Here is a 72089-nt window from a genome sequence, read left to right on the forward strand (position 1 = left end):
CTTTACTTGATACGACTCAGCCAGGTGAACCATGATGGCTTGCTTTACAGACCAATTTGAAACACGCCGCAAGAATTCGAATCCAATCTCATCAATCTCCGCAAGCTTCTCAACGGAGTTATTATTAGATAGCGTTCTCATCATGTTATGAATGTAGCTGGGTGAGCATCGGGACTCTAACAATTTCTGTTAATTGTTACACCAACGGTAAGTCGCACATACGATAATATGAATGGTAAACTGTGAATGGTAAAAATCATGTTACCTTTTTCCCCATGTTGGTTGGTTTTGTTGCAAATCAATACCGCTACAGTCTCACAGAAAATAGCCCCCAAACATTTAACGGAAACTGCTATACAAACATCATATGCAACATCAAAATAGTTCTCAATTAATACAATATCAAACTAACATTCAAAGTAGTAATTCTAACTACAAAAACATCCATTCGCTAGTTATAGCAATTTAGCAACATCCAACAAAGTGGTCCCTGAAGCTAATCATAGATTACAAAACTAGCATAAACCATTTCAGACCCAATCTCAGTTAGAAAAAAAATCATAATTAGTGTTCTTTTAATTAGCTTGAGTCACTGATATGTCAATATACATATTCCTAACTTATTAAGTGCACGTACATATATGAAATTTGAATCCTTGCAAAGAACCATAAGCAATTAAGAAATTTGATAAATAGTGCTTGGAGTTCAATTTGAAAAAATGAATACCATAAGAAATTTGCATGTTGTGGCAATTTCATGTAGTAATGATAGGTGCATATAGATTTAATTTCTACGATAATAATATTTGCAAACAAAAATTAAGCTGTCCTGAACAAATAAAATCATATTTAATATCAGTCATAATAGAACTCAGCAAATTGTGTTCCACCAATATGATTCACTCACTGTATGTATAGTATATAAAGCTCATCATATATAATACAAGTACAAATTATTTAATCTTTATATAGGCTTAACTCTGGCAATTGATGAATTACCTAAATAATATTAGTGAAAAAAACAAATTTTGTTGTTGGTGGTTTTTGAATTCATATCAAACCCAATTCCAATTAGAAAATATATCACAATTACCATTGAAGTACCTATCTTATTCCCAATGAATTTAAAAAAAAACACTCCTTAACCAAAGATTACAAATAAGCCCATAGCATAAAGCTCCAAAGAAGAAACATCCTTCAACAATAAAACATGTATAAATAAAGACATTGTCTTTAAACATATGTTCCACTTGGTAAAGAACTACATACACCCAAAAAAGGGGTCAAAAAGTAACAATTACAATAACAACAATAGCACCATTCACGTGTTCAGAAGTAAGCAAATCATTTTTTGTTGCTGGTGGTTTTTAAATTCATCTCAAACCCAATTTCAATTAGAAATTATATCAAAATTACCATTGAAGTACCTATCTTAGTCCCAATGAATTTAAAAAAAAAACACTCCTTAACCAAAGATTACAAATAAGCCCATAGCATAAAGCTCCAACAAAGAAACACCATTCAACAATATAACATGTATAAATAAAGAAACGGTGTTTAAATATATGTTCCACTTGGTAAAGAACTACATACATCCAAAAAGGGTCAAAAATTAACAATTACCGAGCCAACAACAGCACAATTCACGTGTTCCTCATAAGCTTCTTTGAATTATCATCAAAGTTCAATTTTTTTTTCTAGGAAACTTACAAACTCCAACAGATTTCATCTAAAATCTCGTATAAATGTTGATCATAAAACCAAACTTTTTTGGATTAGGTTTTATCTATTAAGAATATAGCCAAATTCAATTAGGGATCAAGAAAAACATATTTACCTGTGATCAAACTTCCGAATAATAATAAAAGATGCAGCTAATACTCTTGGAAACAACCAGTGATGCACCGAGGTTGTATTACCCGATCAAAACCAAGAAAGAAGAAACACCCACTAAATTAAAATTCACCATTACCACTACACAGAAAACTACTTCAAATTCTGTTTTCAAAACATGCATAAGAAATCAGAGAAAACATCTACCTTACCTGACAATTGGTAAGACGATCAGAAGATGCTGGGCTGGAGAACTGGAGGAACACCGGCGGATGGCGCAGCTGCAACAATAGGCTTCCTGTGCGCCGGGTATACCTGCATGCAGCCGCAGAGTTCCTGGAGGCGTGGAGGCACGAGGCGGGCTGAGGCTTCAGCGCGGGATTGCGGCGGGCGTAGAAAACAGGGAAGAGGGTTCTGCGATTTTTCCGGTGGTGTGGCGCCTTTGAAGGTGTTTTTGAAAGTTCTGGTAAAACGGTGAAAGTAGGGTTTCTAATGAGGGTTATTCTGGTTAACCGTGGGTTAATTTTTCGGATGTTGGAGCCAATTGGGCTTCCGGTTTCAAGCCCAAATATATTTTGGCTGATTCTTGGCTGATGGATAGTTGGTTCCCTAGCATTATTGTAAGAAAAATGAGTTTTAACTATAAACTTTTAGGTGACAACAACATAATAGCCACTATTTCTTTTATTTAAGTTATGTTTTTATGGCTGTTATATATTTGCCATTAACAACTATAGGAAGAACCTACATAGTTGTTTAAGAGAGATTAGTTAATTCTTTTAAACGAATTGGATAAAATACCAAAAGATAAAAAAACCTTGAACTCATCATTTTTTCGTATGTATAGAACAAGAATGTTTAGAAAACAATAGAAATTAGTCTATATTAATCTATAGTTATCTTATTTTATATTCTTTAATTATTGTTAAAATAAATATAAAATATTAATAATGGGTTAATAATATAATAAATATGTAGTTATAAATGTTGCATAAATAAAATTATGTTTGAATTATTGTTTCATTAGAATTATTAGGAATTTTGTGGTAGTCACTATACTGTTGAATGCAACAAGTAGCTCAAGCAAAGTTGCCAAGAAAATGAATATTTTCAACTGTTTAATTAGTGTGTAATAGTTGTGAAAATATCTGAGTTAGAGCAAAGTAAATTTTTTTTCTTAAGATTTGGGATCGGATGAGTTTAAAGTTGTCTCTAGCTAATATTTAAATTGTTTTAATATTATTTTGTCATTAGTAATATATTAATAATAGAGTTAACAGTAAGCCAATATTAATGAGATAATTTTAAAACGTTAAAAATTTAAATAAAATGATATATTACTGTTAGAAGAATTCTCAAATCAAGAAGAATGAAAATCAAATTTAATGGAATGAATTGCATTATCAATTCAAAGAAAATGAAAGTAAATTATTCATTTTTGTCTCTAATGTACTAAATTTCTTTAATGTTTAATTTAAATAAATTTTATTTTTAATTTTAAAATAAATTTTAATTTTATCCTTCAATAATATTAATTTTTTACACTACATAATTATTTAACTATTTTTAATCACATCTAAATAAATTACTCTTAATCACATTATTTTTATTCTAAATAAATTTATTGATTTGTTCTAATTTCTTATTATAATTTTGGTTCTAATTTGTTATTATAATTTTGTGTGCATTATTTGATTCTGATTTGTTATTATATTATTTTTATGACTAGTGTTAATTGATATTCTCTTTGCAGACATGATGAAAGGTAAAGGTGTCACCGATTGACCACGTGGTCATAGTAGAGGGAGGAGTTCTACTGGAACCCCTGGGACTTCTCAGTCGACCCCCTCTACGCCGACTACCCCTGTGATGTCACAGACAATAGGTGCACAAGACTAGCCATTCATCATGGTCCCTAACTCAAACTACGTGGCTCCTACTGCTACACCACTCCCATAATTAGGAAGTAGTCCATCTGCTTCATCAGTTTGGACTCCTCCACCACCTTCATCCGCTCAACAATGCACTACCTCGACGATACTGCCTCCAACGACAGACACCGCAGTGCCAGAATTCTCTCACAGATCTTAGTTAGATGCCCCTCCACCATCTCCCATCGTACATAAGATGATTTGGCTTGATGGAACTTCGGCGTGAGTACTATATTAAAATCTTTTATATGCAAACTATTTTAGTTAGTCAGTTTAATTTAGTTACACTAAATTTTACTAGTTTTAGTGCATTTAGGTTGTTAAAATAGGTTTGATTCAATTTAATAGGTTTGAACTGCTTATTGTGTTTGATAATTCTTTATTGTTGATGGATGTTGCTGCTTGATTGTTAATTCTTATTTGTTGATTGTTGATAGATGTTGTTATTTAAGTAAATTGTTGATGGATGTAGTTTTTGGTGCATTCTAGTTATAGATAAAATTCTGCCAAAATTTCTAAAAAAATCTAAATAGAACTGAAGTTTATAGATTACTTTGAAGTACTTTTTAGTAAACTACTAAACCTAAGTTTTTTATTGATAGGTTTGCGCCAAATAATAATACATGTATACAGGAGTGTACTAATGTCCACTTTGAGACATTCATCTACCTCTGCCACTAGTTGGCCCGTCGATCCCGAAGACGGCGTATATTTGAGAGAGCAGGTGCTGCTCCTCACCCAGAGCCTTTACCAACAGATTTAGCAGTTGCAGGAGTCTGATAAGAGGTATTAGGCGATCCTCTCACGTATGACAAACATAAATTACCTCACGCTGGAATGGAGGCAGGAGTTAGAGCGACTTCAGCAAATGGAGTAACACATGGCGTCATATGAAGATCTGATGTGCACTGGTGGCAAAGGCACTGTTAGTGGAAACGACGCTAATGGAGGGGCACAGACATCACCGCCTAGGCCGCCGCCTCAGCAGCAGGACCAGCGAGAGGACGATGATGATGACTTTCAATGACTAGGATTTTTTTATACACTGTTTGATTGTATTATATCCTCTATTATTTGACTTTTCATTTTATTTGTACACTTGATAATTTAACATATTTGTCTTCTATTATTTAGAATTTGACTACTAATTATGCAAAAAATAAATTTAAATAAAAAATTTAAAATTTGACCACTAATTTCATAAAAAATATATGAAAAAAATTAAATTTACCGTCAAATTTTTCGAAGAAAATATCCGACAGTAATAATGCGGGAGCAAAATAGTTTGGCGCCAAAGTTGTCGTCGAAAAAAATCCATCGGTAAATGACACTAGATATTCGTAGCTTAAAAAACCAATTCTGTCGCAAGTTACCAGTGAACAACAAAATCCGACGATAAACATTTATCGGTGAGGTTTATACCATCGTATTGAAACCGACGAAAAATCCGATGGTAAATTCATTACCGGCGGATTATTTTCGTTTTTTGCCGATAAATCCGATGGTACTCAACGGTTTTTCTATAATGCAGAATGCTCCCTTTAATATAAATGCATTGCTTCTAAAACTTCAAACTTGAGTAGTGAGAGTGTCAGGTATGGTCAGATTGGTGGGTTCTCTCTTCTTGCTTAAATCTTTGGTTGGTTACTCCCTTTTGTATGGGATAATGCTTCCAAAACTTGATTACAGGTAAGAGTCAACATCTTGAACAATGAACTATCTAAGTTCTTCTTCTTCTTCTTTCAAGAAATTAAAGCAGAAAATTAGGGTTGAAAATTAGAGTTGAATGGCATAGAAGAGATATGGACAACAGCAGGGGTTATGGCAAGGACATAAGACCTTCAGTGTGTTTACAAAATCAACCCCCTTAATCTTGTATTTTGATCCCCCAAATTTCATTTTAAACCTTTGGATGTGAATTAGAAAAAGTAACTTCTATTTTTCTTCTTCTTATTAGAATGGTGCTTCTTCCCTAAAGTAGCTTCAACAAGCTATTGTGTATGCACAAAAATGGTAAATTTGCTTTACTTTTTTTTCTGAACATCATTGACTTAAGAATTTAATTTTTGCTCTATTGATTTGACTTAGTCTCCAATCTTTTGCTTTTCCCTTCTTTTCCTTTTTGGTACTTAATCAAAAGCACTTTCATTTCAGTTTGAATCACTTCTGAACTTACTTATCTGCTTGTGAAGTATAGCAATGTTCGACATAGTTCAACAATAATTTTTTTTTTACCCCAAAACTAGCAGCAATAGGCCTTTTTTAAATGTCTTTGTTGGAGAAAATAATCCAGCAACTTGTTCTTTTGTTTAGTGTCCAAAGTTTAGTCAAATATTTTTAACATATTAATACCTATTATGGGCCTGCACAATAAAACCCACTTTAAATAATTTTGGACTTTTAATCCAAACAAATATAATGTGTTTGTCATCATAAAAAGTATAATTATTGTTTTCTAAACTCAAAATGAAAAAATTGAAATAGAAAGATATAAATTAAGTACGACTAGTAGTATAATGCTTCTCACATAAATTTAGTATTGACTATATGAAAACTTATTCCTATGTGATGGATTCAATTACATCAATATATCTCATTAATTTGGTTGTACATACATAAAAAATTTGACACTTGTCTAATGAATGTTGTTACAATCTACTTATACATCTCAATAAGTAAATAATTTATATGAAAATTTCTAAGAGATTTAAAGTATTTGAAACATACAATAATTTTTTAGAGGTTGTTTAGTAAGACTTAAAAAAATTTCGTATGGACTAAGACAATCTGATGTCATGTGGCATAAATGTAGTGAATACCTGTTAAATGATAGATACAAAAACAATGATCATATATGTCCATATATTTTCATAAAAAAAGTTTGAATTCAAATTTATTATTATTACCATATAAAGTGGAGGTGTCAGAATCCTTTTTGTTGTTAATGGCAATGGCGAAGATGACAATGAAATATGTTTTTGCTTTCTATGGTGCTACTGGGTTGTGTTAACTTATATTTGTGTCTCTTGTTTCGCTCCACTTCTGTGTTGAACTTTTTTGTTTAAAAAAAAATTATTTTATCAAAAATTTTTGTTTCAAATTCTTTTTTTAAATAATCTATAGTTTTTGAAATTTCTTTAAAAAATTCAAACTATGAAAAGACGCGTTAATGATATCTTCTACATTTTTTCCTTCATTATGAAAAAGCCTCCTATTCCTTTCCATCCAGACGTTCCATACAATCGCAAAGAAGCAAATTAGCTACACCTGTCCAACTTTGAAAATGTTCTTTCACTGTACCAGGAAAGGCCCACTTCCTATCAAATGAGTCAACCATGTGCACCATACCTGCCAAGTAAATTCATACCCAAGAAACAAGTGATAAACATTTTCAACATCCTTACTACATAGAGCACATATATTGTCGTCATGACTAACTATCCTAAACCGACACAATCTTTCTTTTGTATTCACTCTATCTATCAAGACAAACCAAATAAACAGCTCCACTCTTGGCGGAACTAAGCCTTTCCAAATAGATTTGGTAAAACTATAACTTGTTACGTCTTTCGGGAGCGTATCCTCCTGCAACACCTGCACAAATGAGTTAGTAGAAAAAATACCTTGTTTATCAAACTTCCACATAATCCTATCCTCCTTGTTCAGTGCTAGTTTAACCAATCTCAGAGTATCATGTAGTTGATTCACAAGTTCTAACTCTCATTGGAATGGCTCACGCCTCTATTGGAAGTTCCAAATCTATTCTAACCCGTCCCAGAACCAGCAGACCCCAATGACACATCCTTTTTGGATTAAAATCGAGAAGAACCTTGGAAACCTATCCTTTAACGGACCACAGTATAGCCATACATCCTCCCAAAAACGCGTTCTTCTACCATCCCCAACCTCCATGGACAACCCATTTATCATCTTCTCTCTTACATGTTACTCCTTGATCTGTAACTGACATATATCCTTCCAAGGGCCTCCTTTAGTAGGCAATGCCTGGGTGGATAATAGCTTGTTAGGATTGAGATTATTACAAGAACACACCACCTTCTTCTACATCAAACAATCCTCCTTTGAGAACCTCCACCACCATTTAAACAATAGCGCTGTGTTACGAATCATCGCATCTCCGACACCTAGACCACCTAGCCTTTTTGGCGCCTGAACCACTTTCCATCTAACCAAAGCCAAGCAATCCCTTCCATCCTCTCTACTCCACAAGAATTTTCTCTGTAATGAAATTAACTTTTCAGCAACAGCTTTTGGCATCTTATACAAGCTTAAGTTTGGCAAGCTGTTTAAAACAGCTTTGATGAGCACCAGCTTTCCTGCTTTATTGAGCACTTTCGACTTCCATAAGCTTAGTTTCTCCTTCACCTTATCTATGATTGGCTTCCAAGTCTTAACTAACCTCGGATTAGCTCCTAGAAGAATTCCAAGGTATCTGTCTGGCAGAGCCGTTTTCTTGCATTCTAACAATCTGCACATACGCCTCACCCACTATTGGTCACAATTGATTGAGATTAAACTGGATTTGTCAAAATTGATGCTCAACCTCGACATCAACTCAAAGCAACGTAGGAGTCTCTTGTAGTTCTTGATAGTTTCTTCCTCCGGCAGACAAAACAAGATAGTGTCATCGGCGAACTGAAGGTGCGACAATTCTATATTGTCTCTCCCAACCAACAGAGGAGATATACTGCCATTTCTAACTGCCTCTCCGACCATTTTATGTAGTACATCAACTACAAGCACAAATAAAAAGGGAGATAGTGGATCACCTTGCTTCAAACCCCTTTCCATCATAAATGGCTTCGTCGGTGAACCATTTATCAAAACAGACATAGAAGAAGTACCGACACACTCCATTACCCACTCCCTTCATCTTCAACCAAATTTCATTTTTTGCAACACTATGTCCACAAAGCTCCACTTTACTCTATCATAAGCCTTCTGAAAATCTAGCTTGATGATTGCCGCTTCCTTTTTTCTTAGTTTGAGCTATTGCACAGTTTCACACGCAATAAGTGCTCTATCATGTATTTTGTGATCCTTGATAAATGCACTCTGAGTCTCCTCGATCAACTCTGGCATCACTACTCTCATCCTCCTAACTAGCACCTTTGAAATCACCTTATAAACACAACCAACCATACTAATAAATTGAATATTTGATAGAAATATATTCATCTATCAATAAACTTATGAAGAGAAACTTTTAAAAAGATTTTAGCTGGATAAGGTAAACTAATTGAGTTTTTCATATGTGAACAAAATATCATTTGCCTTTGTGAAAGTAATAAGGTGTTCCTTTTTCCTGAAGTACTTTATGTTAGTGTTATTAAAGCATTAATGTAACTTACTAACAATACAAGACTAGATATAATATTTTCAATAAAATTGTTATTAAAGCTTAATTCCTACCTAACTAGAAGAAATAAAAATAGTATTAAACGTATATTAAGATACTTTTAAGAATTTATTGATAACGTGGTTTATTTTATTTTAATAAATCTATATTTCAATTAACCGAATATAATATATAGATACAAATAATCTTTTTGACCTATAAAAAGGTATATTACAAATAGATTATCTATTTGCAAGTGGAAGTAAAGGCATATGCTAACGTTCCACCAAAAAAAAAGACCATAGTTACACCTCCTCAAATCATACAAAAATATTAGAAATTTATAAAGCAACTCGAAAATATATGTGACTTATTCACAAAGAAGATACCAGCAATCATATACGAAGAAAATTATGTATACATCAACTAAATAAAAAATACATTAAAAGTATTAAGAAAATGCATATTTTATCATAGGGGGTCTAGTGTACAGATGAAAGTTGGAGAAGGCGTACAGAGAATTTGTTTTTTGTGCCTGGAGGGAGGACGTGTGTGACGTTCGGTTTATAACGGAAAAGACTTTGAGGGTGCGGGAGTCGATGTTGGTTTAGAAGGCTTACAAGGGGTGAGCCTAGCCGATAGTATTCATTAAAGAGGGATATCGAAACATGACTTGATGGGTGGGTCATTGTGGCTGTGGGCTTTGGGAGAAAAAAAATATTTTTGGGTCAATTTCGAAAAAAAAAATATTATGAGTTAGTGTGGGAAAAGGAAAACAGTCTGCAGCACTAGTTTCCTAACCAAAGCCCCACCCACTTTCTCCGTTGTAAACGTGGTTATCGCCTCTGCCTCCCTGATTCGAAGAGTCGTCGTTGCCAGCGGTAGTTGCGCAGGTCTGGGCACCGTGTTAGTGTCGCAGTGGAGGTCTGAAGTTGTGTTGTAGTCGTTGTCTCCAGTGTTGAACACGGTTCTCCATGCTGAAGGATGCAGTGAGCCATACTTGCCGACTGAGGTGGAGATCCGGGCGCCGTTCGACAAAAAAGAAGGCTCTGGAAGGTCCAGGAAATCAAAATGCTGCCGCTGAAACAACGCATCACAGAATCCGCAGTTTTTCGTTTAATTTTTCCTGTCATATCTCAGGTTTGCACTAAGGATTATCATTTTCCCACGAATTTGGTTCTCGCGTTAGCTGGACACTGATACAGTTCAAAGTCAGGTGTGTAGTATTTTCGTTCCTTTATTTGAATTTATTTGTAAATTTGTGTTTATTATGAGTGGTTTTACTGCTGTGGGTTTTGTACTTTAATTGAAGCTTAACGATACAGTCGCTACCATGGTCGCATGGAGAGAATGGCGTTTAGGAAATTCGAAATTTGGATTTTGTGATTTAGATTTGCAATCTATTAGGCTAGGGACACATTTCTGCACCCTGGATTATAAACTTTTTTAAAAAGAAAAAAAATTATAGTATCAATTCTTACATTAGTGGAATTTTGGCGTTGTGCTGTTTTGATGTTTGATGACTCTGGCTCACCGTTCAGGATCAAAAAATAGAAAAGGATTAAGTGTAATTTCTTTTGGCCCTTATTACCGTACATAGTTCAAGGGCTCTGATTTTCGTCTACTGGACCAATAGTCCAATAGGGTTTAGACATGGTTATTGTTCCAGGCATGTGATTGGGGATTGGGGAACATCTTCGGATCAAATCATGGTTTCATCCTTTTCAGAGTAAGCCAAATATTATACTTGCTACACGATTATGACTACTCTGGTAGGGGACCTGCAAAAAGCTCCAACGCCAATGCAATTCTTTCTATTTATATCTATCATACCTCCTCACTTATTGGAGTTTGTAGGTGTCCCTTTTATGTCTATTGCTGCCACGTTCTCTGCATTGTTCGTAGCCCCTAAGGGAATCTTTAGCTGTTATAGTTGGAAGCTGTTAAATGTGTCATCATTATGATTCAGTTGTGCTTAGCTGTTTATACTTGTATACTTTTATTATTAAACCGAAGAGATTCTGAAATTCCCTGCAGCTAATGAATTTTTCTGTCATACTAATTCGTAAGTCGGTAATAAATATTATGGAATTTTCTTAAATACTTTCAGAATATGAACTCATTTAAAAATCAAGACTTCTGTATCTGTTGAAATAGAATATCGTGTGTTGTAACTTTGAGACAAGGTATGAGATTGGCAATGGTTTTAAAATTTACTAGTTGAGAAAGTATGTAACCCCTGCGGATTGGTGTTTGTAATCATTGGCTGCTGTTGTGATTAGGAGTGCAATTGCAAAGTTTCTCTGTAACACGACTATTATGCTACGGTTATGTATGTATTTCAGGTTTATGTATTGTGTTTGTAATATGTCATGGAGAATATAATAGGATTAGAAATCAGCATGAGATTTCCTTGTCATGATTGAAATAATTTTCATTCATTTGTCTAAAATTGAATCTGAAGCTCCTTTGTTCGCATATGTTACTCATGATAGAGACTGTTCTTTGAGGACAGTTCTTGAAGGGAAGATATATTCGTGAGGGAAACAGATGTCCCGGGCTTATGATGTAGTTGTTTGTGCATAAGACGTTAGAGTGTTGTCTGTTACAGTGGTGTGTGTGCATGGTTGTTTGGCCTTTTAAAATTTGTAGTATAATTTGACAAGAACTTTCATGGGCAGAGGGATTGATCGTAACTTGTTGAGCGCTTTCATGTTTTCAGGCTAGAACTATGAACCGATAACTCCGATGGATTTCAATGGGATGTTTGGAGGCGAAGTGGAAGAGTCAGATGAGAACAGCTCGGATGGATATTGTGGCCGTTATTACGCGAGTGACGACGAAGGTGAGGAGGACGAAGGTGGTGAGAATTGCGGTGGTGACGAAGGTGACCCAACAGGTGGCAGAGAAGATGAACATGGTAATTTCTCAGGTGGTGCCAGTCATGTAGGGGATGGTGGGAAAATTCGGCCGGTTGTCGCAGAGGATTTCCTAGGCAGAGAGTTTGTTGGGGAGGAGGATGCCTACCTTGCGTACAAGGAGATTGCTAGGACGAGGGTTTTGGGGTCCGCAAGGGAGATGTGGGGCGTGTTGACAGGGTTTTGGTCAGGAGAGACTTTTTTGCCACCAACAAGGCACAGGACATCCTAAGCACTATGACCGTCCTGAGCGAGTTAGGGAGGAGAGGTTGGAGAGTCGAACCGACTGTAAGGCGAAGTTGAAGATTTACTATGATGTGTAACGCAGTGTGTGGAAGGTCAGGACCATCTTCGATGAGCACAACCACGAGCTTGCTCCGGCTATGTTTTCCTACATTTTGCCTAGTCATCGCAAGATGAGTAACGGTGACAAAGCGCAAGTTGATAGCATGAAGAAGTTTGGGATACCAACCTCGAAGATAATGATTTACATGGCTGGTCAATCTGGAGGGTATGGAATGCTGCGATTTACAAAGTGTGATTTGTATAATTACGTACATGGGCAAAGGCTAGCCCGAATCAATGATGGCGATGCTACAGCAACGATCAGTTACTTGGAGGGCAAGGCGAATGCCGACATGACGACAGTCGCACGTTACACGCGAACTGCGGATAATCGGCTGGGGAGCCTTTTCTGGGTCGACAGTGAGATGATGTCGGACTATCAGTTATTTAGAGATGTTATGGCTTTTGATTCGACGTATCGGTCTAATAAGTACAAGAAACCGCTTGTAGCGTTCTCCGGGTCAAATCACCACAAACAGACAACCATTTTTGGATTTGTGCTACTGGAGGATGAGGAAGTTCGTACTTACCGGTGGCTGTTGTTAAATCTTGTAGACGTAATGGGAGAGAAGACACCGTGTGTTGTTATCACGGATTGGTACAAAGCGATGCGCACAGCCATCGCGGAGGTGTTCCCGACAGCTAGGCACCGGCTGTGCAGGTGGCACTTGGAGAAAAACTGTGTTCAGAGGATTAAGGATACCGAATTCCAGAAGGTCTTTAAGAAGGCTATGTATGCCAACTTCGAGGTGGAGGACTTCGAGGAATATTGGAAGAAGGCAGTGGACTCACTTGTCCTTCAAAATAATAGTTGGGTTCAAAGCACATACGAGCTCAAAGAAAGTTGGGCAACAGCATATCTCCGGGGCACGTTCTGTGTGTGATATAGGACAACCTCCAGGTGTGAGGGAATTAATGCATACATAAAGGGGTTCCTGAAATCCACTGATAGCATTTTAGAGCTGGTGCACAGCTTAGATCGCGTTGTAAAGCATTATCGAAACAACGAAGTCACGGTGTAGTTCTATTCTACGTATTATAGCCCCGTGTTAACAATCGGGCTTGACTCCATTGAGCTTTTTGCATCAAAATTGTACACGCGGGAAGTTTTTAGAGATGTGAAGAAACAAATCAAGGGTGTTGTGACGTTGCTATTTCGTGGGAGAGATAGCATCAACAAAATGGTTGTCTACAAGTTTTCAAGGATGGGCGCCCTGGTAGGATTCACAAGGTTTTGTTCGACCCTGATGACAAGAAAATTCAGTGCGACTGTTCGATATGGAATAGCGAGGATATTCCATGTAGTCACATTTTCTGCATGATGAAATACGAGGGTTTGGAACAAATACTAGACAGGCTTATAATGAGAAGATGGTGCAAGGATGCAAAGGATTCCAGCCGGATGCCAGTGACTACGAGACCTGGACATGAGGGTCGCATGCTTAGGTATGCCGCACTTTGTTCAGCCACAAGCTTGGTCGCAAGACTTAGTTTGGAGGAGGGCAGAGACTTTGAATTCGCTAGGGAGAGCATCGCGAGTGTAATAGAAAAGTTACGTCACAAAATTTATGATAGGGCAGACGGTCAGCCAGGTATGTCGGCGTGGAGCCTGATGAAGGACCCGGTTGTCGCAAGAACAAAAGGTGCCCTAAGAGGACGAAGGAGTTCGACCCAAGTAGTCAACCTGATATCCGAGGGAAGAGACGTTGCTGCACCAAATGTGGCATTCCAAGGCATACAAAGAGGACATGCAGCGGGGACTATGCACGAGGTGTGTCCGGGGTAGATAACGGGTTCGCCAACGTTTGGCAAAGGTTCGTATCACGGCCCTTCAGCATCTTCAGCATCGCTTCCGACAGAGCGCGGTTATGCGTATGAGGTAATCTTAGAGATCATCTTGCCCAGTTAAATGGGTTGCTTCTAAAGTTCCGTTTGTGCGATTAGTTTTGTCGAAACAGGATATGCTGTAGTGCGTAGTCTTGTTTTACAGTGACATGATTTGGTAGATGCCTTACTTTTGATTATTTTGCATGTTATTCGCTGGGTTACAAGATCATTTGTGATGTTATTTGTGGGTAGGAGTTGTTCAAACATTGCATTTGCCCAATAGAATAATAATTGGCCAAGTGTATCATTCTTGGTGGATTGTGCTTGTTAAACTGTGTCATGATTCGAATGGTCGTATAGGTTGAGACAAGTAATGAAATTAAATTAGAAGGGTTAACTTGTTTTAAGTGAACACGGGAGGCTGTGTGGTTTCCCACTTGCTAAAGTTAATTACTGGTATCAAGTTTTTGCTTAGTGGATTGTATTTTGAACAAAATCTTAAACATGCCAACATGCTTGCAGGATCAAACCTCAACTCATGGCAAAGGTGGCCTCAATAACGTGTCTAGCTCAGCGGTGAATACATCCTCCATGGTGAATCGGAGAGGTAGTCCATCTTAGCGTCCTCCGTTCTGTGGCGGGGGAAGTAGGGGGACCTTCTTCCTTGGGGGCTAACACATCCATCAATTCTACGCATCCCAACCTTGCTCTGGGCACCAAAACGAACCACCGCCGCACGAAGGCCACTGCAGTATGTCGACTCCAACAAGGGAAACGAATGAGGACTTGTTTGAACGGTGGCTGCTCCAGGTACGCGGGTTCTCCTGAGATGTACTCCGATGTTTTCTGTTTCACTGTTTTAGCAATTCTGACCCATCGACTAAACCATGTGCCTGTTCTTGTCGAATAGAATGTGATTGGTCCTTGCTCCTCCAGCAAAATGCCGGGTGGATTTTTCACGCGTGGAACTTAATTTTAAGCGGCAGATAACAGGTAACGAATACTTTCTGTGTTGCCAAATTTTGTATTTTTGGGTAAAGTCTGTGTTGCTCAGTGGTCGCTTCAAATTTCAATAGTGTGGGATCTATTTTTCTGATTTTTTGTAACTACTATTCGATAGTGTATTGGTGGTCACTCTGTTAGTGCTGGCAACGAACACGCAGCATTAGAGGTTTTAGTTGTTTTTTTTTATTTTGTGTCCATAATAATTTGGGTTGTAATCAGTTTCCACACCAATCTCTTCATCAAGGATCTGTCTTCACATGAGGTAATTTGGCTGGTTGTAACTGTTTTGGAATGTCTTAAATGCTCGTCTCAGTATGTCCTTATCTCCCATTTTCTGCATAATTAAAAATTTCTCCACTATACTATAAGGAGCCGGATCATGATAACTTAGAACCAAGCTCATTGACAGGTGCAGGGCTAGTTGAAGTAATTTGCTTCGTAGATACAGATTCTCAAGCTGAACGACAGATGCAGGACCACTTGAAGTAGTTTGCTTCCTTCATAAAGATGGAGAATACGCATTTTTAGTTGAATAACTGGATGCTGGTTGCTTTTATTGAGTTAATGTAGGATTTGAACTTGAACTTCTTGGTGTTGAAATTTGGAATATCTTAGGTGTACATTGCACTGATGTCTTCTTTGTGTTGAAATACTTCGGGTGTAATATTGTCAATTGCCAAATCCAGTTATTGAGTAACATTGCAAAGAGGCCAACTGTATGTGATGGGCCAACAATAACGTTTTTTTTAGGCAACAATATTTTTTTGGTGGGCCAACAACCCCATCCTGAGGAAAAGGAAAGGTAGTTACAACCACCCGGCCTAACCTCCTTGTTATCAATTTATGTGCAAATTAAAATATATGTAGAAAGCTTGCACCCATTGATATACTTGTGTTTAAGTTAATTTATTTTCAGTTCTAAACTCAGTCATTGTTTACTTAATTATACATTTTTCTGAACAGAATTTTTAAACATAGCCAATTTTTCTTTTCCTCAGTGCATAAAGTCTATTAATATAATTTCTCAGTAAATACGTATAGTATACACTAATGCAATAGAGCTGAACACTGATTTTAATTTTGAGACCATCGTTTGCTTTATAACAATACGTATTTTACAAACATTGTGGCTGTTACAAAATGTATCTTGTGGTTAGAGTTCCATAATGTCTTCATACAAAATGGTGCTATAAGTCTTCCACGCCATCAAAGCCACCTTACTCATTGGCCGAGACACGCTATAGCATTCCAAAGTGGAAGAAGCTTCCCTTTGCCAGGTCAAGATTTTCGAACAAAAAATTGGTAGTTTGACCTCCAAAAGTGCTTGATGCAACCCAAATATGAACCTAAGGTGGGGCTCCAGGTTGTTCCAAAATGGCCACATGGTTGTGGGAGTTGTACCAAAAAAGGCTCCGCACACATTCTAAGATCGGGACTTTTTGTTGCTGCGATGGCTACTTGGCCTCCACCTGCCAGTGAGCAACCGCTTTGGCAACAATGTCACCAGCCATGTCGTTGTGCGACTTCATCACCAGATCTACGCCAAGCGCATACGCGTTGTGTTGCTGACATTCTATAACACAAGAAAACCGAACCCGACTTAAGTAGGTGGTTAACCATACGCAAGCCTATCATGGGATGAACTAGTCACAGAGGAAAATACCTGGACACTATAATCCTTCCACAGATGGTTCCTAATTATCTATCCATTGTGCCAGCCACAAGCCGTAATCCATTCTGTTGCACAGTCACAAAAAATACAAGTTAGTATGTATTTCATAGAAGATGCCACTTTTACCATGACTTGCAACACTTTTTATTTTCTTGAGTCAACGATGCATGTGCGAGGCATGTGGATTGAGGATATTCGTTGCTCACGATTTCTGATCCAGCTGGGGCAGTTCAGGATTTTCGAAATCGAACGTTGAAAACCTGGGTCGAACAGAGCAGTTGCCGGAGAGCCAAGACTGTCCCAGGGTTAGCCCTTCAAGGTACAATGCCTACTTAAACAAGATGATTATGGCAACTATCAAGAACCCAGCGTCAACACCAATAAAAAATTCGAATACGATCCGAAAGTCGGGAATTAAACCGGTATACTCACCACGCGAGTCATCGCGATCTTCCTTGCTTATGCTTGGGTAGGATCTCAAAGAGAGTCCAAGTAAATGAGTTTCATGCGGGGAACGTCAATTATCATGAGATACCAGTGACCATCACACCATATCGGTTGATGTATCTAGACATAAATTGAACAAGACATCAGAATTCAAGCGTAACGTAAAAGAATTAAGTCGAAAGTAATTGGGTCACGTAACTAACATACCCTGGTGACCCTGTCCACCTTGCATTGCATGTAGTTGTTACGAAGCGAGGTGGCAGTGCTTGAGGTAAGCGTACGGCCTTCGAGTGCGGCTTGCTGGTATAAGTCAAGAATGGAAACTTCACCTTCCTGTTCTCAACAAATTAACTGTTGCTCACCAAATTCGAAACTTATTGCCTTAACATACCATGATGCTTGTGGGGAGGAACCATTGAGTTTGTTTTGATGTCCTTGTGAGCATATGGACGACCACATTTAGAACCTGCAGTGAAAGAAATGATCAATGAAGAATAGGGTTCGTGTGTCATCATCAGTTCGCACATAAAGGCATGCCATTAAGACCACGTTATACTATCAAGTTCTCTAGAGGCACCTACATCGTCCACAACATCCGCTCTCAGAACAAGCGTCATCAGGGCTGCCCTGTTAGCGATGCAGTCGCCGACAACAACTAGTAGTTTGCTGTCAGGAAACCATGCAGTCATGTCACAAAAATCGAATATCGGAACACATTCTAACGACGGAGCGCTTATTGCAAGCCCGCATCATGTTACTAACCTGGGGGGAGATCCCTACAGAAGACGTAAGCCACCACGGCCAACTCAACTGGAAAAAGATTCATGTTGTTCTACGGCTGGAATGCTAAGTTCATGGTCTGCAAAATCCATGCAAAGTGTCACAAAGTACTAGTAGGGTAGAGTTGGTTTTTGTTAGTTTAAAAACAGATTGAATGTCGCACCCGGGGAATGTGGTCGAGTTTCATCGCCATCCCTTGGCAACCATCGAGCACATGGTCATTCTCAGTGGGATAGTAATTGGTCTGAACCTTAGTGGGGTGACGCATGCATCCAGTGCCTTCTTTAGGGGGATTCCTCCTTGTTGGGCTATCACACACTTTGTCGGAAGTCAAATCGACCTGCAACAATCAACTAGACTATTAGGATATATCGAACGAACGGATCATGGAATAATTTATATGCATGCTATAAATAAACCCCCTTATCCCAGAAGACCGAACCACTTCTAGCGAGGGGCTTGCGGGTGACTTTTTGTGGGGCCAGAGGTTCTTTCTTGCGGGTTTCTTCTTCCGCGAAGTTTTGAACGGCATATGATCAACCGTGAACGTCGTCATGGTAGGATGGGATGAGAAACCCTTGCCTTGCCCCGGAGTCCGGAGTTGGCTGTCGATGGTCCTCTTCTTCGACGTCGTAGTGGCTTCCCCCTTGCATCATGTGCAAGTGGCGTAGTGCCCAAAGGGAACCGAGTTCAGAAACACAGCAGAATTGTCTTTTCTCAGTAGCTTGACTGCATCTCTCACTTCTTGTACAAGTGCATCATGCCGGGATAGCATGGCTGAAAGTTTCCTCATCTCCGTTTGCATCCCGGAGACACTAGTCACCATACTCATCGCTATGGTTTCGCCGTCCTACAGCAACACGTACCACATCACACAATCTTTCACTTCTAAATAGCCGACATTTTTGGTTCAAAAGGAAAAGTACCCAGGTAAGAGGTACCTGGTTTTCTAGAGCACAAAAGGATTGGGAACTTCCACATGACGCGATTTTGTCGTCATCTCCGGTGTTAAGGCCCCTGTAAAATTCAATTGAGAATAAAACTTTAGCATACTATCCCAGGTACATTCCATGCAATGTATATTTTGTCCCTTAAATAATTAACTCCATATCTTTAATTGTCTGCTAGTTTTGAGACACAACCTCTTCTTCGCACATGACGATGAGTATTTGGAACTCGATCCAGCCACCGGTACCGGAACGGAAAGCGATCTATCCCGAATGTTCCCAAACAACTTCTCACAGAAAGACAAACGACGGCAGCGCTTGCAATACCCAAGAATTTCTATGGTTAGCATAGAACCACGGGTTATACGCCCAAGCCATACAAATACTTCCATCGACGGTGGCTGCCCTGCAGCCCCTTCTCCTTTCAGCTTTTTGGGCCCCGCATTGTGTTGACAGGCCCAGAAGAATAACCGGTACATCCTTATGTCAACTACAATCCGCTGGCACACACATTCTCTCGCTATCACAGCCCAGATTGGTTGCTTTCTAAACATGCTTGTTTTGTTGGGCCAGACATGCATGGGCCAGCACCAACGACGACTCTCATAGGGCCAACTTGGTTCTACACATGCCCACGGAACCCTAGTGCGACAACAGGGACAGTAAGATCTTTTGAAAAGACCATGTTTCCAGCACCGGCAAGATACTTACTAAGGATATCTTGTGAACGGAAAGACGTGGGTAACAGACCCGAGTGCCCTGACACTATTAAAATTGTAAGGGTACAGAAGAAACAGATCACAGCTAAGCTTGGAAGGAATCAACTCACATGGCTTTGAGCGCCGAGCGAATCTTTCACGTGGTTTCTGCAGACGGGTTTGGAATGTGTCCGCTACTTAGGGACCCATTCACAGACCCCCAACGAAGCGAGTCTGCCCTGTGTTGTCCTCTTTCGTGGCAAGATTCTGGCATGCCGAGAAATAGTGGCAAAGGAATAATAGCGTCAGACCCGCACACTGCCAGTCGCCAACACGGAGACCATATTAATAGACTTTATGCACTTAGGAAAAGAAAAATTGGCTACGTTTAAAAATTCTGTTCAGAAAAATGTATAATTAAGTAAACAATGACTGAGTTTAGAACTGAAAATAGATTAACTTAAACACAAGTATATCAATGGGTGCAAGCTTTCTACATATATTTTAATTTGCACATAAGTTGATAACAAGGAGGTTAGGTCGGGTGGTTGTGACTACCTTTCTTTTTCCTCAGGACGGGGGTCCAGTTATTCAACTAAAAATGCGTATTCTCCATCTTTATGAAGGAAGCAAATTACTTCAAGTGGTCCTGCATCTGTTGTTCAGCTTGAGAATCTGTATCTACGAAGCAAATTACTTCAACTAGCCCTGCACCTGTCAATGAGCTTGGTACTAAGTTATCATGATCTGGCTCCTCATAGTACAGTGGAGAAATCTTTAATTATGCAGAAAATGGAAGATAAGGACATACTGAGACGAGCATTTAAGACATTCTAGAACAGTTACAACCAGCCAAATTACCACATGTGAAGATAGATCCTTGATGAAGAGACTGGTGTGGAAACTGATTATGACCCAAATTATTATGGACACAAAATAAAAAAATCAACTAAAACCTCTAATGCTACGTGTTCGCTGCCAGCACTAACAGAGTAACCACCAACACACTATCGAATAGTAGTTACAAAAAATCAGAAAAATAAATTCCACACTATTGAAATTTGAAGCGACCACTGAGCAACACAGACTTTACCCAAAAATACAAAATTTGGCAACACAGAAAGTATTCGTTACCTGTTATTCGCCGCTTAAAATCAAGTTCCACGCGTGGTAAATTCACCCGGCATTTTGCTGGAGGAGCAAGGACCAATCACATTCTGTTCGACAAGAATAGGCACATGGTTTAGTTGACGGGTCAGAATTGCTAAAACAGCGAAACAGAAAACATCGAAGTACATCTCAGGAGAACCCGCGTACCTGGAGCAGCCACCGTTCAAACAAGTCCTCATTCGTTTCCCTTGTTGGAGTCGACATACTGCAGTGGCCTTCGTGCGGTGGCGGTTCGCTTTGGTGCCCAGAGCAAGGTTGGGATGCGTAGAATTGGTAGATGTGTTGGCCCCCAAGGAAGAAGGTCCCCCCACTTCCCCCACCACAGAACGGAGGATGCCAAGATGGACTACCTCTCCGATTCACCATGGAGGATGTATTCACCGCTGAGCTAGACACATTATTGAGGCCACCTTCGCCATGAGTCGAGGTTTGATCTTGCAAGCATGTTGGCATGTTTAAGATTTTGTTCAAAATACAATCCACTAGGCAAAAAATTGATACCAGTAATTAACTTCAGCAAGTGGGAAACCGCACAGCCTCCTGTGTTCACTTAAAACAGTTAACCCTTCTAATTTAATTTCGTTACTTGTCTCAACCTATACGACCGTTCGAATCACGACACAGTTTAACAAGCACAATCCACCAAGAATGATACACCTGGCCAATTATTATTCTATTGGGAAAATGCAATGTTCGAACAACTCCTACCCACAAATAACATCACAAATGATCTTGTAACCCAGGGAATAACATGCAAAATAATCAAAAGTAAGACATCTACCAAATCATGTCATTGTAAAACAAGACTACGCACTACGGCATACCCTGTTTCGACGAAACTAATCGCACAAATGGAACCTCAGAAGCAACCCATTTAACTGGGCAAGATGATCTCTAAGATTACCTCATACGCATAACTGCACTCTGTCGGAAGCGACGCTGAAGATGCTGAAGGGCCGTGATGCGAACCTTTGCCAAATGTTGGCGAGACCCCGTTACCTACCCCGGACACACCTCGTGCACCGTCCCTGCTGCATGTCCTCTTTGTATGCCCTGGAATGCCACATTTGGTGCAGCAACATCTCTTTCCTCGGACATCGGGTTGACTACTTTGGTCGAACTCTTTCGTTCTCTTAGGGGCACCTTTTTGTTCTTGTGACAACCGGGTCCTTCATCGGGCTCCACGCCGACATACCTGGCTGACCGCCTGCCCTCTCATAAATTTTGTGACGTAGCTTTTCTATTACACTCGCGATGTTCTCCCTAGCGAATTCAAAGTCTTCGCCCTCCTCCGAACCAAGTCTTGCGACCAAGCTTGTGGCTGAACAAAGTGCGGCATACGTAAGCATGCGACCCTCATGTCCAGGTCTCGTAGTCACCGGCATCCAGCTGGAATCCTTTGCATCCTTGCACCATCTTCTCATTATAAGACTGTCTGGTATTTGTTCCAAACCCTCGTATTTCATCACGCAGAAAATGTGACTACATGGAATACCCTCGCTATTCCACATCGAACAGTCGCACTGAATTTTCTTGTCATCAGGGTTGAACAAAACCTTGTGAATCCTACCAGGGGCGCCCATCCTTGAAAATTTGTAGACAACCGTTGTGCTGATGCTATCTCTCCCACGAAACAGCAAGGTCACAACACCCTTGATTTGTTTCTTCACCTCTCTAAAAACTTCCCGCGTGTACAATTTTGATGCAAAAAGCTCAATGGAATCAAGCCCGATTGTTAACATGGGGCTATAATACGTAGAATAGAATTGCGCCGTGACTTCGTTGTTTCGATAATCCTTTACAACGCGATCTAAGCTGTGCACTAGCTCCAAAATGCTATCAGTGGATTTCAGGAACCCCTTTATGTATGCATTAATTCCCTCACACCTGGAGGTTGTCTTATATCCCGCACAGAACGTGCCCCGGAGATATGTTGTTGCCCAACTTTATTTGAGCTTGTATGTGCTCTGAACCCAACTATTATTTTGAAGGCCAAGTGACTCAATTGCCTTCTTCCAATATTCCTCGAAGTTGGCATACATAGCCTTCTTAAAGACCTTCCAAAATTCGGTATCCTTAACCCTCTGAACACAGTTTTTCTCCAAGTGCCACCCGTACAGCCGGTGCCTAGCTGCCGAGAACACCTCCATGATGGCTGCGCGCATCGCTTTGTCCCCATCCGTGACAACAACGCACGGCGTCTTCTCTCCCATTATGTCTACAAGATTTAACAATAGCCACCAGTAAGTACAAACTTTCTCATCCTCCAGTAGCGCAAATCCAAAAATAGTTGTCTGTTTGTGGTGATTTGACCCGGAGAACACTACAAGCAGTTTCTTGTACTTATTAGACCGATACGTCGAATCAAAAGCCATAACATCTCCAAATAACTGATAGTCCCACATTATCTCACCGTCAACCCAGAAAAGGCTCCCCAGCCGATTATTCGCAGTTCGCGTGTAACGTGCGACAGTTGTCATGTCGGCATTCACCTTGCCCTCTAAGTAACTAATCGTTGCTGCAGCATCGCCATCATTGATTCGGGCTAGCCTTTGCCCGTGTACGTAATTATACAAATCACGCTTTGTAAATCGCAGCATTCTATACCCTCCAGATTGACCAGTCATGTAAGCTATTATCTTCGAGGTTGGTATCCCAAACTTCTTCATGCTATCAACTTGCGCTTTGTCACAGTTACTCTTCTTGCGATGGCTAGGCAAAAGGTGGGAAAACATGGCCGGGGCAAGCTCGTGGTTGTGCTCATCGAAGATGGTCCTGACCTTCCACACACTGTGTTGCACATCATAGTAAATCTTCAACTTCGCCTTGCAGTCGGTTCGACTCTCCAACCTCTCCTCCCTAACTCGCTCAGGACGGTCATAGTGCTTAGGATGTCTTGTGCCTTGTTGGTGGCAGAAAAAGTCTCTCCTAACCAAAACCCCATCAACACGCCCCACATCTCCCTTGCGGACCCCAAAATCCCTCGTCCTAGCAAACTCCTTGTACGCAAGGTAGGCATCTTCCTCCCCAACAAACTCTCTGCCAGGGAAATCCTCTGCGATAACTGGCCGAATTTTCCCACCATCCCCTGCATGACTGGCACCACCTGATAAATTACCATGTTCATCCTCTCTGCCACCTGTTGGGTCACCTTCCTCACCACCTTCATCCTCCTCACCTTCGTCGTCACTCGCGTAATAACGGCCACAATATCCATCCGAGCTGTTCTCATCTGACTCTTCCACTTCGCCTCCAAACATCCCATTAAAATTCATCGAAGTTATCGGTTCACAGTTCTAGCCTAAAAATATGAAAGCGCTCAACAAGTTACGATCAATCCCTCCGCCCATGAAAGTTCTTGTCAAATTATACTACAGATTTTAAAAGGCCAAACAACCATGCACACACACCACTATAACGGACAACACCCTAACGTCTTATGCACAAACAACTACATCATAAGCCTGGGACATCTGTTTCCCTCACGAATATATCTTCCCTTCAAGAAATGTCCTCAAAGAACAGTCTCTATCTTGAGTAACAAATGCGAACAAAGGACTTTCAGATTCAATTTTATACAAATGAATGAAAATTATTTCAATCATGACAAGGAAATCTCATGCTGATTTCTAATCCTATTAAATTCTTCGTGACATATTACAAACACAACACATCAACCTGAAATACATACATAACCGTAGCATAACAGCCGTGTTACAGAGGAACTTTGCAATTGCACTCCTAATCACAATAGTAGCCAATGATTACAAACACCAATTCGCAGGGGTTACATACTTTCTCAACTAGTAAATTTTAAAAACATTGCCAATCTCATACATTGTCTCAAAGTTACAACACACGATATTATGTTTCAACAGATACAGAAGTCTTGATTTTTAAATGAGTTCATATTCTGAAAGTATTTAAGAAAATTCCATAATATTTATTGCCAACTTACAAATCAGTATGATAGAAAAATCCATTAGCTGCAGGGAATTTCATAATCTCTTCGATCTAATAATAACAGTATACAAGTATAAACAGCTAAGCACATCTGAATCATAATGATGACACATTTAACAGCTTCCAACTATAACAGCTAAAGATTCCCTTAGGGGCTACGAACAATGTAGAGAACGTGGCGGCAATAGACATAAAAGGGACACCTACAAACTCCAATAAGTATGGAGGTATGATAGACATAAATAGAAAGAATTGCATTAGCGTTGGAGCTTTTTGCAGGTCCCCTACCAGAGTAGTCATAGTCGTGTAGCAAGTACAATGTTCGGCTTACTCTGGAAAGGAGGAAACCATGATTTGATCCGAAAATGTTCCCCAATCCCCAATCACATGCCTGGAACAATAACCATGTCTAAACCCTATTGGACTATTGGTCCAGTAGACGAAAATCAGAGCCCTTGAACTATGTACGGTAATAAGGGCTAAAAGAAATTACACTTAATCCTTTTCTATTTTCTGATCCTAAACGGTGAGCCAGAGTCATCAAACATCAAAACAGCACAACGCCAAAATTCCACTAATGTAAGAACTGATACTATAATTTTTTTTCTTTTTAAAAAAGTTTATAATCCAGGGCGCAGAAATATGTCCCTAGCCTAACAGATTGCGAATCTAAATCACAAAATCCAAATTCCAAATTTCCTAAACGCCATTCTCTCCATGCGACCATGACAGCGACTGTATCATTAAGCTTCATTTAAAGTACAAAACCCACGGCAGTAAAACCATTCATAATAAACACAAATTTACAAATAAATTCAAATAAATGAACGAAAATACTACACACCTGACTTTGAACTGTATCAGCGTCCAGCTAACGCGGGAACCGAATTCATGGAAAAATGATAATCCTCAGTGCAAACCTGAGATCTGACAGGAAAAATTAAACGAGAAACTGCGGATTCTGTGATGCGTTTTTCAGCGGCAGCGTTTTGATTCCCTGGACCTTCCAGAGCCTTCTTTTCTATCGAACGGCGCCCGGATCTCCACCTCAGACAGCAAGTACGCCTCACTGCATCCTTCAGCGTGGGAAACCGCGTTCAACACTGGAGACAACGACTGCAACACAACTTCAGACCTCCACTGCGACACTAACACGGTGCCTAGACCTGCGCAACTGCCGCCGGCAACGATGACTCTTCGAATCAGGGAGGCAGAGGCGACAGCCACGTTTGCAACAGAAAAAGTGGGTGGGGCTTTGGTTAGGAAACTAGTGCTGCAGACTGTTTCCCTTTTCACACACTAACTCATAATATTTTTTTTCTTTTTTCGAAATTGACCCAAAAATAATTTTTTTCTCCCAAAGTCCACAGCCACAATGACTCACCCATCAAGTTCTGTTTCCATATCCCTCTTTAATGAATACTATCGACTAGGTTCACCCCTTGTAAGCCTTCTAAGCCAACATCGACTCCCGTACCCTCAAAGTCTTTTCCGTTATAAACCGAACGTACACGCGTCCTCCCTCCCGGCACAAAAAACAATTTCTCTGTACGCCTTCCCTAACTTTCATCTGTACACTAGACCCCCTTAAAAAAAATTGAATAAAGAAAAAAAAAACGAATTTGAGGGACGGAAACACGGTGTCGTTTCAAGAAGATCCCTTTCCTTTTGAACATTTCGTTCCTCAACTATTACCACGCCACCACTCTCTTTGCGCTCTCTGTCTCTCTCTCTCCGAAACTCCGAAGGCAATGGCGTCCGTAGCAGCAACCGCAGCTCGCCGAGCAGCATCTCTCACTCGCGTTTCTATTTCCACTTCCAGAACTCCGATTCAACCTTCCTCTCTCGTACCCCGCCGCAATCTTGCGGGAGCCGCCGGTAATTTCACATTTCTCTGTCTTCTAGTGCCTGCTTGGATTTAGCCGTATAATCAAAATCCCTCTCTTTTAAGCGATTGTTTCTCCGATCTCATTTACCTGCATCGCTTTGATAACAATATATCAATAATGCCCCCATTTTCTCTGCATTGACGCACCACTACAGCTTCCGGTTTTATGTTTCATGTATGGCCAGATTCTTCGATATTTACGTAGAGTGAAACCGAAAGTGCGGAACTTTTGTTTTCCCATTCTATTGAGACCACTAATTTTTAGGGATATCTAGGAAATTATTGGGTAAATTTCACTTCTGTGAGATTTTGGAGCTATAATTTTTGGGAGTATTAATTGTGAATTGAACATTAGGTTAAGTAGTATGTATGTGGTTTGGTAGTGTTATATTTATAAAAAATGGATGAAATTATTCTATAGCTCTAGGTGTCTAAATTTTTGTTTACATATCTCGTGATGGTAAACAAGGGCTTTGATGCACTCTGGCTTAATGAACCTAAGTGAACCTCATTGAAGGAATAGATGTTTGGTTGATCATTTATTCAATGTCATGTGATGAAATTGATTTTCTAGGTGTCTAAATTTTTGTTTACATATCTCGTGATGGTTAACAAGGGCTTTGATGCACTCTGGCTTAATGAACCTAAGTGAACCTCATTGAATGAATAGATGTTTGGTTGATCATTTATTCTATGTCATGTGATGAAATTGATTTTCTACTTGTGTAGAATGTTTGTATGCAGTGCAGACTTCTGACGTTTGTGAAATGGCTCTATGATCGTTTGTTTACTGCAGATCACCATGGTCCTCCAAAAGTTAACGCCTGGGAAGACCCGATGAGCCCATCTAAGTGGAAGGAAGAGCACGTGAGTAGAATTTTTGGGCTTGAGGATGAGATGATTGGATCATTTTCTTGGAAACCAAATGTGTTTCCGGATATTCTTTTTCTGACTGGTTTATTTTGCACGTGCAGTTTGTGATTGTCAGTTTAACTGGGTGGGGACTGTTCTTCTATGGGACATACAAGTTCTTCACAGGAGGCAAAGGAAAGAAAGAAGAGGTACTTTCAATTTTCGATTCCTTTGTTACAAGAGTATCATTATTGGCTTGTAGTTAAGATCATTGTGAATCTGCATGACCTTGTTTGTTATAGCTGTTTCACTATAAGTTATGCAAGGCCTTTCTGTTGGCAGTGAGAGGCATCTTTTTTCCACTTCCTTTCTCCTTTACCATTTTTAAAAAATTGCATGGAGGTCATTGGTTAACACCTCCAGAATTTTTTTTGGGTTCCTTATTTTCTGTTGAACGCTGATGACAATGCTGCATTTTTCATTTGACAGTCAAGATCTGATTGTTTCATTAAATTTTTGGTTTCATGTTTCTACTTAGTTGTCACTGAAGACAGTTTGTTCTGTTAAGAAATAATTATTGCAAGATGACTATCATATGAGGTTGGAATAATTTAATGTAGTCGGAGAAACTGATAGACTATACTTCCTCCATCCACTTTTAAGGGTATGTTTGGTTGGGAATAAAATTGTTAGCGAAATTTTCATGGATGAAATCCATGTGTTGCACTTGCACGTTCAAACTCATCCATTAAAGTTTTCAGCCTATTTCTTCCTTCCAACCAAACTACTCTAATTTCATTTTTGGAATGACACTTATAAGTATGTTATTTGTACAATGTTCAGGTCTTTTAGCATGTTACAATGATTAATTTAGAAGAAACGATTAATCCTTCCTAAGATATATTACTCTGCAACATCCTACTCATTACTAAATTAAGAAAGAGCTGATTGCTTTTTAAAATTTCAATACATTAAAGTACCTATGGTTTACTTCATTTCAGGAGGATGTTTAGAACGATTTTTGCAATGTTGTCTTTCACAATCTAGTGTCATGTCAGTTACATGTGTATTATTTGAGTGGTTTCGAGCTTCTAGTCTTTGCTCACTGAATGTTCTGTATATTTGCAGAAATTGGCGGAAGCATCTCATTGAGGCTTGGAGCATGTTAGTTTACATCCGAAAGTTTTCCCCTTAATAATTCGTTGTGCCAGGAATTTTCTGGGACTGTTATTTGCTGGTAAACAAAAATGTTTGGGCTAGTTATCCATTGTTCCTTGAAGAAATATTTGGGATAGTTACCCATTATTCCTTGAAGACAGTGAAAGTTGGGAGACGATGATGATGCTTTTTTCCAGAAAAAACGTGTAAAATTTTATTTACATTTAACATTAGCTTGTGTTAAGCCAGTTCGTGAATTCCTCTACATTTGCAATCAATAAGTATATTCGCAGGATCTTTATCGGTATTCAAATGATTCTCGTACTAAGACGACCAGAGCAAATAGTGTTATTTCCAGCAACAGTTTCCTGTATAATAGCCATTTTCCAAAAGTTGGTAGAATATTTTACATATTTTAGATGTTAATGGACACTATATCATATTTAAATCTGAACGCAATAAAATACGTAACAAGATTTTATCATTTGGTTCAACTTTGGCAAGATACATGAGTTGAATCCCATTGGGAATGCTTGAAAATTTCAAGCATCGATCCCAACCGGGATGGCAAACTTGTTAGATTTAGTGCCAATTGATTTTATTATTAAACTGATATCAGCAAGTTAGCAGCTCCAACTTCCATTGATAATGCAGAGTTTGTGTAGTAAGAAGAAATTACTGCAATATAAAACGAAAATTTGTTCACTAAATAGAGAGGAATAAAGTTCACCGAAACCTACTTGCTACTTGCTAAGATGTTACACACTTGCACCCTCTCAAGCCAGTGATTTGAAGTGTTCCTACCAAACCAAACACACTACTCTAATTTGCGTATTAAAGATCATGCAAATACAGCTAAATCACAAATCAGGCTGAAACTCTGACTCATCTATCTCTTCCTTGTACTCCTCCTTATCATCTTCAACATCAGATAGGGAATCCCTGAAGAATTCACCATTATCTTCCTCATCATCATCCCTGTTTTGAACATCTGAAATCTCTATTGCTTCTTGCTCTTCATCTAACACCTTGGATTTTGATTGTGCACCATCCTTGGTAGCTTTGTTGATATGCCTCCTGCTCCAGTTTTGTTGAGCAACACTGTCTTCATTATTTTCTGTCAGTCTTTCTTCATCCACTCCCTCTTGTTCCGGGTTGATGCCGGTGCCGTTGTTGTTTGTCACCTGATGATTTGTATCATTCACTATCATGTTTCTAACATCTGTGCTGATTTCATGATTTTCAGGCTTAAGTAAATTGGCTTGTTCCTTCTTCTCCCTTGCAGCATTTTCCTTCAACTCACCTTCCACTTCTACATTAGCTTTTTCGTTGCCTTTGCTTACTTCGGCATGACTTGCAGAAATTCCATTTCTCTCCATTAACTTGTTCTTCACGATTGTTTTCCACCGTTTCCCCTTCATTCTACTCACACGTCCGTGTTTCTTCTTTGTTCCGGCACTGTCTGCCAGTTCTCTCACCTTAGATTCCTCATCTTCAGCATTTGCATTGCTCTCAATTTGTCCTGGCTTCTCTTCTCTGATTGCTTTCTTTACTTCACTATCCACCACTTCAGCTTCAACATCTTTCGTCGTGACACCGCCACCATTATCATCTCCATGGCCCTCGGTTCCTTCCCCTGCTCTCTCATTATTCTGAATTTCATCTTTTACTTCAGTTTTAACATCACCATCCTCAGTTTTTGCAGTATCAAGTGCATGTTCTTCCTTCTCAATTTGATCCTGTGCTTCTACTGTTCCATTTCCTATCACAGTTTTCCTAATGATGGCTGGATCATTGAGGGTCTTAGCAGGGATCTCAAGACGGCGCTTCAAGTTCTCTATTTCTTCCTCCTTCTTCTTCAGATCCTCCCTCAGTGCTGTTAATTGAGAGTTCCCTCCTCCTAAATTGATCCCCTTCTCCTGCATTGTTCTGAGCTCGTTCTGCTTCTCCTCGAATGCCGATTCCATCACTTTCTGCTCGTCTCTCAGGGAATCCATGATGGATTGCATCTCCACAACCTTTCTATCAACCTCCATCTTTTGAATCCTCAAAGCGTATAGTTTTCCCTTCATTTCTTCATTCTTATTACTCAGTTCTTTGGTGTGATCTCTTTCCTTCTGTGTAATTGAAAACAACCAAGGTTCACATAACAGACTCTTGCACTACTAATATCAATGAACCACACTTCCTACACATAAATCAATTCAAATTTCAAATGGAACTAAAACGTTAACATCTATCATCCTCATCCTATAATCAGCAACATTAATTAGCAGATGGTTCAAGAAAATTTGATTCAGTTTATATTGCACCCAAAAAAAAAATCCTTTTTTTTTACTAAAAACAGAAATTTTCATATATTAAGAATTTAAGATGAAGTTTTAAAGATATTTAGAAAAAGAGGAAAAAAATTTTTTAAGAGACTAAAGATATTAGCTTCTCGGTTCTGCTTACTACCAAAATTTATTTTATATGATTAAACAAATTTGGTCAAAGTAGAAAATGATTTAACGAATTTGGTAGGTAGCTAGAAAAGGTTGCTTCATCTTGGTGCAGCTTGGTAGCTTTTGATTAATGCATGTTGATGTATACGTGTGATGAGGACTGCACGACACGTGTATATGGAGAGAGAGAGAGAGAGAGAGAGACCTGCAAGAGAAGCTTGACGGAAAGAAGTTGATGATCTTTGTCTTTGAGAATGAGGTTGTAGATGCGCCTCTCCCTGAGCTTATGAAGGAGCATGACACCAAGAAGTGCAGCCCCAAATGCAATGAGCAGCATCAATGCATATGGCCTCCCTCTATGACTATGACTATGACTGTGACTCCCTCCTCCTCCTCCTCCAATGTTTCCATGCAACCCTTTATTGTAAGCCATCATATGATCTCTCTTTCTCTCTTCTGATCAACAATACCTACCAATGACGGAACATTAATGAATGAATGAATGAATGAATGCCTTTTATTATTCTTTCTTTACTTTGTTGCTTCTCTCTATGTTTCTAGAGATTTGAGACTTTTAGAGAGAAGAGAGAGAGAGAGTTAAAGTGGAGAAGGGTTTTACGGGTTGGGTTGCTTGTCATGCAAAAAGAGCATGACACCTACTCCGTCATATATACCTGGCACTCTCTCTCTCGTTGCGGACTTCACTAAGCTCACTTGCTCACTTACCTCACCATCGCCCAAAAATGTATTAAAAATGGAAAAGTATAAGTAGCTAATAATATGTGTAAATAATGTAAATTAATAAGGTTAAAAAAGTAAATTTAATGAATAGCATTAAATTAGAAATATGTTTAAAATTAGCCTAATCATTTTGTGTGCATTAGATGCGCTATTTTTTATGAACTATTAGATTTTATTAAATGAAAATCAAATGATATTATAAAAAAGAAATACTGATAGACTTTATAAATACATAATATATTAGTATATACATACATAAATACATTTTAATATAGAATATTTTTAAAATGATAAGTATAATCTTTTACTTTAAAATAAATATTAAACATATAAATACATAAAAAAAATACTTTTTTATTTATTAAAATTAATTATTATGCAGCACTCTTTTTAATTACATAATATAAAAAATTTAATTATTTTATATTACTTGAAATTAATTAAATTATTTTATATTATTTAAAAATAATTAGATTATTCATTAAAAACTATTTATTAATAGTTAATTTTCTTAAAAATATATTATTATATGACATAATTTTTTAATCAAATATTTGTAAACATATATTTTATTCAAAATAGTATGTATAATATTATTTTAACAAAATTAATTATTATATAATATTTAAAAAAACGTGTAATATTTATATGTATTATATATAATTTTAAAAAAATTGAAAAAATTAAAAATTTTAAACATATAATATTTTCATGTATTATATATCACAATAAATGTGAAAATAATAAACTTGTAATATCACAATAAAAATTTGAGAAAACAAAAAAAAATTAATATTTTTATGTATAATATATAATATTTTAAATAAATTTATTTTTATAAATATTTTGAAAAAAAATATTATATAATAATATATTTATATTTCTGTTACGTTAAGAAATTACGTTAAACTATTTCAGTTTATATTACCTTAAAAAACTATTTCTTTTCCAATTTATATTAAAATTATACTATATAATAATTTAATTATTTAACAAGTAATATAAAATAATTTTTAATTATTTTATAAATTATATTATAGTTTAGAATATCATTTTAATATATTTTTTAATATTAGAAAAAAAAAATTACATAATAATTAATCCTAATGAATATAAAAGAAGAGTATTAATATACTCTAATAAATATAGAATATCCTAATACATAGTTAAATATTTTAAACAATAATATTTTAATACGTAATATTTTAAATGGCAATAGAATTTTTTATTTTTAAATAATTAAATATAAAATATATAAATATAAAATATATGAGTATTTTTTATTCATTAAGATTAATTATTATAAAAAAAATTTATAATATTAAAAAATTATATTATAATAATATTTTAAACTATAACATAAAAATATAAAATAATTAAAATTTTATTTTTATATTATTTGACAAATAATTAGATTATTATATTTAAAATTTATTATTTTATATTTTACAAAAATTATTTTATATTACTTGAAAAATAATTAAATTATTATGTAATATAATTTTAATATAAATTGAAAAAGAAATAGTTTTTTAACGTAATATAAATTGGAATAGTTTAACGTAATTTTTTAACGTAACAGAAATATAAATATATTATTATATAATATAATTTTTTAAAAAAATATTTATAAAAATAAAATTTATTTAAAATATTATATATTATACATAAAAACTATTAACTTTTTGTTTTTTAAAATTTTTATTGTAATATTACACGTTTATTGTGATATATAATACATGAAAATATTATACGTTTAAAATTTTTAAAATTAATTTTTTTAAATTTTTTTTAAATTATATATAATACATATAAATATTACACGTTTTTTCAAATATTATATAATAATTAATTTTATTAAAATAATATTATATATACTATTTTGAATAAAATATATATTACAAATATTGATTAAAAATTTATGTCATATAATAATATATTTTTAATAAAATTAACTATTAATAAGTATTTTTTAATGACTAATCTAATTGTTTTTAAATAACATAATTTAATTATTTTCAAATAATATAAAATAATTTAATTTTTTATATTATGTAATTAAAAATAGTACTGTATAATAATTAATCTTAATAAATAAAAAATATTTTTGTATGTATTTATATATTTTATATTTATTTTAAAGTAAAAAATATACTTGCCATTTTTAAAATATTCTGTATTAAAATATATTTATGTATTTATATACTAATATATTCTATATTTATAAAGTCTATCAGTACTCTTCTTTTATTACATTCTTTGATTAATTTTCATTTAATAAAATCTAATAGTTTATAAAAGGTGGCGCATCTAATGCTCACAAAATGGTTGAGCTGATTTTAGACATACCCTTAAATTAGGATGTAGTATACTTATATTTAATTGGTGGTTATTCATGTTATTCAAGATAATCATTGTTTATCTACCACTCCTATTAAAAATATGTTTGCACAAAAAAATTAATTATTATATATTTTTACATAAATATATGTATTATTTCACTTGTCAATGGTCATTCTCCCCCTCCCCTCCACTTTTTCACTTTCCCTTTCCCTTCGTTATTATTCTGATTTTTTCATACTAATTTAACACTAATAATAATGCTATAATTAGTTCGTACACTTGTTAAATTTAAAATCAGAGACACTAAATGAGTTAAAGTCGTGAGATTCACAATCTACAGTTAATCTAATGATAACAACATTTGTATGAAGGAAAAAATATTTTCTATTTAAATATGCATATTGTTTTTAATAAAATTATAAAAGAATAGAAAAAGAATAGATCAAGAAATTTTATTGATTATTAATTGATTAAATTGTATTGAAGTGAAGTTAAATTAGGATAATTAATCAACTTAAACAATTAATTAATCATAAAATCTTGCTCTAATAAGCATCATCATCAAGAACAGGTAACAAAAATCTGAGAATGACAACAATACCGGTGAGTTGCTGTAACTACTCTGCCAGAACATACATGGAAGAGTATACCAAAGCGTCCCGACCACTATCCTTAACCGCCTTCACCAAACAACCGTACCTCTTCCTTGTGGCAACCTCATCGCTCCGATACAGTTCATCACTGATTAGAAGCGTTTCAATGGCTCCCATCTCCTGAGAACGCTCCACGCTTTTCAGTCCGTAGCAAGCGCGATCCGAGTCACTCGAAACCATGTCCCAAACCTTCCTCAGTGCCCTAATCTGCAACCCTACCTTGCTTCCCTTCATAAGGTTCATTACCATGCTTTCTCCTAAAAGATCCTTCAAATCGCCATTGCAACCACCACCAGCAGCCACCACGATCCTTCTTATGTTCTCTTCTACGCTTCTCATCTTCATCCTCTTTCCCTCCGATATCATAAACCTTCGAAACTCGTCCTTTTTCGAATCCTCGCTTGCGATCACAATGTTCTTAACCTTGTTCAGATCCACGTGCTTTATCAACGCTGCAAAAACCTCGCGGAAGAACACGTTCTTAGTGTTTGAAGAAGGAAATGAAGATGAAGACTTTCTTCCTCCGGTCCTCGAAGAAGAGGTTTCAACCTTGAAAACCATGGCAGTTACGCCTTTTCCAATTAGATAAATCTTAGCATGGTCTTGTTGAAAGAGAGTTATTGCGAGTTCCGCGTCGGGACAAACTTTGTGGTTCTCTTGTTCCTGGAGAGCCTTGACAATGTCGTGCTTCCAGACCTTCTTGTGGAGCTCGAAGGGTTTGTTGCACTCCAACATGAGGGTGGGGAAGGATCCAACGATGACGTAACCATTGGGCTCGAGGTTGCGGCCTTGGATGCAAAGGGTGGAAGAGTCCTTGTCGAAGTGGCGGCAGGTGACCTTGAGGTGGATGGAGAGCCTGACACGTGAGGCGGTGGTGTTCTTGCCGTCGTTGAGTTGGTGGTGGACCTTCCAGGAGGTATTCGCTGTGACGTAATCGCCGGGGTTGATGATGTTGTAGAGGATCCATAGGTCGTCGGATTGTTCAGGGATTATGGTATCTCTTCCCATTTGGTTCACAGCGAAGTCTTTTTCCTTCAGTTTCATTCTTCCTTCTTTGCTTAGCTCACAATTTCTGGTGAATATTGAAACTTTCTTTTTTGGTGAATAATGTGTGTTGTGAACTATGAGGGTAAAACTAAATATATATAGAGCATTGTCCTATGAAAAATAAAAGCAAATAAAGATAAGATAAGAACAACTAAAGATAAGATAAAGATAAGATAATAAAGACTAAAATTGTAATTGAATTTACGTATTCTGTTGGGCTGAATTTGTGGGCCACGAGACTTCTTTATTGTTGTCATGGGCTAAGGTGGAAGAGTAATTTAATACGCCCCCACAAGCTGGTGGATGGAAGATGTCAACAATCCACAGCTTGGATAAGTTCCGATAAAATTGTTGAGAAAAACGCGTCTGACATGGTGACGCGGAGCAAGATGCGTGCAGCGGAGCAAGATGCGTGCAGCGGAGTTTGAGCAGCGGGCGGCAAAAATTTAAAGGAGATGTTGTGCTTGAGCAGCGATTTTCAAAAAATGCGTGTGGCGTAGCTTGAGCTGCAGGCGGCAAAAATATAAAACTCGATGCTGTACTTGAGCAGCGATCTTCAAAAAATGCGTGCGGCGGAGCTTGAGCTGCCGACGGCAAAAATATAAAAGAAGATGCTGTGCTTGAGCAGCGATCTTCAAAAGAAAAATGAAAAAATAAGTGTGTAGAGCGCAATAAGAGAGGGCGTGTAGAGCACGATAAGAGAGGGCATCTAGAGCGCGATAAGAAAGAGAGCGTGTAGAGCGCAATAAGAGTGTATATGGAACTGCTAAAACAGAATGCAGACAAAACTGTCAGAAGAAAGGAGGCGCAGACGGAATTGCTGGTATAGAACCGGGGTAACCAAAGCTGGGGGTAGGATTTTCACTTGGATGCATTTAACAAAGATTGGTTGGATCTTGAACTGAATTGGAAGATTAATTATTCATTGTTAGAGGAGATTGAAAAAGAAGCATGGTGATTTCTCACCGAAAAGATGATAACTTATATATCCTCCTCAAAGAGGATACCAAAGCTCTGATACCATAATAAAATTATGAAAGAATAGAAAAAGAAAGATCAAGAAATTTTATTGATTGTTGATTGACTGAATTGTACTGAAGTGAAGTTAAATTAGGATAATTAATCAACTTAGACAATTAATTAATCATAAAACCTTGCTCTAATAAGCATCATCATCAAGAACAGGCAACGGAAACCTGAGAATGGCGGCAATACCGGTGAGTTGCTGCAACTGCTATGCCAAAACATGCATGGAAGAGTACACCAAAGCGTCCCCACCACTATCCTTAATCACCTTCACCAAACAACCGTACCTCTTCCTTGTGGCAACCTCATCGCTCCGATACAGCTCATCACTGATTAGAAGCATTTCAATGGCTCCCATCTCCTGAGCACTCTCCATGCTCTTCAGTTCGTAGCAAGCGTGATCCGAGTCACTCAAAACCATGTCCCAAACCTTCTTCAGTGCCTTAATCTGCAACCATACCTTGCTGTCCTTCATAAGGTTCATCATCGTGCTTTCTCCCAAAAGATCCTTCAAATCGCCGTTGCAACCACCACCACCAGCCACCACGATTCTTCCTATGTTCTCTTCTACGCTTCTCATCTTTATCCTCTTTGCCTCCGATATCATAAACCTTCAAAACTCGTCCTTTTTTGAATCCTTACTTGCGATCACAGTGTTCTTAACCTTGTTTAGACCCATGTGCTTTATGAACGCCGTAAAAACCTCGCGGAAAAACACGTTCTTAGTGTTTGAAGAAGGAGATGAAGTTGAAGACTTTGTTTCTCGGTGCTCAAAGAAGAGGTTTCAAAGTTGGAAACCATGGAAGTTACGCCTTTTCCAATCAGATAAATCTCAGCATGGTCATGTTGAAAGAGAGTTACTGCGAGTTCCGCGTCGGGACAAACTTCGTGGTTCTCTCGTTCCTGGAGAGCCTCGACGACGTCATGCTTCCAGACCTTCTTGTGGAGCTCGAAGGGTTTGTTGCACTCCAACGTGATGGTGTGGAAGGATCCGACGGCGACGTAACCGTTGGGCTTGAGGTTACGGCCTTGGATGCGAAGGGTGGAAGAGTCCTTGTCGAAGTCGCGGCAGGTGACCTTGAGGTGGATGGAGAACCTGACACGTCAGGCGGTGGTGTTCTTGCCGTTGTTGAGTTGGTGGTGGACCTTCCGGGAGGTATCGGCCGTGACGTAATCGCCGGGGTTGATGATGTTGTAGAGGATCCATAGGTCGTCGGATTGTTCAGGGATTATGGTCACTCTTCCCATTTGGTTCACTGCGAAATCTTTTTCCTTCAGTTTCATTCTTCCTTCTTTGCTTAGCTCACAATTTCTGATGAATATTGGAACTTCTTTTTTGGTGAATAATGTGTGTTGTGAACTATGAGAGTAAAACTAAATATATATGGAGCATTGTCCTATGAAAGATAAAAGCAAATAAAGATAAGATAAGAACAACTAAAGATAAGATAAAGATAAGATAATAAAGACTAAAATTATAATAGAATTTATGTATTCTGTTGGGCTGAATTTGTGGGCCACGAGACTTCTTTATTGTTGTCATGGGCTAAAGTGAAAAAGTAATTTAATACGCCCCCGCAAGTTAGTGGATGGAAGATGTCAATAATCCACAGCTTGGATAAGTTCCGATGAAATTGTTGAGAAAAGTGCGTCTGATGTGGTGACGCGGAGGAAGATGCGTGCGGTGGAGTTTGAGCTGTCGACGGCAAAAATATAAAAGGAGATGCTGTGCTTGAGCAGCAATCTCCAAAAAATGCGTGCGACGGAGATTGAGTTGCCGGCGGCAAAAATATAAAAGGAGATGCTGTGCATGAGCAGCGATATTCAAAAAAATGCGTGCCTCGGAGCTTGAGCTGCCGGTGGCAAAAATATAAAAGAAGATGCTGTGCTTGAGCAGCAATCTTCAAAAGAAAAATAAGGACGCGTAGAGCGCGATAAGAGAGGGCGCATAGAGCACGATAAGAAAGAGGGCACGTAGAGCGCAATAAGAGTGCAGATGGAACTGCTAAAACAGAATACAGACGAAACTGTCGGAAGAAAGGAGGCGCAGACGGAATTGTTGGTAAAGAACCGGGGTAACCAAAACTGGGGTAGGATTTTCACTTGGATGCATTTAACAAAGATTGGTTGGATCTTGAACTGAATTAGAAAATTGATTATTCATTGTGAGAGGAGATTGAAAATGAAGCATGGTGATTTCTCAACGAAAAGATGATAACTTATATATCCTCCTCAAGGAGGATACCAAGGCCCTGATACCATAATAAAATTGTTAAAGAATAGAAAAAGAATAAATTAAGAAATTTAATTGATTGTTGATTGATTGAATTGTACTGAAGTAAAGTTAAATTAGGATAATTAATCAACCTAGACAATTAATTAATCATAAACCTTGCTCTAATAAGCATCATCATCAAGAACAGGCAACGGAAACTTGAGAATGGCGGCAATACCGGTGAGTTGCTACAACTGCTCTGCCAGAACATGCATGGAAGAGTACACTAAAGCGTCCCCACCACTATCCTTAACCGCCTTCACCAAACAACCGTACCTCTTCCTTGTGGCAACCTCATCGCTCCGATACAGCTCATCACTGATTAGAAGCGTTTCAATGGCTCCCATCTCCTGAGCACTCTCCACGATCTTCAGTCCGTAGCAAGCGCGATCCGAGTCACTCGAAACCATGTCCCAAACCTTCCTCAGTGCCCTAATCTGCAACCCCACCTTGCTGTCCTTCATAAGGTTCATCACCGTGCTTTCTCCCAAAAGATCCTTCAAATCGCCGTTGCAACCACCACCAGCAGTCACCACGATCCTTCCTATGTTCTCTTCTACGCTTCTCATCTTCATCCTCTTTGCCTCCGATATCATAAACCTTCGAAACTCGTCCTTTTTCGAATCCTCGCTTGCGATTATAGTGTTCTTAACCTTGTTCAGATCCACGTGCTTTATGAACGCCGCGAAAACCTCACGGAAGAACACGTTCTTAGTGTTTGAAGAAGGAGATGAAGATGAATACTTTCTTCCTCCAGTATTCGAAGAAGAGGTTTCAACCTTGGAAACCATGGCAGTTACGCCTTTTCCAATCAGATAAATCTCAGCATGGTCTTGTTGAAAGAGAGTTACTGCGAATTCCGCGTCGGGACAAACTTCGTGGTTCTCTCGTTCCTGGAGAGCCTCGACGACGTCGTGCTTCCAGACCTTCTTGTGGAGCTCGAAGGATTTGTTGCACTCCAACGTGAGGGTGTGGAAGGATCCGACGGCGACGTAACCGTTGGGCTCGAGGTTGCGGCCTTGGATGCGAAGGGTGGAAGAGTCCTTGTCGAAGTCGCGGCAGGTGACCTTGAGGTGGACGGAGAGCCTGACACGTGAGGCGGTGGTGTTCTTGCCGTCGTTGAGTTGGTGGTGGACCTTCCGGGAGGTATCGGCCGTGACGTAATCGCCGGGGTTGATGATGTTGTAGAGGATCCATAGGTCGTCGGATTTTTCAGGGATTATGGTCACTCTTCCCATTTGGTTCACTGTGAAATCTTTTTCCTTCAGTGTCATTCTTCCTTCTTTGCTTAGCTCATAATTTCTAGTGAATATTGGAACTTTTTTTTGCTGAATAATATGTAGTGTGAACTATGAGGATAAAACTAAATATATATAGAGTATTGTTCTATGAAAGATGATATAAGAACAACTAAAGATAAGATAAAGATAAGATAATAAAGACTAAAATTATAATTAAATTTATATATTCTGTTGGACTAAATTTGTGGGCTACGTGACTTCTTTATTGTTGTCATGGGTTAAGGTAGAAGAGTAATTAATAATTTTCATTATAATTATTCTGAGACATATCTAAAACAGATTATTAACTAATTTGGACTTAGCAAAAAAATCAAAGATAATAACAAAAATATTGAAGATGTTTTCACGTCAATTTCAAAATAATAGTGAGATTATCTATTATTAAAAATTTCAACGCTTAAATTAACAAAAATTTTAACAAATTTACATAAATTGTAAAAATAAAAAATATTCGAGCGTGATAGAATATTTATGAAAAAGAATGATGACTTGATCATTATTTCTAAACCTTTTCATTTACAAATGTAAGTGATTTCTTTTTTTATTACATGAGAAATTAACCCATCTTATATAGATGTTTTTTTTGTGAATTAATAATCGAAACAGTAATTTATTCTTAAAATCAAGTTGGGCATGGGTCATGATACCCGTGCCCTAAGCAGGTCGGGTGGAGTGACCTGCACTCCTCTGAACGCTTTTTTGGACCAACTTCTTTGTTTCATTGAGTCTCTAGTTGATTGAACAATTTCTTTTGAACCATAACCTTTAAGTATTTGGGATATAGTATATGAACAACAATATATCTTGACCAAAAAAATAAAAATAAAAAGAACAACAATATATGTGATTATTTATATATGTACTGATTCAAGAATAAAAAAATATAAATTATTTATTAAAATATATTATTTAATATTAAGTTATAATGTAATGTTTCAGTTTCTAATTTGCTTAATATTGTATAAAAATTCAACATAAAAAATTTTAATAAGGATTATATTAAAATATGATAATAAAAAATACATATTGGATCACAAAAAATTTAATCGAAATAATAAATATTGTGAAAAATTGTACATTGATTAATAAGATTAATATTCGTTTGAGATTTTGCTAAAAGATATGATCACTTTTTAAATTATCAATAATCATTAATATTATAACAGTGTTTAAAATGTTGTTATTTAAGTTATAATAATTTAGATATATTTCTCCTATATTAGGAGTAAACCTATTGTTTATCTAAAATTTTAGTGTAAACTACTCTGACTATTTAATTTGACATTGTCAATAGTTTCAACGGATATCCCAAAGAGTACAAGCGCCCTTCAATAATATATAGTTTGTAAAGTGATACAATAATTAAAAGGTTAATTCAATGATATTATTCTTGACTCAGATTCAGGTCAAATTCAATGAAAATAATTTAGCATTGGAGATACTTTCGGCTAACGAAACCACCATATGCATGTTGCTAATGTGGGAACTTGGATGATGAAGATGATGATGCGAGTACAGCTATTCCGCAGTTTAATTATTATTTAACGTGTTTTAGCTATAAGTTATTTAATTGATTGATTAATAATTGATGTTATTTTCATTCTGGGGTTGGTTATAACTTGCAACTTATATACTACTTACTACCGTATATGGAGCTGTTGGAATAATCCAGATCATCTATATTAAATTATCAAAAATATTATAGTACAGAAACATACTTGAATTTATAAATATGAATTATGATAGAAAGAGTTTGAATCTTGTGATTCTTTTGATCTTTCTCAATCAAAGTTTTTTGTATTTTTAGGTGGTTGAAGTGTAACTCTTTTGATGAAAAAAAAGCAACAAAAGACAACTTTGGTATATTAGGCACTAAAAAAACCTATTTATATTTGAGCATGACACTAATTAAATCCTAAAACCCAAATAAAATAGTATCTAAAGTCCAAAAAATAATATATCTAAAATCCAAAAAAATCATTATCTAAAAAACAAAAAATAATATCTGATTTTATTCTCATTTAATTTCAAATTAAAAATAATAATAACTTATTCAATTTAACATTTATAACAATAAATAAAATTATTATTATATAAATTATTTAATTTAAAATAGCATAATTTATAATTATAATTAATATATGTATTCCACAAATCACGCCATTCTATGTAATTATGTATGAGTATTGAGTCCTCTTTTTTTATGTGAATACCAGAGTTTTTGTCCAATATAATTCTTGCAATTCCTTACCAAGTTTATGCCAATTATGTTTAACACGTTACCCTTAATAATAATAATTATTATGATAAGATTTCTGTTACTAGGTATCCATCTTAAAAATAATCTCACTCTTTTATAGTTTTCTTAAAGAAATTTTAGAGAATATATTTGTTTTTTTATTCTACTTTTATTTCATGGATAATTAATAATTAATAATATTAAGAGATATCGATAATGAAGTGAGATTAAAAGATAAAAGTAATTTTAAATCAATACAAAAGCTTATTAATTCCATAATCATCCAATTGAATCATGAAAACAAGATTAAAAATAATTTAATATTTCATGTGCATGTGCCAGTGAACAATTATGCACTCAATTAATTAATAAGTATATTCCTCTCATATATCATAATTAGAGTTCTAAGGAACTCAAGTCAACTCGATGATAACTCATTGACAATTTGTTAAGTTGAATTTATGAGTTTATGAATAAATTTAAGCCTCTATTTAAGTTTATATATTAAATGAGTTAAACTTTAAATTTAAATAAGTTTATTCAATTTATTAATTTATAAATTAATTTGATTATATTATATTATATATTGTTGTTAGTTCATGATGAGTTTGTGGGAGCTAAGATTGAGTTTTACAAATAAAATCGATTGTTGACGAGTCAAACCATAAATTTTTATTTGACAATAAAAAAATTTTGGTGGAATCATTCTCGCAGCATGCTAATCCTATTTGTGATGTCATACATATTTGACTATACCATGAGTTATGATGATTGTTGATGATTGTCGTAGCACTGGATCTATCGCAATGTGTTTGGGGCTCGTCAAAGTATAGGTGTTACATGGTTGTAATTTGCATTTTTGTTACTACAGAAGTTTAGACTGATTATGTCGATGCTACTTCAATGGTGAATTGTTTAAGTTAGGTTGTCGATATCTATTAAAGAGGAATAAAATTTCAATTAATGAATAAGACAATATAAATGTAAGTGTGATTAATTAACATTGAAGATGAAGTCGATATGGTGGCAAAATACATTTTTATAGAAAAGTGGGCTTAGTCAAGGGAGTAGTTATCGCAAAATGTTTTGGTGGGAACGATTATTTTTTAGTCATAAGTGGATCAATAGGTGGCAGCACAGGATTGGTGGAAGATACTTATAACTAGAGCAGCAAACAGGGGATTAGTGGTTGAAAATTTTCTTCAGAAAACACTCTTACGGACATCTCAAATCTCCATCGACTTTCTGAGATTTCTGTAGGTTTTTTTTTTTTGCGAATATATTCTTTTTTTCAGACTTTTTTTTTTTATTCTTTAGTCAATTGAATTGGTTGTTTTCTTTCATATTTTCTTATTTTTTCTTTTAAGATTTCTATACTTTATTTTTATGTAATTTATTCTTCTAGTAAGTTCAAGTTCAGTCATTTTACATTAGAAGTTTGTTTTTCATTTTCTTTTATTTACTTTGCAACAAACTTCATATTTCAGTTAAGTTCATTTACTTTTTTAAAATATTTTAATTTGCAAGTCAATTTCATTTGATTTCTTAGTTTCTCATTTAAAAAAAAATATAAAAAATCTTTGCTTCTTCATCACAACAAAGATGGGAGACTTTCAGGGACCGTTCCAAGGTTAGTAGTGTGGGGGCAAGTGCCCCCACTATAATTTAAAATTTTTTTGAGTAATATATAATAATAATATTTATTTATTTCCATTAGATTATTAAATTTGACCCCACAATAATTTTTTACTCAAATTTTGGTACTTAATTGTTAATTTAAAAATTTTATATTAGATATTCGTTAGAGTGATCAATTATCAGATTTAAATAAAATTAGTGTTCTTTTTAAAAATCAACTCAAAAGAATATTATTTATTTTCTTTTCAAATTAGCTTTAATTTTTGCATAGCAACTATATTAATTGAAAGAATTTTTTTAACTATGAATATCAATAAGAGTCGGCTTCTAATTATATTGGGAAGTGAATTTCTAAATAATTGTTTAGTAATATATATATGGAAAGAGAGAAATTTTGATGGTAGTGTTAAGAAAAAAATTACTTAATTTTTTAAAAATATAAAACCTAAAATAATAGAATTTTAAATTATATATTATTATTTAAATTACTATTTTAGTGTTTCAATTTGTATATTAGATATTTTGAAAGCTAATCATATTTTACAATAATAAAATATAATCATAACAATAATTTTATTATATGTACATTAAAAATAATTATCTATATAAAAAATATAAAATATATATTAAAAATAAGTTAAACAATACATGTATTTATACACAGATATATAGTGGTTAATAGATAATTTAATATTTAATTTTTTATATACACATATTATTTTTATTATAAAAATTATTATCACGTTATATAAATTTTGCCTCCACTACCAAAATTTTCTGGATCCGTCACTGGAGACTTTGATGCATAGTAAAAATGGTAACCGCAAAAGAGAAGTAGATTTTTCTCCCAGATACTAGATTTCAAATTATCTCAAATTCTTTCTTGCAGCGAATAAATTATCTCATTCAAATCTGTAGAAAATTTGTTAAATGAATTGGTACGTCCAGTGGGACAATTTTTAATGTGTCAAAATAAAGTTGTTGATTTTTATGCATGATTTAATTGTACATAGTGCATGCGATTACGATGTGGTAAGGTCATTAACATGTCTGAAGATGTTTTAAATAGCAATGTGGAATCGAACATTTCAATGGCGATTCCCAAATTTATGCGAATGTGATATGACATACAAAAGGAAGTACCCAAAATTTGAAGAAAATGTTAGTACAAATACTGGGGATAATGGGTGAAATACACACCTTAGAATAGCGCTTGTATCAAATCAACCTCTAGTAATTGCTGAGTGGCCCCCGTTTGGCCTTCCTTCTGGTTATGTGCCACTTTCCAGGGGTTATGTACCTCCAATTCGATTTGAGAGTGTGCCAATTACGATTAGTAATTAGCCTGATTTTTCTCATTCTGAAATGAGTCGAGATTATCAGGTTGGCTCTACGTCAAATAGCTCTATGTCACTAGCTATTTTTGATAGCATATTGATGAGAGTCATCATGATTTAGTTAATTTGTTAACCCATCAAATGACTATAATTCTTAATCCTATAATGGCTGATAATAATGCTAAGTATGATCAGCTGGCTAGACAAGTCAATAAGATTGCTAGCATTGTAGATTTTGATGTTGGTTATGATGATCAACTTCAAAATTTAGGAAATAATAATGAGGAAGGTTTTCCAAATGATCATAATGACGAGAGTCATCTTCATGTTGTTCGACGAGGTCAAAATACTGATAATATTTTGGATCAAGTTTGAGCAAATCGGCGGGGTGATCAATTTCAAATGACGCGGATCGTAGAAAATGTACTTAATCGAGTGTGTATTAATGTAGGATTTATGCATCAAGCGTATTTTGCTTCAGATTTTTTCGAAGTCATGCAAATGGTTGAAGTGCCTAGGGGAGTGATAAATCCTAAGATACTTACAAAGTTTACTGGAGAAGTTGGAGAATCAACTGCTCGATATTTGGTAGAGCTTGATAATTTGGCAAACAATGAAGATTTGAAAATGAAGTTTTTCCCATCCTCCTTAATGAAAAATACGTTTACTTGGTTTTCAAATCTTAGGCCTAATTCAATTTAGACTTGGGTCTAATTAGAGAATATTTTTCATAACTAGTTTTATCGAGGAGAATTGACCGTACTTTGATAGATCTATTTACATTTAAATGCGAAATTGATGATTGATTGATGATTATATGATTCGATTTAAAAATGCTCGTAACAAATATTTTGTGTCATTTCCTGAAATTGAAAATGTCAAGATGGTTATCAGTAGTCTTGGTTTTGATATGCATAGAAAGTTAGTGAATGTTTATATTTCTGACTTAGCCCATTTAGCGGAAAGAGAAGGCAAATTGAGTTGATTAGAAAGATAAAGAAGCTTTTAGAAAGGAAAATCAAAGCAAAATTTATAAGCCTTTGACTTGAAAAGAAAACGTTTCATATGTCGAAAAGGAAATCTTGAGTGATGAATTAGAAGAGCATGATTTTATTGAATTTGATTTGCCTAAACTTAAGAAAGGCCCACCTTATATTTGTTCTTCATTAAAAAAGATAACTTTTGAAAAAATTAGTGAAGCAAAATATAAAAGTAAAAATATAGTTTTGATATTACAAAATCGAATCAAATATTTGATATTTTATTAAAAGATAAGCAATTAATCTTACCTAAAGAGAAAAATATACCTTGTGTTAAAGATATTAAAAGAAAACCATATTGCAAATTTCATTAAGTAACTATTTATTCAACTAACAGTTGTGTTCGTTTCAAGGATCTTATTTAAGATCCTTTTAAACCAGGAGCAAGCTATCCCAACTCTTATATAAGTTGTTTGTTTCTCTTGAGAAAGCCATGTAAAATAGTCTAAGCATTTTGGAGCTCAAGAATATTATAAGCATAGATAGATCTTAGCCATATGAATTATTAGCTTACCTATATAGATCAGAATTTTTGAATAAATCTGTAAAATCAACTCTCAAACTAAGTTCTTGTGTTGTTGTTGTGACTTCCAACATCCAAGTTGTTGGGTTATATCCGTCCTTGATTTTACTCACTCCTTCGATGCTTTGGAGAATGGAAAATATTAGAAAATAAATAATTGATATTGTGAATCATAATAGTTTAGTGAAGTTTAATAATCCGTGATGTAGGTCTATGGTTAAATTCAAATCGCCCGTCACTATACTAAAAAAAAAAAGAAAAAATATAATAAATTAGCATCATTACAGCAACAACAATCAACAATCAACAAAATTCATAATTAGCAAAACCAATTTATAAACCAATTCAACAATTAACGAAATTCCTGCATCTTCATATTCATATTCATAAATCAATTCAGAAACCAATTCAATATTTCAATTCAACCACCGCCATATTTATTTCTAATGAGCTCATAAAATGATCAACAATAAAATTCACATCAATACGATCAAGAAATCAACCTTGAAAAAAATAAAAAATAAATAAATTATCACTTGTTGTAGAGAGAGAACGTGGACGACAAGGAGCGGAGGAGCACACCAGGATTACGAGCAACAACGGCGGATGAGCCGTGGACGAGGTAGAGGGTGACGAGCATGTTAGGGATGACGAGCACGCCAAGGACAACGACCACACCAGGGACGACGAGAACGCGATGAACGCCGAGAACGCGATGGACGTCGAATAGAGGAGACGTGGCGACACAGGGGCTCAGTGAAGAACTTAGGGCAGGTTGTGATTGTGGGACAAAATGCTAAGGATTATTTTAGAATTTTCGAAATATGAAGGTGTTCTCAATTAGGTCTTTAATCTTAATAGTGAGAATATTCATTTTTTTAATAGAATATTCTACGTTTTTGTTACGGTAGAGACTAAATTGAAAAAAATTATATAGTACAGAGACTTAATTGAAAAGAAAAAAAATATAGAGACCTAATTAAAAATTCGGTAAAATTATAGAAATCTGTAGAGTAATTAAACTTTTAAATTACTATATAAGTGTTTTAATTTATTAGTTAAATATCTAGAAGACTAATTATATTTTATAATAATAAAATATAATTATAAAATTATTATCATATTATATATATTTTGTCCCACTAATAAAATTTTTTTGATTCGTCACTTCCAACAAGTTTAAGTTCAGTCATTTTACATTTAAATTTTGTTTTTCATTCTCTTCTATTTACTTTGCAACAAACTTTATATATGTTTCATCAAGTTTATTTATTTTTTTGAAGTATTTCAATTAGCAAGTCATTTTCATTTTGATTTCTTAGTTCTTCATTTAAAAAAATATATAAAAAATTTTTGCTTCTTCATCATGATAAAAATGGGAGACTTTGACACATAGTAAATTGATAAGTGAAAAAGGAGTAGATTTCGCTTTTAGATATTAGATTTTGAACCATCTCAAATTTTTTCTTACAGCAAATAAATTTTTTGATTAAAAAAATCTATTAAACAAATTGACACACCTGATGAAACAATTTTTAATATATCAAAATAAAGGTATTAATTTTTATGCATATTTCAATTGAATGTAGTGCATGCTATTATGAATTGGTAAGGTCATTAACATTTCAGAAGAAGTTTTGAATAACAATGTGAAAACAAACACTTTAGTGACGATTGCACAAACTTCTGCGAATGTGATATCATATACAGAAGAAAATATTCAAAATTCTAGAAAAAATATTAGTACAAATACAGTATTTAGTTAGGAAGTTATATAAAAATTATTTGAAATTTAAAATTATTATATAATTCAATTATTGTTAGAATTTAAATATTTAGTTAGAATTGAAATATTAGATTTATAGTGGATTTTAAATTTTAAAAACTTAAATTTTAAAGATGCAATCACATAACAATTTAAAATTTAAAGTTATTTAAATTTTGAATTAACTTTTGTATAACAAACAAAATATTTTATTTAATATGTATTTATCAATTAAGGAGTTTGAATTTTAAAAAATAAAAGATAATAATAACAAAAAGATATTAATAAATTTTTAAAGTAGTGTTTGAATAATACATCAACATTGAAATTATAAATTATAAATTAAATTTCGTTAAATATGCATTATTATTCTTGTCATAGTGTTAAAAAAATATTAGATCAGGCTTAATAATATTTAACATATGATAATCTAATATATTATGTGCTGTTCTAATATTTTTTTTCCTTCTCCTTCTTCCTCTTTTAGCACGATTTTGTTCTTCCTTTCTTTTTCAAAATGCATTTTCTTCTTGTCTAAACTAAACTAAGATTCATATTATATATGTTTGTGATAAAAAAATTTAATCTCCACAACTTTATTTTTTCTTTTTTATTTTTTTTTTCTATTTATACTCTATCCTTTTTCGTCATACTCTTGCTCTCTGCTCTTCTATTTTAAAGATATTTCATGTAAATTGGTTATGCGTATTTTGACAACACTTTTGCATTGTACATATTTAGAGAATTAAAATATTTTTTATATTTATATAAATGAAAAGCCACAAATCTAAGTTAAATAATTATTGTGTATACTTCAATTCATTGTGAATCAAATTTAGAAGAAATTAGGAGTATTGAAATTAGAATGAGATCGACAATTATCTACTTAAGTTGTATTTTGGAGAGAATGTGAGAAATTGTTCATAGATTAAAGGGGCACTTTCTTTAGGGCATGATATCACCACTTCCTTTTAATTCTATTTTTTTATATTTTCATCTAAAATTATTCATAATCTTTATTTATCATATCAATATCTTTTAATACTTTTTTGTTATATTTATAAGGATTGTGAATATTTAAAAAAGAAGAACTAAAAAACAATGACGATTGACATTATTATCTTTTACTTTTTTATATATCTTCTTTTTTTTGGTTGAGAGTAAAAATTAGGATCCATATATTTTTATTATTTAAATTTAAATTGCTAAAAATTATAAAATACATATCATTGAGGTATATTATTGAAAAATTTTAAAATATTCTAAAACATCAATATTTTAATCATTTTAGCTATTGATTTTAATTAATATATATTATATGTATATGTATATTTTATAATTGAGATTAATTGTTAAAATTATTGAAATACTAGTATTTAGATTCTTTCACTATTAATCCACTTAAATAGTTGTAAAAAGGGACCTATCTATCTGGTCAGACCTAAAACCGTTTACCCAACCACCAAATTAGGCCTAGTTGTTATTAGGACTAAATTTGCATCAAAATCGGTGAAAAACAATTCGATTGGTATAGATTTTATGAAAAACTAATGGCTCGGCTGGTTTATAGAATCAGACCGGGCTAATTTTTTATATAAAAATTAGAGTAAATATCTTATATGGTCTTTGTCCTTTTTTCTATAAGACATAGCGCACCTTAATCATCTTTAAACCTTAATTAGGCTTCACCCATTAAAAAAAATAGACATATCGACCCTTGTTACCAAATGACAAACCTTTGCCTACTGACATGTCAGTTAATAATGTCAAGTGTCAATTCTAAATTGTTATCAGGACTAAAAATCACTCCTCCTTCCTACCATAAATAGATTCCAACACATGAACAAAACACAGTTGAACACTACTATCTTGATTAAAAAACACTAAAGTCTAATTCTTGCATATAAATTTTTACAATCCTAAAAATCCAAACACCAAACACTAAATTTTGTACCAATTCATTAACAACTGAACTCATATCAACTACAGAATCAAGATCATGCCTCTTTTTTCTTGCAAAATACTAAGCTTTCAAACACAAAAATAACAATGTAATAGATCTTTTCTTTCCAATACAATTTTCTAGCAAGAAAATTTCCTAAACATCAATAAAAAAGTTAAAGAATTAGAATAATACCATATCAAAATTAGCAACTAAAGATCAAACAAAATAAAAAAATGAACCATACAGATCTAAAACTCTAGATATAATCGAAGAAAATTAAAATAAAAATTGAAATCAATATTCCTTGAAAAATGAATAATACTCGGACTCTCAAACATAAAAGTGGTCATGTCGTTGCCATCATCACCCTTAACGGTGATGCTATCATCATTTTCGACGAACTGTAAAATCGTGGCCATATTGTTGAGGTTCATCCCATCGAGATGTTGCAGTCGCACTACCTTCGAACCACAGTAGGAGCGCCACGAGAGCAACGTCGCTTGAGTCCATGGCTTTGAGTGAGAACCCAGTTGCGAAGCAATTAAAGTTCATATCGTTCACGAACTCCCTGATTGCTTCTAAAACCTTCTTCAGCAGAGAATCTTAAAAATATGGGTTTTGGTGGAAAAAGAGGAAGGGGAGGAGGAGGAGGAGGGAAAGGAAGAAGAAAGGTAGAAAGGAAAATTTTAGTCCTGTAACTATTTGAAGTTGACTCTTGACACTGTTACTTAACATATTAGTAAGCAATAGTTTACCATCCAGTAGCAGGTTTGATTTGTCCATTTTTCTTAATGGATGAGACCTAGTTGAAGTTTAAGAATAATTAAGATTTGCTATATCTTATGGGAAAAAGGTCAATCGAGTAGAATATTTACACTAAAAATTAAAAACCCTCTCCAATACATCGCTGTTTGCGTTTATTAAAAAAATAAGAATAAAGTGACAATTAGGTCTTTGAGAATTTCACATTCAGACAAGTTAGACCATGAAGAAAAAAAGTAACAATTAGATCTCTCAGGAAATGAGACGTTGGACACGTTACATCCTTCTGTTAGCCCATGTAACAAAACAGAACGGAGTTGCTTTGCTATCCCGTTATGTGAACTGACATGTCCGTTTCTGCCACATCTGTAGTTGGACGACATCGTTTTGTAGATTCTCTTAATTTATATTTGTTTCACTTTGCCCTTAACATCAATTTATTCTCTATTTTTACCTATTAACCCTAAGGGAGAAGTTGAAGTCAAAGAGTCTTGGCTCTGCAGTAACAAAAGTCACGATTCTTCCTTCAACATACCAGCAAAGAAAAAGACGTCATCAGAAAAATCAGTGTTAGCGGAGACATCCTCAACTCAGGTAAAAGATATTGATGCTTTTGCTAGTTAGTGTATCCCTTTGTCAGTTCCTTTCATGGTGGTCCCATTGTTTGGAACAAATTGTTTAATCTTCTACAAAGCATGGTGGTTCCATAGTTTTCAACTTATTTTATTGAGCATGACACACTTTGCCATATTTAGAATTATTTATGCATTTGTTGTTACTTTTTGGGACTTTTGCTTATTTGTTTATGATTGTTGAAACTAATGATTAGCAGAAAGATTAGTATCACTTTATGTCATAATAAAAAAAGATAAATATGTTCCTGATTCTTTAGTTATCTGTTATCCCAGTTGATTAAAATAATAATTGTGTTTCTACTTAGTAGATGGAGGAATTTTCTATTCTTGTATTCAACTATAGGAGAAAATTTGTGAGAAACAAATTGGAAAAGTTGAGTTATCGGGATGAGTTAGTTGAGAGGTTTCCATAGATGGATCTGGGCCTTATGAACTTCATTGACTTGAAGAAATTATTCAAGAGCTTGGGATACAATGATTACAAAGCAATGATATGGTTTGATCCGAATGTTGTTAATTTTGAAGCCGGTTTGCATCCTATTTTTGGAGATTCAGAGATCAATGCTTTAAGGGAGCACAAAATACAAAACAAGGAATGTGAGGAGTTCTATATATATATATAGCATCATATTCTTAGTGGTAAAGATGCTATAGGGTGTGATGAAATTGGTGATCCTCCTATTTCTTATTATGACAGTGATGATAATGGTTACAAGAGCGCTGAAGATGAGTTGTACAAGCCCACACCTCCTGATTTTGACCAATAAGATCTCTCAGAAAATGAGACGTTGGACACGTTACATCCTTCTGTTAGCCCATGTAACAAAACATAACGGAGTTGCTTTGCTATCCCGTTATGTGAACTGACGTGTCCGTTTCTGCCACATCTGCAGTTGGACGACGTCGTTTTGTAGATTCCCTTAATTTATATTTGTTTCAATTTGCCCTTAACCTCAATTTATTCTCTGTTTTTACCTATTAACCCTAAGGGAGAAGCTGAAGTCAAAGAGTCTTGGCTCTGCAGTAACAAAAGTCACGATTCTTCCTTCAACATACCAGCAAAGAAAAAGACGTCATCAGAAAAATTAGTGTTAGCGGAGACATCCTCAACTCAGGTAAAAGATATTGATGCTTTTGTCAGTTAGTCTATCCCTTTGTCAATTCCTTTTATGGTGGTCCCATTGTTTAGAACAAATTATTTAATCTTCTACAAAGCATGGTGGTTCCATAGTTTTCAACTTATTTTATTGAGCATGACACACTTTGCCACATTTAGAATTATTTATGCATTTATTGTTACTTTTTGGGACTTTTGCTTATTTGTTTATGATTGTTGAAACTAATGATTAGCAAAAAGACTAGTATCACTTTATGTCATAATAAAAAAAAGATAAATATGTTCCTGATTCTTTAGTTATCTGTTGTCCCAGTTGATTAAAATAATAATTGTGTTTCTACTTAGCAGATGGAGGAATTTTCTATTCTTGTATTCAACTATAGGAGAAATTTTGTGAGAAACAAATTGGGAAAGTTGAGTTACCGGGATGAGTTAGTTGAGAGGTTTTCATAGATGGATATGGGCCTTATGAACTTCATTGACTTGAAGAAATTATTCAAGAGCTTGGGATGCAATGATTACAAAGCAATGATATGGTTTGATCCAAATGTTGTTAATTTTGAAGCCGATTTGCATCCTATTTTTGAATATTCAGAGATCAATGCTTTAAAGGAGCACAAAATACAAAACAAGAAATGTGAGGAGTTATATATATATATATATATATATATATATATATATATATATTAAGCATCATATTCTTAGTGGTAAAGATGCTATAGGGTGTGAGAAATTGGTGATCCTCCTATTTCTGATTATGACAGTGATGATAATGGTTACAAGAGCGCTGAAGATGAGTTGTACAAGCCCCCACCTCCTGATTTTGACCAATCAGACACTGATATCGAAAAGGAGTATGCAAAAGTGATGAAAAAGAAGAAAGCTGCAGACAGTAACCGTTCTCCAAAATCCACAATGATTATATGATTTTTTTCTTTCATTTCATCAATGTGAACATCATATTCATTAACACCAACATCCATCATAGATTATACAATGATTCAAAAATACTTATTCATTATTGCGTTCATAATAATATGCATTTATAATAATACAATTATAAATACTACTACATTCATGTATCAGCTATCTAATTTGATTTACTCAGAATTCTTGCTCCACACATTCACAATAATTGCAATTAAAAAATATCCATAAAATATACAATATTTTTAAATCTACTATAAGTAATTTTGCTTAGAGTATTTCTGATTTCTACAATCCATTTCCAATCTCACAATTCTCTCTTCCAAATCAATTAATCTATCCTCCACTCTCTGCTTAGAACTTTGAACGTCAACATCTCCAGTAATATCATTCAACCATCTAAAGAATTTGTAGTATGACAAATTATCTTGTAATAAGAACAAAAAAACATACCATAAATGACAAATATGATTTTCAATTCAATGAAACACTCAAAATTCAAAAAAAAAAAATGAATTAACAATTACCCTATAGTTTGAACATTCTAAGAACAACCTATCTAAATTCTCTACTGCTCCAAACTTGTATATTGTTGCATATAGCTGACAATTATATTTGGGAGCGATCTTATTGCTGAAATCTCGTTCATGTGTTGAGTCACTCCTATAATTCCAACCGCTGCCTTCATTCTTTTTCCTTTGGCGCCTCGTGTTTCTGGAGCTTCCGGTGCTATTCATTCTACGTTGTGCTAAAATTTTGTTTCAGGGTGAAAATAATTGGGGATTCTTAACAATTAGAGTTTGGGACATGTTAAAATCAAACAACATTCAAGAACCAATTTGTCCTCATCATTTAGAATAATTCCAATGTGACATTTAACGGACACCTCAATCACATTAATAGTCCACGTCAGAAGCGCCGTTAGTCTTACTAATAAAAAGATGTAACGTGTCCACGTTTTATTTTCTGGAGGATCTAAGGTTGCATTTGTTTTTGAAAACATGACAAGACAAGACACTAAGAACAAGACATAAAGGACAGAGATACAGAATTTAGTGTTTTTGTATTCTGTTTGGTGATAAAGTAGAACAAATTATGAAAATCTAATTTATTTTATTTTTTATTTAAAAAATTTGAGGAAAAATATAATAATAAAAAGTATAATTATGAAAAATCAATAAGAATAATAAAAAATATAAAAGTTAAGTTGTATCCCTTGTTAGTGTCTTTGTGTCCTTCCAGTCAGGATGAATACAAAATACACTAATTTAATGTATATAGATACAATGTCTTTGTCCATGTCTTATCTACCAAATACAATTTTGTGTTTCTATCAAGGTTCTGAAAACCGGATCGGACTGGCCAGTTTGATCGAGTTATCCAAAAACCGATCATCTAACCGATCCAGTGACTCTTAGAACCGTCTTACAAAAAACTGATAAAAAAATCGGCCGAACCGGCGATTAACCGATAAACCGGGTGAACCAGTCCGGTTTTTCAAATCAAACGGTTTCATTATCCATCAAAACGGCATCGTTTTGACGCCGAGAGAAAAAAAAAACTAACTGTACTAGACTAGTGACCCACCCACCCAACCCTTTCATTTCCTCTTCCATTTTCGAACCCTAACCCATAGCTGCCCTAATTTCCTCTAGGCTGCGTTTGTTTTTAGAGACAGGACAGAACATGACACTGAGACGGAGACAATAGGACGGAGACACTAAAAATTATCTTTTGAGTATTGTGTTTGGATACGATGGACAAGACACTAATGTAATGTCTAGTATTATATTTGGATACACATGGACAAGACTAAAATATTATATGAAATGACTAAAATAGCCCTGTGATTCCAAATTTTTTACATCAACACAAATTAATTTAATAAAAAATGAGAGTACGTAGGAGTACAGACGAAACTTAAAAAAAATATTTGAAGAGGCAAAAAATTTTAATAAAAAAATATATTAGTATTTATATTAAAATAAAATTTATAAAAATCTAATTATTTTATTTTAAAATTTATTATTAATATGTAGGAATACATATGGTTAAGACTAATAAAAAAAATAAATTTGAGTTTGATTAATAAAAAATTTTGTTTAAGTTAATAAGCCAAATTAATTTTATATTTAAAATTAATTTTAAAAAAATCCATTTTTACATAAAAAAATTAGTTTTTTTTAAAATAAAAATCTATTTTTATTTAAAAAAAAAAATTTTTTTATCTAAAAACTAATTTTTCTTTATAAAAAACTGATTTTTTCTTTAAATTATATAAAATCAATTACAATTTATAAATTATTTTTTAACATTTTAAAAGATCAATTTTACTTTTGATAATATTTATCCTTCAAAAGTTTTAAGATTAATTATTTTTGTTATTATTTTTATTACAAATCAAATAATATAATATAACGTTAAAATGGTATTGAAGTAAAACGATAAAAAGAAAAGAATTATCTACCCCCAATAAAAAATTTTACAGAAAGGAAAGAGTACCTGGAAAAGAAAGAGATAGAGAAAGAACAGGAAGAAAAAAATATCTCTGAACGACGCAATAGGAAAAATAAGAAGGGGTAATAGTGGAAAAAAAGAAAAACAAAATTTATAAAATTGTCCGTGTCCACTCTTCCAAATTCCGTGTCCATCATTGTCCTTCGTGAAAGAGTGGACACAAAAGTTTCAAAAACTGTCTCGGAGACAATATGTCCACTGTCCATGTCTCTGCTTCCAAACACTTTTTAAACAAGTGTTGTCCATGTCTCCGTGTCCTGCCCCCGAAAACAAACGCTACCCTACTGTCAGCGGCATCGTCATCTAGTCGTCTGAACTCTGGAGCTTCTGGCGTCGGCGTCGTCTGGTCGCCCTGGTAGTCGGCGTCGTCGTTCTGGTCGTCCTGGAACTCAGGCCTTCTTGCTCTCTGCCACGGTGAGTTCTTGGGTTTTTGAATTAATTTTTTTATTTTGTTAATTAACTATATGAATTGTTTGTTGGAAGATTATTAGTTCAATTGTCTTGTTAATTATATGAATTGATGGCTCGATGCAGAGTTCTTCTTCTGCTTTTCAGTTTTTTTTTTATTTTGTTAATTATATGAATTAATCATTCTGTAATTCTGAATTTGCTTAATATAAATTTGATATAAGTTCAATTTTGGATTCTGGATTTTGAATGCTATATAGAATTGATACAATTTTGGGACTCTGGATTTTGAATGCTACATTGACTTTTGCTGAATATAATTCTGGATTTTAAATGCTGTATGAATTGATATAATTCCAAGGCAAATATTTTCTCAGATCTTTCTTTTCTTATACGGAGCCAACAATGCATATGATGTATCAAGTTATTGCTAGAGAATTGAATTAAAATTCAGTTTCTGTTCAAAGTTTTGTTTTTGCTGTTTTTTATTCTGTTATTTTAAATCCTTATATTTCATGTAGGCCTAGAAAAGTTCAGGTACCCACATTGATACTCATTTGTGTCAACAGCATCAAAATGGTACTTTAATAATCAATTTTTTGTTCATCAAGGACCAATTTTATGTTTTTGAGGTCTAATTTTATGTTGAAATGTAACAGATTGATAGTGAAGAGACAATTAGATGTCTCATATATTTTTGGGACTAATTTGACCATTTTAGTAATATATATAAATTGATGATCAATTTGATGTCAAATGCATATTCGAAGGACCAAATAAACTTTTGATTATTTGAAGGGCTTACTCATGTTTTGAGCTGAACTCCTTTTGTTTATTTATTTATTCTTTTTAAATGTATTACCTTGATGTTGTGTATGACATTGGGACATAATGGTTTGTTGTTGCATTGCAATCACAGTTAAAGAACATAGCTTACTATGCTTGTGTTAGAATGAGAAATTTGTCATCTTTAATTTTAAGGTTTAATGATGCTTGCTGCAGAAAAGTTTCATTTTGATTATTTTGGGTGTTTCTTTACTTTGGCTACTTCTTGTTGTTGGATCCAAATTTACAGACATATCATTTTTGTTTTGGCTGCAAACTTTATATATACAAGTGCATAAAATTCTAACATCCTTACCAAACAAAAGTTTATTAATTAAACTGGTTCAACCACAGTTTGACCCCGGTTGAACTATTAAATCATTAAACCAGTCATTTGACCGGTTCAATGACCGGTCCGGTTCTCGCAACCTTACTCTCTATAAACAAACACAGCCTAATTGTTTATTTTTTTTCAGAGTATAACTCTTCCGAACGCAAAATCCTCAAGATTCAATTGTCACCCTACTCAAAAAATAAAAAATAAAAGGCCCTCATTAGTAATTTCCCAACGGCAAATCCCCAGCCTGAAGTCACTCTCTCCCAAGAATCACATATTCACATTCACTCACTCTCCCCTCTCTACCTCATTCACCGCGGTTCCGCACGGTTATTGCCGAACACAACGGCAGCCAACGACGGAGGTCGTCACTCGTCACTCCCTTCTCCGGATCCTCTGCCTCGTCCCCGCGTTGCCAGTGCCTGCACCCCTCTTCCTTCTCTGTCTGTGTCGTCCCGTCTGCCTTGGCTCTGCCGTGCCTCGCCTGTCTCTGCCTCCGCTCGTGCCTCGTCTGCCTCTGCTTCCTCCGTCGTCATTCTGCAGCGTAGTGTAGGTGTGTTTTTTTTTTTTTCTAGTTATTCTTATTAATTTGTTCTTTGCTGTTTTAATGTACTGATGCTAATTGTATTTGTAGGTAACAGTGATTGATTTAATTTGTAATAATAGGTTTAGATGAATTGTATTTGTATGTAAAACTAATTGATTTAAGTTGTTCTCTTTGTTCTTTTTCCATTCTTGAGGCTAGTATACTAAAGTTGGAGAAACTAAGAGAGATAATAGGACAGAAAACATTTCATTAACACTACAAAGTTTGTCTCCTAGCTTGATAATCAAATGATGAAGATTCAATAAAGGGTCTTTCTTCTGGTGTTGTGTAACACTCTTTAATTTCCTCAATGGATTAATCACTTCGCAATAGTTTGATTTGGAGGTCAGTGGTAATAAGAATTTGTTTTAAAAAGAGAGAAAATGGGAAGGTTTACAATTAGAGGACTTGTACCGTGAAATATCAACTTTGAAGGGATCTTTAGCAAAGGAATTGGACTGATAGAAAGCTAGAATTAGGGAGGACATGAGGGTGTTTTGGTTTACATCTGTAGCCTTTAGTCTTTGCTATGTGCTTATCTGTTAGTTTTAGTTTGTTGTTTATGTTTTGAGGACTGTTTTCTGTATCTTATTGCTGTGTTTGTGACCGGCCGTGTTTGTGCCTGGATTTGTTGATTTTGTACTGCAACACTCATCCCCTTGCTATGCGTTTCTTTGTGAGTGGATTCAACTATCGGATAAAAAAGAGTTTCAACAGGGAATTTTCATTTGAGTTGAAGGTTTTTTTGGTTATATTTGGCTTGTTTTTCATTCTGGAAGGGTCTTCTATGTTCTGTTCTTTGGCCCTTTTGTTTTGCTTTGCATGTTTATAACAAAGATGCTAAAAATTGGGGAAAAAAAACGATAGAGTGACAGTAGAAGATATATTGTGGCTCATAAAAACATAATTACAAGTCACAGCCACACACTTAGAATTTTTCTAGAGGAATGATCATGTTCACAAAAAAAATATTGGAATGCTGCTATATTAGTTTATTTTCCAATGGAATATATTTCCTTGAAAAACAAAAATGTCATAATTCAGCCTTTGCATTATTACTTTAATTTTCAGAATGTTTTCTTTGTCTTGATTAATCTCTAGACAATTGATTATTTAAGTGAGACCGGGCCAACCGGTGGGCCTAGTGACCCAAGAGTATGGCCAATTTGATTATCAGTTTGGTTTTGATAACTATTCCCACTTGTAATCGATTGTTTCCATTGAGGTTTAGTTATGAAAAGTGCATCAATCTAAAGGGTTATTTCTCTTCCAACACTATCGGATTACACCTCTACTGATAACTAACTCCTGCATCATCTCTCTTTTTCCAGGACCATAAAAATTAAAACAGAAATCTTGTGAACTGCAGTTAATAAATCGAAGTAAGTTCTTTTTTGGCCAAAATCACTGGCCATGGACGACATATTCGATTCTTCGCTGAACTTGGAAGAGACCCACCACAAGGAAGGATACAACCAAGGCTATTCTGAAGGTCTTGCTGCTGGCAAGGAAGAGGCCAGGCAGGTGGGCCTCAAGGTAGGCTTCGAGGTCGGTGAGGAGTTGGGCTTCTACAAGGGCTGCATTGATCTCTGGGTCTCTGCTATCCGGGCTGACCACGTGGTGTTCTCTTCTCGGGCCCAAGCAGGTATCAGGCAGATGGAGGAGCTGCTCCAGAGGTACCCCATGATGGACCCGGAGGACCAGCACGTGCAGGAGATCATGGATGAGCTGAGGCGCAAGTTCAAGATGGTGTGTTCTTCGCTGCACATCAAGAAGATTGAGTATGATGGGTACCCGAAAGCAGCTGCTTCCGACGCCAGCAGTCTTGAGTTTTAAAGGTGTTTCTTTCTACTGTTGTAGACTTGCAGCATCTGAGATTTAGTGAGGATTTTCCTGCTGGGGCTGAAAAGTTAGTGTTTGGTTCTGGGAATGAAAATGCCCCATGGATAGGTTATGAACTTATGATCATCTTTAGTAACATCAGATCCTGCTATGATCTAAATTGTATATATATATTCTGAGGAAAATTTTTAATATTAAAATATGTTTAGTAGTATCTTAGATTTGATGAAATTATTTCTAAGTGTTACATTTCTAATTATTATATTATTAATTTTGTAGTTGAGTTAGGCTCTTGTGGAGTTGTTCTATGATCACTGTTGGGCTTATGAGATTGAGGTTTCAGCATAAATATTATGCAAAATTTTCACATCTTGTCGGATTAGTGTTGTGATTGCTATAGCTTCATTCTAAACATTATTGACTACACTAATCTGTGAGTTGAAAGTTGCCCATGAACATGATATACATATCTGGCTACTTAAAAAATTCTGCATCATAATAGTAGAATGGGATTTAACATCACAAAAGCCATGCCACAGCTATGCTATGTCGATGTTGCTTCTTAAAAATGTACACCTTGTGTGGTCTGCTGTTCAAAATTTCACGTTAAAATATTTACATTATCTCACTATTATATAATAGAATGGAAATTAAGTGTTACATCATATATATAGCAAGTAATATGAGTATCTACACAACATTAGAGAAGAGGGGAATATGGGTATTAATTCTACACAACATTATACATTTTAGTGTTGAAGAGGGTGGTTATGACGGAAAATTGTCTATGACTTTATCCATAATAAACAATTTGATAATGAATATGAAGTCCACATGTGAAATTTAATTTTCTTTTGTAACCAAGAAGGTAAAAATATGGTCATTGCCTAAATGGTTGGTTGCAATTGCAACCAAAAGTCAACTAAACTGAAACAAGAACTTTAAAGTTTAAAACTTCTGTTGTCAGTGCTTGTTGCTTTTTACTGTGAACCTGCATTGAACACAAAATTTTGAACTTTTACATTGGATACGTATATGATCTATAATCACAATTATTTACACTTTGACACTGCCCTACTTGGAAGGTAACCTCTTTGTCACAAACACCGCTTGCTTTTATTTTCTTCAGAAACCAGTATTTGAAGCAGCTCCCGTAACCTTTCAGCACCGGGGCCTGGCCTAAACACCGTATCATTACCACGTGTAGAACAAGGGTCTGCCTCACCATCTGAGCTCCCAACACACCATGCCCCGGGCGGAAATCTATGTGCGCGGCTCAGAAGTTCTTTGTCAATCTTGTCTAGAACGGGATCATCCTTTGGAAACTTGCGGGCAAAGGGGGCATTACTTGTTACCATTTTGTCGAAGTCTTTCATAGTTAATGAGCGGGGATGCTGCTTCGGGGGATTGTCCCAAGCAATGTAATGAAGATCATGGCTTATTGCTGTATGTCGGAATTCTTCATTGTTACAGATGACAGTATGAAAATATCCCTCCGGCGAGGACACAAAATTTGCATAATACATAAGCATCGTGCGAGGTAAGTTATCCCATCCCCATATGCAGTACTCCACGAAGGACCGGGTCAGTACAACCCAAGCTGAACCTGTTCATCAAAGCACATTTAAGAAAATTATAGGGATTCGCCAATAAATGTAACTCGGCAAGTTAACTACATATTTGACAACCTTCCCAGTGCTAAACCTTGAAAGGGAATTTAAGTTTATATTGGTAATGGAAAATAAAGCAATAGAGCATAAAGAAATACACAAATTTAGACATACCAGTGAAAAGGGAAAAAGATGTGGGAAGTGTTCTTCGCTGAGTAGTCCATGCTAAATCAGATTTCCTTGATAAATAAAGCGCAGGATCATAGATGATTGGTTTTGCTCTTTGATTCCTGAGCATAAAAGCATTTATAACGAGAAATCCGGATCAACAAATACAGTAAACCAAGAAAGAGTGTGTGGGGGGATTATATTTTACAGTAGAGATTTTATGAAGTGCAGCGATTTTCTTACAGTTTCCAACCAGCAAGGCGAGTGTGTTCGATGAAATTGAGATCTCTTGATAGATTAGAGAAAACATGCAGCAAATCTGCAAAAGCAGGGAGACACAGATTACTTCACAGTTCAAAAAGGTTCTTAGAAGGTTCAAGAAGGACTAAGATAGATCAAACAACCATGAGAATGCAAGGTGTATGGATAAGTGCACTACCTTTTAATAAATGCAACACATGGAATGGTACAAAAAGGAATAAGATATCCTCACAAAGATTCCAAATCAATGACTAAATTCTACAAGGAGAAAACTATGTAGACCTCAAATGGATAAAATAATATAACAATATATGTCAATCCCTTTGAATATCAGATAGAGGAAAACAATTAAACTGATCACATGCCGTGCTTTGGTGATATTTAATCCCTGACCAAATAGTTATTTGAATCAAAATTAACTTTGGATTTGACAATTGCTATTGCCGTGACACCTCCATTGGGACAATGGTTCTTGTAATTAAAAGATAAACCTAACAATCTTATAAGACATAATTTAAGTTGTGATTTTTGATAAGATTCATCAACCGCTAAGATTGAAGTTCACAAAGTTTTGTGGAAAAGGAAATTCATACCTTTCAAGAAACAATGACATCATGCAAAAACTAAACCAAAGCCAGTAGCAATGAGTTCAATATAAAAGTAACATGAATGGCGCCGAAGCAAGATTATGAAGACTGACATTCCTTTTAGACTGTACTAACTTTTATCCTTAACCACTCAGAGTGCCAACATAGCCAATTGATTTTTGTCTACCAAGGATATTACTTATCTAAATTACTTAAGAACGCAACAAAATCAAGACAACCAATAGCTACTTAATAGAATGCAAATTTCCTAAAATTTGTAACAAAATCAAGCAACAGACTTACGGATTGTAAATCAACAAATTACGAAACAAATGGAAATTCATTATTAGCTCAAACTAGTCCACACTTAGTAATCATATATTATCGACAGCAATACCAATATGTAAGGAGAAGCAGAGACAGCACATTATGACATACCATAATCCCTTGATTCAATAACCATTCCTGTCCTAGTAACATTAGTCCCAATATTTCTAACCTTTTCCGTCCTCAAAGATCAACAGATACCCAAATGACATAGTTTTTCAAATTTTCAAAACAGCTGAGAAATGTTATCAAATGTTTAAACTGAAAGAATAAGTCCATAAAGTTACATCCCCACAACCAACAAGGCCGGAGCTTAAGGAAAAGAATTCACAAGAACAACACTATAATAACATCAAAGAGGTAAATAAAGAATTGATTACTAACCATCCTGTGTCATAAGAGGATAATCTGATGCACTGAGGTTTATAAACCAGTCCCACCCGGAACTCTCTTTCAATAATATGGCAATGGCTTGGAGGGTACAAGCAATCATTGTTGGACCCTTATAAGTCACCAAATTGGATTGGGACATAACACGCACATTCTCCACTTCACGAAACATTGGATCTGCTTTCACTGCATTTGCCAATTCCATCCTTTCACGGGGCAGAGCCTCAAGATCTAAATGCAAGATGTACTGGTTCCTTGGGTGGTACACTGCCTCTAATGTTCTCAACATCCTTTGGCTATCACCCTTGGTTCCTGAAATAAGATATGCAAACCTAGGTGCCTCCATTTTCGTAACCACATTATCATTATAAGACCTTTCCAAATCTGATTCCACAAAATATCCACTCGAATCCTCCGATCTTGTGAGCTGATCTCCCCTGCCAGCAGAACTCGGTGCCCCCAGCATAGCAGTCAGGATCAGACTCACAGAAACCAGTAAAGTTGCGAAAAAGGGTATAATCCATTTCCTGTCACTAAACATCCTTCCTGAATAAGAACCAGCATTTTTCCTCATACTCTTTTGTACAACAGCTCAAAATCCAAATCGAATTCCAGAACCGTTTCACCTCAAGTGCAAGAACAAACTTTCTCTGTCTATAAATTCACCTCTTTCAAGCTGCATATGAAACCGAAATAGTCGAATCCCCGGAAGAAAAATGATTTCAGCAAAAGAACTGAAACCACTTGTTAACAACTAAAGAGAACCAGATTAGCAAAACCACAACCTCCTTAACATGCATTTAAGCAAAAAGGTTGCATGTTTTCTGAAAGATAGAACATGATTTTCAAGCTTAAGATGTCTACTTTAAATCGGCATCAATCCACACCAATGCCAAAAGATTATGATTTGGGAGCTACACGAAACATAAACAACCTATGACACATGAATTGGGACCCACATCCAGTTGATAAACTCAGCTCATAAACCATTAGACATTAGTCAATCAATTTCACTCCCCCATCAAAAAAGCAACCATTTTTTGATGAAGGAAAAGGTGGGAGCAAACTTCACCATAAGTCATCAATCAATCAACCTTCTCTTCTCTTATGTCTCTTTATCAGTAACTGCTATTGATTTTGGAACTCACTACACAAATTAAAATAAATAAATAAAAGTGCAGCATGTACCTTATGCTTTAATCTCTACCCTTTTCTTCGCAAACTGTATCAAAGGCAAGATCTATGTCAATTCTAAAACCAGGCTTTGTTTAAGGAGAAGAACACACTTGAAGTTCAAGTCTTTTGGGTAACTTCAGATTCAAGAGAGGACTAGTTCCAAGGAAAATGGTCCAATCCAAAGATGAGAGAGAGAGAGGATTCAATGAAGATTCAAAAGTGATGGGGTTTTGTAATGAGAGGAACAGAAAACGGTGTTCTACTGTTCTGCTTTTTTTTTTTTTTTTTTGGTACAGTGTACGCTTGTTCTATTATGTACTGTTGTTTGGAATTGTTTGTGTTTTGCTTTTTTTCTTTTTTCTATTCTCATTCTTAGCTTTGAATGTTGGCCAGCGAAAGATTAATTATGTTGCCAGAAGATTAAGTATTGACGTTTGTCGCTTTAACAAAATTAAGGAAGTTAATTATGAATTTATTATGATGCATTTTCATCAGGTTTCAATATTATATTCATAACCTTTTCTATATGTTAAGGGTATCCATTTTTTATAGTTTGGATAGGAGATTAATTCTTTTTTAAGTATATTCAGAAAGAAGATATTAAAAGAATATATTTTTCTTCTACAATAAATATCATCATTTTTCTGTAAGATTTTTGAAATAGTCAGCATTAAAGTTAAATGCTTTGTTAGTATAATCTAACTAATTAATATTTATCATCCAAATTTCTTGTTACTGAATTTACATTTAATAATGGATAAACTATTAAAATCATTTTCAATCTTTGAAATGCTGACAAAATAATTCACATTTTTGCTAACAAAAAATTATCATTAAAATATTTTAAAATATAATAAAAATATCCAAACATTAAATATAAGTTCTCAAAAAATATTTAGAGAATAGTTTTTTATGTAATTTTTTGTAAAATTGATTAGAATTTTTATATTTAAAATTTAATAATTTTACACTTGATAGATTTTTTTACGATTTTATTTTGTTGATGGCCAAGCATACTTTTAAAAAATGAAAACAAAATCTAGAGATTAATTTTTTATTCAGTTTTTTGTATATGCGTTATACATATTTATTCAAATATTTTTACAAAATTTTTATATATAAACAGATTGTCAAATAAAAAATAAAAAAATCTTTTGTTAATTTTTGTCACATTTAATAATATTTTAAAATTATTTTTGTCTTTATCAAAAGTGGAGATTTATTGTCAGCATATTTAAAAATTGGGGGTGATTTTAGTAGTTTCAATAAATTAATTTTCTTTTTCTTCCAATAATAATTTAAATTCTAAGATAGTATATGCAACAGCCAACAAGTGTTTGAAGACTCTTTTCAATTTTCTTTTTTGAAGTTTTAATATTAATAAGTCTCCAAAGTGTCATTAAAGAAATAGTGAAATACTACTTGTAGTTGTTGTAATGAACACGTTCTACGTTAACGGTGGTTCGTTTTTCACGTTAGTTTTCTTGGAAGTGAGTATTGAAATATTGTGTTCATTGTATGTAACGGAGTCCGTTGAATATTGTTGTTGCTCCATACGTTTCCATTTTCTTGTTTCTCTTTCCTTCTCTGTTCAGCATTTCTCCATCTTCAACTAACATGCATCATGATTCATGACATCGAAAGAGTAATTTATTGAATTTTATTTTTTTATTTTTTATTTTTATCAAAGATAAAAAAATTTAAATTCGTAACCTTTTAGAAGAATATGAAAAAATTATGTTATTTGAACTAATTTATTGAATTTTATTTGTAACCTTATTTTTTATTTTTTTATATAATTTATTTAAGAAAAAAAAAGTTAAATAATTATTAAAATTTATTATTTTTGATAAACATGTTAATTATTAATCTAATTTTTTTAATTTAATAATCTAATAACATATTTTTAAATTACATTTGAAAGGAAGATTGAAAAACAGAAATATAAAGACTAAGACAAAATTAAATCTTTATATTGTGTTTATTATAAAATGTATAAGATTGAGTTATGTCTCAATATCTTATTTAATTCAAAATAAATATAAAAATTAAAATAAATATAATTACTAAAATATTATTTATTACTAAAAAAGCAAAAAAAAACAAAACAAAAGATTTAATGATTTATACATGTTGCTACAACATTTTCAACATCTCTGCTTTTTTTTCGTTTCTGTCTTTTTCTCTATTGCTTGATGGTAGCACGACGACCTTTCTTGTTGATGTTCTTCTCTTCTTCTTCTCCTCGATTCTCTTCTCCTTTCTCTCCCTCTCTAATTCTCTTTTCCACGATTTGTCCTTCTCTTCTCAATCACAAACACGGTGGTGACAACGGTAGTAGTAACTCTCTGCGATATCGTCTCTTCCTTTTCTTCTCTTTCTATCGTAATTTGTTTGTTCTAATTTATTCTTTGTTTAGTGTTTACATAGAAATAGTAGATTGCGGATTATCAAAGTTGGAAAATGGTATTTTCGAAAAAAAATGTTATTAAAATTTCAATATTTTGTATCTTCACCTTTTTAAAGGTATTAAAGAGATTAGAATTTTGTATCCTAAAATTAAAATTTTAAGTTTAATTTTTAGTCACTAAGCACAATATTAAATCCCAGTCTTCCAATCTCAATTTTAAATTCCATACTAAACGCAGTTTTAATATACACTTTTAAATATTATTGACTAACTATTGACAAAAAATAATAAATTTTATTGATCTTCTAATATTTTTCTGTGCAAAGTGCAAACACATTAAACTTTTACTGTTTTCGTTATAGTTATTAGTTAACCTTAATATTGACCCCAACGGCAATTTGATCAAAGTTTATTGGCTTTTAATTTCAATTTTTTTCATTTCAGTCTGATTTATAACGTGTGTATTAATTGTAAGGGAAACGACTACTGAGAAGAAAAAAAGAAAGTGTTAAAACTAGGAAAAATATATATACAAGTAACTTTGAATTAAAATCTTGAATTTAACTAATTTTGATGTATTATTAGTATAGAATAGTTTTATATATGTATTTAATTATATAATAATACATTAATAAAAAATAATTATCTTTTTTTATTAAAGATAAGAAACTCGAACCTGCAACCTATAACTATCTTGTATATTAATTACGTAAATTATCATTAAAAAATAATTGTGATTAGACGACTATATAAAACTTTTTAGTGTTATCATTCTAAGTAGAATTTCACATGCACAACTGAGCGACGGTCACCCAAATTTAGCCCTCTAGCCAAATAACCTCTTAGTGTTAACAAGGTCTAATTGAAGATGAGACTTTAGTGACTTAACTCCAAACAAGGTTGAGCTCATCTACTCCTCTATAAATATTACCTAAAGTATGAATTTACTCTATCATCTAACACATGCTTACTTTGTTACTAATTTAGGCATTAAAATTCCTTGCAATTAAGTACGTCTACCAAGCTTTTTGAATGGTAGGACTCATCCAACCAGCTATAAAATTTTTTATCTTATAACAAGATCTATCACCTACATATTTTTTTAAGTTCTAAGGCTCCATTTGATTGATGTATATGATGAGACATAAATATAAAGATATAAATATTAAAATATTTGTATTTATGTATTGTATTTAGCAAAAATAAAGAATAAGACACACATATTTAAAAAAGACTGAATTACCTTTTACTCAACCACAAATTTTACGACCATCACTGTATACTTATTATTCTTAACACTACATGTCATCACCATTAAATTTTTATTTCTTCTAATATTTTTTATTTCTTTCAATATCATCTTAAATTATCATTTAAATATTAAATATATAATTTTCTTGAAAAAAAAAACAGAAAACTAAAGCTTAGAATTTATAAAAAATTACTCAAAATTTAAATAAACAAAAAAAATTAAATGTATAATATTTTTTTTTAAAAAAATAGAAAGATAAATTTAGTTATAGAATCTAAAAAAAGAAGAGAGAAAAAAAGGTTTGGGGAGATAAGAAGACAAATTTAAAAAATTAAATAAGGGTAAAAGAATAAAAAATTAGTGTTTCACAAGTTGTGTCTCAATGTCTCACCAAATTAGAAGTACACAAATTTAATGTCTCCATATTCATCCATGTCATTCGAAAATCTGTCTCACCAAATCAAACAGTAGACCTGTGTCACCATATCTATATCTCATTGAGACATGGACATCAACCAAACACTATCTAAGTCACATCCTTCATGACATTGATGTCGTTGTTGGGGACCCAAAACTCAAGTGTGTGACGGTAGACAACAACTACAACAATAGGCGCATGACTTCTGACTTCAAATCTAAGAATAATGTTGGAAATCGGAGCCACTATACTCATTTTCCCGTTCGATCGCCCACCATTTCCCAACAAATAAACTTGCAAGTCCACATTCTTCAACCAGAGAACTAGGAACACCATGCATTCAATATCGTTGGTCTTTTGCTTGGACACAATCATTGCTTGACTCAACTCAAGTTAGAAATAATTTGAAAAGAGAAATACAGCAGATATACCATAACTACAACCCAGCAACATCTGGAGGTCGAGCGATGACCTCAACACACATGACATGAGGATTGGCCTATTTATATATATCACTTGTTGTAATGCGGAAGCGAAGACCTATTTTTAATTTAGAGGCTATCATACAACTAAGGTGCAAAAAATTTTAAAACCTAAAGATGACTACTCTGTTGACCTTCAACATCATCCCAAAAATTTTTAGAAGTCAAATGTACTTAATAGAAGTATTTGATACAATCAGGTGTAAAACTTTTCTTACAACTTTCACCAAAATAATCCAGAAACGGTTTTACAATCTACTATCCAAGTCGATGACGTGCTTTATTTCTCAATCCAAAAGGACAAAGTGAAGTACTCCCCTAGTCTTCTTAGAATCAAGTAGGAGCAAGGAGAGATACTAAGCCTACATGAAAATATTCAATAAAGATTGTTTCGAGATATAAAATCTACCCAGAAAACAACAATCATAGTTCTTATTAATGACATTCAATAAGGAGTATTTACCCATTCCATCTAGAAGAAGGATCCAACATGAATGACCGATACATAAAAAAACGAGATGAAAGATATATTAATATTGAGAAAGCTATCCCACTAAAAGAGTTAGATAAAGGCTAAACAACAACATTCAGTAAGCCTATTGAAACTAAGAAAAAAAAGATAAAAATGATCCATATTCGACCTCACAAGTAAGAAAATATAACTCTTACATCCTCTACTTGTATGAATGTTGGATACTGATGAGTGCTAAGTGCTAAAGACTAATCTAAAAATTTTTAATATTAAAAAATTAAATTTTGTTGTAGATAAGTCTAAGTTGAAATTTAATACTATCAAACTTTAGTTAAAAAATAGTACCATTTAAATCAATAACTGAGAATTTTAATTCTAAATTATTCTCCTTTTGAATCACATGTAGTACATCATCATTGGCTATGAAAAAATAGAAATTTAATTGCAATTAATAGAAATTGAAATAGCAAGAAATTAAAAGAGTAAGCAATAACTAAATTCTAAAAGAAATTAAAGTAGGAGCATTTAAAGTAATGAACTAAGAAAAGAAAATAAATGGGTTAAGTACTGAAATTGTCCCTAAGATCTGGGGTGAAAATCAAAATCGTCCCCGACTTTTTTTTGTTATTAAAATTATCCTCAACGTTACAAAACGTTATAAAATTGTCCTTTTCCACTTCAATTTTATTTTTTTTACCATATTACCCTTCATTATTAATAAAAATAATTAAAAATAATATTAAAAAATTAAAACAACCCCTCTCCAAAACACTCCCTCCCGCCTTCCCCCTCAGCCCACTCCCACCCCTCCCCCCTCCCGTAACATCCCTCACCCATCACCCCACTCCCGACTCCCTTCACTCCCTCACCCCCTCAGCCCAGTCCCCTCACTCTCCCGTAACCCCCTCACCCCACTTCCGTAACCCCCTCTCCCAGAACCCACCACCACCCCTACCTCAGAAAATCATAACTCAGAAAATAAGAACTCAAAAAATCAGAATAATCAAAACTCAGCAACAATAATCAACAAATTCAACAACAATAATAATCAAAACTCAGCAAAACTCAGCAATAAGCAATAATCAATAATCAAAACTCAGCAATAAGCAATAATAAAAACTTAGCAATAATTCACAAAAAATTCATAAATTCTACAACAAAAATTCAGTCCACAGAAGAAGAAGAACAGTGGCGGATCACAGGCGGCAGGGCGGCGGTGCAGCGGTGGCGGCGGCAGCGGCAGCGAAGATCGGCGGCGTCCATGAAGACCTTTCCCTTCTCCCTCTTTTTCCCGAAACCCTCATCCCCCCTTTTCTCCCTTCGCGTTCCCTTCCCCCTTTCCCCGAGGAGCAAAGCGGCGGCGAAAAGCGAAGAGCGGCGGCGGTAATGAAGACTGGTGGCGACGGCGAGGAGAGAAGAAGAAGAAGAAGAAGAAGAAGAAGAAGATGGTGGTGGTGGTGCGGTGCGGCA

General features: G+C 34.8%; 8 protein-coding genes and 1 pseudogene across 9 annotated transcripts; 2 read left to right on the plus strand and 7 right to left on the minus strand.

Moving 5' to 3' along the window:
• Window positions 1-6975: 6975 nt before the first annotated feature.
• Window positions 6976-8642, minus strand: LOC130965674 (uncharacterized). Its single transcript, XM_057890434.1, has 3 exons — window positions 8329-8642; window positions 7889-8253; window positions 6976-7112 (listed from the first exon to the last, which is right to left on the minus strand). Exons 1-3 carry the CDS (start codon window positions 8640-8642, stop codon window positions 6976-6978), a joined length of 816 nt encoding a protein of 271 aa, XP_057746417.1.
• A 14236-nt stretch (window positions 8643-22878) lies between these two features.
• Window positions 22879-24207, minus strand: LOC130965675 (protein FAR1-RELATED SEQUENCE 5-like). The gene has a single exon (XM_057890435.1). The coding sequence runs from the start codon at window positions 24205-24207 to the stop codon at window positions 22879-22881; it is 1329 nt and encodes a 442-aa protein (XP_057746418.1).
• Window positions 24208-26514: 2307 nt separating this feature from the next.
• On the plus strand, window positions 26515-29121 carry LOC130969414 (uncharacterized). Its single transcript, XM_057895119.1, has 4 exons — window positions 26515-26773; window positions 27580-27650; window positions 27758-27844; window positions 28764-29121. Exons 1-4 carry the CDS (start codon window positions 26647-26649, stop codon window positions 28785-28787), a joined length of 309 nt encoding a protein of 102 aa, XP_057751102.1. The 5' UTR covers window positions 26515-26646; the 3' UTR covers window positions 28788-29121.
• Window positions 29122-29557: 436 nt separating this feature from the next.
• Window positions 29558-31670, minus strand: LOC130965676 (uncharacterized). The gene is made up of 2 exons (XM_057890436.1): window positions 31443-31670; window positions 29558-30910 (listed from the first exon to the last, which is right to left on the minus strand). Exons 1-2 carry the CDS (start codon window positions 31668-31670, stop codon window positions 29654-29656), a joined length of 1485 nt encoding a protein of 494 aa, XP_057746419.1. The 3' UTR covers window positions 29558-29653.
• A 3268-nt stretch (window positions 31671-34938) lies between these two features.
• LOC130965677 (protein PELOTA 1-like) lies at window positions 34939-36018 on the minus strand. The gene has a single exon (XM_057890437.1). It carries the CDS (start codon window positions 36016-36018, stop codon window positions 34939-34941), a length of 1080 nt encoding a protein of 359 aa, XP_057746420.1.
• Window positions 36019-37180: 1162 nt separating this feature from the next.
• Window positions 37181-38331, minus strand: LOC130965678 (protein PELOTA 1-like; annotated as a pseudogene).
• A 1179-nt stretch (window positions 38332-39510) lies between these two features.
• Window positions 39511-40596, minus strand: LOC130968523 (protein PELOTA 1-like). The gene has a single exon (XM_057893855.1). It carries the CDS (start codon window positions 40594-40596, stop codon window positions 39511-39513), a length of 1086 nt encoding a protein of 361 aa, XP_057749838.1.
• An 18270-nt stretch (window positions 40597-58866) lies between these two features.
• On the plus strand, window positions 58867-61350 carry LOC130969739 (uncharacterized). Its single transcript, XM_057895602.1, has 2 exons — window positions 58867-59191; window positions 60556-61350. The coding sequence occupies exon 2, from the start codon at window positions 60638-60640 to the stop codon at window positions 61058-61060; it is 423 nt and encodes a 140-aa protein (XP_057751585.1). The 5' UTR covers window positions 58867-59191; window positions 60556-60637; the 3' UTR covers window positions 61061-61350.
• Window positions 61351-61798: 448 nt separating this feature from the next.
• LOC130965874 (beta-glucuronosyltransferase GlcAT14A-like) lies at window positions 61799-65875 on the minus strand. Of its 2 annotated transcripts, XM_057890634.1 has the most exons (5): window positions 65598-65875; window positions 64404-65085; window positions 63088-63163; window positions 62851-62966; window positions 61799-62672 (listed from the first exon to the last, which is right to left on the minus strand). In XM_057890634.1, the coding sequence occupies exons 2-5, from the start codon at window positions 64981-64983 to the stop codon at window positions 62164-62166; spliced, it is 1281 nt and encodes a 426-aa protein (XP_057746617.1). In that variant the 5' UTR covers window positions 64984-65085; window positions 65598-65875; the 3' UTR covers window positions 61799-62163. The 2 variants fall into 2 exon arrangements, with proteins under 2 accessions (XP_057746617.1, XP_057746616.1); XM_057890633.1 differs by having other exon boundaries at window positions 61800-62672; window positions 64404-65875.
• Between the last annotated feature and the right edge of the window lie 6214 nt (window positions 65876-72089).

The sequence above is a fragment of the Arachis stenosperma genome, chromosome 3 (assembly GCF_014773155.1).
Source record: "Arachis stenosperma cultivar V10309 chromosome 3, arast.V10309.gnm1.PFL2, whole genome shotgun sequence".
In the NCBI taxonomy this organism is placed as follows: domain Eukaryota; kingdom Viridiplantae; phylum Streptophyta; class Magnoliopsida; order Fabales; family Fabaceae; genus Arachis; species Arachis stenosperma.

Bases quoted from the DNA above. Each gene is read 5' to 3' on its own strand.
- LOC130965674 (XM_057890434.1), bottom strand. From the start codon at position 8,642: ATGGAGTGTGTCGGTACTTCTTCTATGTCTGTTTTGATAAATGGTTCA. The intron at 8,254-8,328 runs GTTGAGCATCAA...GCGTATGTGCAG, and splicing joins TGCTTTGAGTTGATGTCGAG to ATTGTTAGAATGCAAGAAAA. The intron at 7,113-7,888 runs GTAACACAGCGC...TTTACTTGGCAG, and splicing joins TGTCGGAGATGCGATGATTC to GTATGGTGCACATGGTTGAC.
- LOC130965675 (XM_057890435.1), bottom strand. From the start codon at position 24,207: ATGAATTTTAATGGGATGTTTGGAGGCGAAGTGGAAGAGTCAGATGAG.
- LOC130969414 (XM_057895119.1), top strand. From the start codon at position 26,647: ATGGCGTCCGTAGCAGCAACCGCAGCTCGCCGAGCAGCATCTCTCACT. The intron at 26,774-27,579 runs GTAATTTCACAT...TGTTTACTGCAG, and splicing joins CAATCTTGCGGGAGCCGCCG to ATCACCATGGTCCTCCAAAA. The intron at 27,651-27,757 runs GTGAGTAGAATT...TTGCACGTGCAG, and splicing joins CTAAGTGGAAGGAAGAGCAC to TTTGTGATTGTCAGTTTAAC.
- LOC130965676 (XM_057890436.1), bottom strand. From the start codon at position 31,670: ATGGCTTACAATAAAGGGTTGCATGGAAACATTGGAGGAGGAGGAGGA. The intron at 30,911-31,442 runs GTCTCTCTCTCT...TCAATTACACAG, and splicing joins CCGTCAAGCTTCTCTTGCAG to AAGGAAAGAGATCACACCAA.
- LOC130965677 (XM_057890437.1), bottom strand. From the start codon at position 36,018: ATGAAACTGAAGGAAAAAGACTTCGCTGTGAACCAAATGGGAAGAGAT.
- LOC130968523 (XM_057893855.1), bottom strand. From the start codon at position 40,596: ATGACACTGAAGGAAAAAGATTTCACAGTGAACCAAATGGGAAGAGTG.
- LOC130969739 (XM_057895602.1), top strand. From the start codon at position 60,638: ATGGACGACATATTCGATTCTTCGCTGAACTTGGAAGAGACCCACCAC.
- LOC130965874 (XM_057890634.1), bottom strand. From the start codon at position 64,983: ATGAGGAAAAATGCTGGTTCTTATTCAGGAAGGATGTTTAGTGACAGG. The intron at 63,164-64,403 runs GTTAGTAATCAA...CTGCTTTTGCAG, and splicing joins TCCTCTTATGACACAGGATG to ATTTGCTGCATGTTTTCTCT. The intron at 62,967-63,087 runs GTAAGAAAATCG...TTTTATGCTCAG, and splicing joins CGCCTTGCTGGTTGGAAACT to GAATCAAAGAGCAAAACCAA.